We start from the raw sequence: 66,523 nt of genomic DNA on the forward strand, positions 1-66,523 counted from the left end.
AATGAGGGGCAAATGAAATTCATCTCCAGTTTCCATTTTCTGCTTTTATATGCGTGACATGTTAGTGCGGCGCTCAGTTATGATTAGTCATTTAAGCGACTTCTGTGCGTATAATGAACAAAAGATGTGTTTATTTAAAACATTGTTAAATGTCATGTTTCTCTTTTCTGTAGCACTGTATCCATTCCTGTCTTTCTCCAGCAGAGGTGACACCCAGAGTAGACACTTTAGGTTATAAATTAATCTGTTTTGTGTTATAGATCATCAAAACTAGAGAGACTGAGCAGATTAAATAAAATCAGATAACTCTGATTACGGCATAGGCTTCAGTTTACTGATTTGTAAAGAAGCCTCAACATCTTTAGATGAGATATTGGTTAGGATTGACTAGAATAGAATATTTTCAGTTGGAAGAGGTATCTACAACAATCATCACGTCCAACTGCCTGACCACTTCAGAGCTGACTAAAAGCTAAAGCATGTTATTAAGGGCATTGTGCAAAGGCCCATTAAACACTGACAGGCATAGGGCATCTACCACCTCTCTAGGAAGCCTGTTCCAGTGTTTGAACACCCTCTCGGTAACAAAATGTTTCCTGATGTCCAGTCTGAACCTTCCCTGATGCAGCTTTGAACCATTCCCACGTGTCCTGTCCCTGGATCCCAGGGAGAAGAGCTCAGCACCTCTCTCTCCACGACCCCTCCTCAGGAAGCTGTAGAGAGCATATGAGGTCGCCCCTCAGCCTCCTTCTCTCCAGACTAGACAAACCCAGAGTCCTCTGCTGCTCCTCAGAGGACGTTTGATACACCCCAGGATGTGGTTTTCTCTCCTGGCTGCCAGGGCACCCTGCTGGCTCCTACTGAGCCTGTTGTTGATCAGCATCCCCAGATCCCTTTCTGCAGTGCTGCTCTCCAGCCGCTTCTCTCCAATTTATACTTGTGCCCAGTGTTACTCTGTCCCCAGTGCAGAATCCAGCATTTGTTCATGTTAAATTTCATGCCATTGATGATTGCCCAGTGCTCCAGTCTATCCAGATCCTTTTGCAAGGCCTCTTGTCCCGAGAGAGAGACAACAGCACCTCCCAGTTTAGTATCATCAGCAAACTTGCTAATGGTGCAGTCCACTCCGGCATCCAGATCATTAATAAAAATACTGAACAGCACTGGCCCTAGGATTGAGCCCTGAGGAACACCACTGGTGACCAGTCGCTAGCCAGATGTAGCCCCATTCACTACTACCCTTTGAGCCCTGCTGTCCAGACAGTTCTTCACCCAGCGCACCGTGAACCTGCTTATTTCACAGCTGGACAACTTGTCCAGAAGGATGCTGTGAGGGACAGTATCAAATGGCTCACTAAAATCGTGGAAAACTACATCTGCCACCTTCCCTTCATCCACTGGGCAGGTGACCTTATTGTAGAAGGTTATCAAATTAGTTAAACCGGACTCTTCCTTTGTGAACCCATGTCGACTGTGCTTGATGATTGCATTGTTCTTTAAATGCTTTTCAGTAGCATCCAGCATGATCTTCTCCATATTTTTTCTATGAATGTTTGCCATCTTTTGACTAGGTTGCACTTTTGGTCCCAGAGTGTAGCCATTTTTTCTGTAGTTATGTCAGAAGTGTTCTCCCTCTTTTTTGCTGTACTGGTATTTTTGAGACTGTCTAAAAATTGACCTGGTTTAGTGCAGTTTCTGAATAGTAATACAAGAAGAACTAGATGGAGGATAAGGAAATGGGGTTTCAATTTTTTTTTTTTCAAGTAGTATGGCGTATCCATATTATATTAACTATCCAGTTGACGCACTTGGACTGCAGATATTCTTATCTGCACAACTCCTTCAGACACAATTCACTGTGGCTCTGCAAAACTTCATATGAAGTGTGTTGGAAGTGCTTTCCATCTGCCTTCATTCCTTCAGCTTAACTTTGGAACTTCACGTATTTGGGTCCACAGCTTTATCAGTTAGAAAGGATCCAAACTGTTCCTTCTGATTCTACCTTAATAGTTACTATTCTCTTTAATCTACTGTGCTGGTAGTGATCTTACTGTCCTTTGCAGGCATTTTGAAAACGAAGGTTTTGCTGAGAAATGTTCCCTAGCACATTGACTTGAGCGAAGTGCCAGCCTTATGCATCTTGCCTGAGTAATGCTGTGACTGTCTCTTCTCCCTCCAATGTCTATTTATCCTGTAGTAAGGTGTCTTCCATTTTGTATGGATGCTTCCATCATCCCCCTTCTGCTGCCCGTAGTTGAGCAACATGCAAAAATACCTGACTTAGAGATGTTGTAAAAGCTGTGTTTCCCTTCTTTCCTAACAGTCATGCTTTCTGTGCTACTACAGACAGGAAAACTCTCTAGCTGTATCTGATGAGCCAAGGCAAAGGAGATTGTTTTTAAAACTAGTACTTTTACTGCTGATGTGAGCTGTGTGGGCCCTTTCACAGTGTCTTTCAGTTTGGTCTTCTAGATTCCCAGAGTCAAAGCTCTGTGACATGTGGGATATTGCCTTATATACCTTAGGATGGTTAGTGCTGCTCAGATATTATTGGTTCTCACTTTATTTTGGTGTCTTGAAAACTAGCTTCTCATTCTCAGTCATGGAGAAGTGTGTGTTACGAGCTTTAGCCTTGGAAAGGGAGGAAATGTTACATAAATACAAGGGCTTAAAGTCTGAATGAAACACTTAAAACTGCTTTTTTTTTTTTTTCCTTTCTTTCTTTCTTTAACCACAGATCTCCCTCGCCATAACCAAAGATTAAGGAATGAATCCATCCGTTGTTGGAGCAACATCCCATTTATCACCATGCCGCTCAGCCGTGCACATGGAAAATCGTTTGCACACCGCAGTGAGCTGAAGCATGCAAAACGGATTGTAGTGAAGCTGGGTAGTGCTGTTGTGACTCGAGGGGATGAGTGTGGCTTGGCCCTTGGGAGGCTGGCATCTATCGTAGAGCAGGTAATTCTGTGACCAAAGCGGAATGTTTGTTTTAACTTCAGATACTCAGTGATTGTTGGATGGCACAGAAGATTGTAGGAAAAAATCATAAAACAGTGATAGCCCTTTAAAGCAATGTGTTGGCCTTCCCCTGTTTCATCCCCGTGTGCTGTGGTAAGCCATGTAACTCAGTAAATCGGTTTTTGAAGGTGTGGTGGGTTGACCCTGACCAGCAGCTAAGCACCCACACAGATGCTTGTTCACTCCCCACACCTCTGCCCCACCACCAGTTGGATTGGGAAGAAAATAGGAAGAGTGAAAGTAAGAAAACTCATGGCTTGAAATAAAGACAGTTTAATAAGTAAAGGAAAGGGTAAAAGAAACAAGTGATGCTAAGACAGTTATTCACTACCTTGCACAAGCAGACCGATGTCCAGCTAGTCGTCGAGTGACAGCCACTCTGGAAGACAACCCCCTACTCTTTACTATTCTGCTACCCCAGTTTTATTACCGAGCATGACATTACGTGGTATGGAACGTCCCTTTGGCCAGTTCATGTTAGATGTCCCAAACGTGTCCTCTCTGAACTCCTAGCCCAGCCCCTAGCCTATCTGCTGCGATGGGATGTTGTGGGGAAAAAGAAAGCCTTGCTGCTGTGCAAGTACTGCTCAGTATGGGGAAAAAGAGAAGGCTTTGATGCTGTGCAAGCTCTATTTAGCAATAGGTAAAACATCAGAATGTTATCAACACTATTTTAGTCCTGAAGTCCAAAACACAGCACCATATGGGCCCCTATGAAGAAAGTTAACTCCATCTCGGCCAGACCCAGTATAAAGGGAGAGGTTTGCACAGTGAGATTTTTATGCAATAGGTAAGACATGACTAGGTCATTAGTTGGATCTAGCGGGAAGGTGACACTGAAGCTTGTGAAGCCTCCAGAAAGAGTAGACCCTTCTTGATTACCTGAACATTTGTAGATTTCCTCCAGGAGAAAGCTTCAAACCTCATTACTTGTAGGAAAAACTCAGGGGATCACCTTACAGATTGATTCTCCAAAATGAAATTATGACTTTGGGGGAGATTGGACATGTCTTCTCTGGGAAGTAAAGTTAGCATAATAAAATAAATTCATGTAAGACATCCAGCTTTAGAGCTTTTAATGGAATCTGGGCAGAAGCATGTAAGCAAGAAGTAATTAAAAACTCTACTATCACAGTTAGCTTCTTCATTTCTAGAATACAAGTTGCTGTATAGTGGCAGCTTTGGGAATGGGTGGTGAGTAAGAAGGTTGGTGGAAGGTCAAGCTGCAACTTTACAGCCTTTTCATACCTTATCCTTCCTTATCTGTAGCAATGGAGGTGGCGGGGCAAGGGGTATAGAAGTGTTACCATGTACTATGTGTTGTGAAAATTCAAGCACGACTCTGTCATAAAAACTGTTACTGTGAAAAGAAAGCTTAGCAGAAGCTATAGATTACATGCGGTCCTTTCCATAGCTCCTAAGTGGCTAGGAAGGTGTGCTGGAGTATCTTTGAGGGTGGTTGCCTTGCTTTGCACATCTATGGATGAAGTGAAACACTTCTCTCAGCAAGAACTGGTAAGCATAAGGTTATTTATAATAGCCAGAACTGTCATGCTAGCAGCGATCATGCTCCAGGCCCTATTTCTTATGTTCTGTACTTATAGGTGTCAGTGCTGCAAAATCAGGGCCGAGAGATGATGATTGTCACCAGTGGTGCTGTGGCTTTTGGAAAGCAGCGGTTGCGTCATGAGATCTTGCTTTCTCAGAGTGTGAGGCAAGCGCTTCATTCAGGCCAGAGTCAGCTAAAGGATATGGTGAGTGGCTGGCAGCACTCCCACTTTTCCTTGAATGTACCTGTTCAAGTCACTGTCTGACAGCTGTTCTTCATCTTTGTAGGCTATTCCAGTCTTGGAGGCCCGAGCCTGTGCAGCAGCTGGACAGAGTGGACTAATGGCTCTGTATGAGGCCATGTTTACGCAGTACAGCATTTGTGCAGCTCAAGTAAGGGATTCTTTCTTTCCTACACTTACTTGCTACTTCAGTCAGTGATGGGATTGTTCTTGGATTTTTTCTGTGTTTTATATGCTATCGTTACTGTAATCTTGCATTTCCATTGCCATCCTGGTTTTGGGCTTAATATTGCAGCATAAATGGTAGCTTATACAGCAATGCCTTGCAAAGTATGTCTGAAATGGAGTTACTTATCACCAGGGTGAAGCAAATATGCTTTCCCTTTTTGGAGTTTGTGTGTGTCTGCTCTTACGTACAGGGTGATGTCTGTTAAGGTCTCTTCACAAAAGCTGAAGTTGGTGATCCGCAGTGGGGGTTTAAAAATCGCCAAGTGGCTGAACTGCCACACATTCTGTAAAGCTGACAGAAGTGCATATCCACACTTCAGAACTTGCTGTCCATCTGGTCCTCAAACCTATCTAACTTGTGGGTGGTGGTATCCCTCACCTGGGTCTTCTACCTATACTGAATGTTGCAACTGTATTAATTGGAACTACTCTTAAACAGGCTTTGCTTATTTTAAATACTTCAAGAATACAGAATTGCATCAACTGTAAGGCCTTATTTGTTTAGACACTTTTAATGAACTTAGGAGCCTAGTATGAAGTCTCTCTTGGAGGAACTTCTTCCTGTAATACAGTATAGTGGCTATCACTAAAACCTTTGCAGTGTAGCAAACAATCAGTGTAGGTTGCGCTGAATTATAATCTTGTTCAAGTCTGAAGACAACTATCATTCCTTTGATTTAAGAGAATTAATTGACCATGCCAGAAAAGTCAGTGTACCCATTGATTCCAAGTACTATTGCAACATTTGTGTGGTGGAGTTGTTGGCTTAGTTCTCAAATGTCCAACGGTAAAGATGAAAAAAAGAAAGTCTCTTCAGAGCAGACATTGAGGGTTTTTTGTCTTAAAATACCAAGAAGAAAGGGATGGTGTCTGCATGGAGGAGGCTTTAAAACCAAGATTCGTTCAGAAAAACAAGTGAGTTCTAGAGCTGAAGATAAGGCTTAAGACAAAGCATCCCTTCTGCTTGCAGCTGTAGGAACATTAACACTGGGAGGCAAAACAGGAGAGGCAGTGTCCTGAGTAATCTGTCAAATTGTTTAGGGTCTTAGTAGTTATCATCAGCATCTATGTTCTGCTTATGGTTGGGGTTTTTTTTTCCAATTTGATTCCTGGAACCTATGATCTGTCAGCTTAAGAAAGGCCATTATTAGGCTCCAGTGGAAGATAAGGCATATAAACCTGAAAATGTTGTGGAAGGAATATTTCTTACTCATATTCTTTATCCTTTAAATGTGGCTTATGTTTCTTTAGTGACCCGGAGGGCATGACTGATCTGTTATGTTAATAGATATGTTTATGATGTTCTTCTAAGGGAAAATAGTAGGCTAAGTATATATTAATTTTTTTTCCTCCTTTTAGATTTTAGTTACCAACCTGGATTTCCATGATGAACAGAAGCGTCGGAACTTAAATGGAACATTGCATGAGCTTTTAAGAATGAATATTGTCCCTATAATTAACACTAATGATGCTGTTGTTCCACCTCCAGAGCCAAACAGTGATCTGCAGGGGGTAAATGTGGGTAAAGTATTGCAAGGGGGTGGATTCTGCTTGTAGATGGTACGGCACTAATGTGTACTAATGCCATAATCGGGGACCTCTGAAGCCTGCAGCAGGGAAACACACATACAGAATTAGTAATGTGGACAGAGAGTACTGGAAGACTATGCTGAACTGTCTGTTTCTGGCATGATACAGCACTGTGGGGTGGAAGCAGGACAGATGATGTCTGCTCTGCCAAAAGCAAGCGTTCCCAGTTTGGTCTTCACTGAATAGTTGAAGCTGGCAGGGAGTTCTGCAGCTCATCTAGTCCAGCCACCCCTGCTTAAAGCAGGGTCAGTTAGTACCTCTTGTCCTGTCACTGGTCACCAAGGTGGAGAATGCAAGTATTTCATTGTCGTTTTGATACCACTGTACTGCATTCCAAAAGTATGCGTACTTTCACACAAAGGTCGCCTTCTAAGTTTTCAGTGGGTGTGAACAAAGTAGCTCAGAAGGACTTGGTAGTGCTGAGGTAGCTTGCTTTTGTATGTTGCAGACAAATATTTCCTATTTCCTCCCACTATTCAGTGCTGCTGATATGCGTGTGTGTTGCAGGTAATTAGTGTAAAGGATAATGACAGTCTGGCAGCACGACTGGCTGTGGAAATGAAAACTGATCTCCTGATTGTTCTCTCTGATGTAGAAGGTTTGTGAGTAATTTCTTTACTTTCTTGTTTTACTGAAGTATATCAGATCGTCAAACCAACCTATATTCGGGTTTTACTGATCTCTTCAGTTCATATCTTTTACAGGGGCATTACTACGGACCACATAACTCCTTAAGGCATATACCCAATGCTTATGCTGTTGCATAAAGCAAAGACTGTCTGCCACACTGTTGAATCTGGGTGGGTGAGAATGCGTGTTGAACTTGAGACTTGTTCCAAAACCCAGAATACCATATGTGCTATGGTACTTCTGCTAGCTTCTCAGAATTGTGTGGTATAGCCATGAGTAATACAGAGGATAAAGGCTGTGTGTTTAGAATCAGGAGGATAAGCCAAATACTAGTCTACAATAGTTTGTTTCTTCTGGCAGCAGGTTCTGTCTTTCAGCGAATTAAGGTACATTACAAGTCCTAGTCATGGCTTTCCAGATACCTGGAACTTGCTAGCTTTTTCTGTATCCCAGACATTTGGGTTACACTAGTCTTCTGAGCTGTGCTGATGTGACATAAGTCTGTCACCTATGGATGTTGAAGTTCCTTTTCTAGAGGGAGGAGGATAGTGAGTGCAGTTTCAGATCAGTGCAGTCCACATCACCCAAGTCACATAGTCTTTTCATCTTCTCCACATGGGTTTATTTCAATGGATCCTGGACTTTGGAACACAATTATAGGCCATAAGGAGGTGCCTTCCCATAAACACAGTTTCTTTTAGCAGATTCAGCTGGATTTCGTGGTTGATTCTAGTTGAAATGACTGTTTGAGAACAAGTCATAAAAGCAATAGTCAAAACAACTTGTAAAAATAAATTAACACCCAACACCCCCATCCTCCAGGCTTATTCATTCAATGTGACATCTTGTTCATGCAAAGATGTGTGTTCTCTCCTTCCCGAGCTATCAAGGAAAGACACAGATAGACTGCACTTGTGCTGTCTAATTTGTAATGCCAGTATTTGTTCACGTAAGTGTGGTGGTAGAGTTTAGGTTTAACGTGTTCAGGTAAATCAGTGTGTCATTCAGCTCCAAACATAGTTACATAAAATTACTAGACTTTTAAAAACAAGAGTATGTCTATGTAGTGTTGTGTTCCTTCTTAGCAGAATGCGACAGTTACCCTTTTTACATATTTCTGAATTGCCCACTGTACAACCCAGCATTCAAGAATATCATCTGAGGTTTTGGTAAGGAGGGCTATCCTTTGCCTGTTCAGTTGTGGGCTTGTATATGTAAGCCTGGATTTTGAACATATAAAAGCTGTAAACTGTCTCTGTAATCTCAACCAAATGTCACTACCTCCCAGCTTGCATGCTGCTATTCAGCATGGGGGTTTCAGATTCTTATTATGTTTTCAGTAAAGCTATACTTCTTGAGTCTGCCTGTTAAGTGTATTATGCTTTGTCCCACAAAAAGCATGGTTCAATGAAATTTTTCAATCCTGTAAAGTGGAATACAGCTTTTCAGCCTCAAGGATTTTTTTTTTTTTTTTCCTTGGGTGAGCTTTGGAGATGAGTGTGTATAACACTAACAGATTTTTACTATTTATTTCAGGACTCTTTGACAGCCCTCCAGGATCTGATGATGCAAAGCTCATTGACATATTCTACCCAGGAGACCAGCAGTCTGTGACATTTGGAACCAAATCCCGGGTGGGAATGGGAGGCATGGAAGCCAAGGTAGAAATACGGAATGTTTGTTTTGTTACTGGGAAGGAAAGGGAGATGTGGGAAAGGGAGATAGACTAGATGATTGTTCTGCTATTCAGATGGATCTTGACAGGCTGCAGACAGAAACTTTATGGAGTTCAATAACGGGAAATGCTGAGTCCTCCCCCTGGGGAGGAACAACTCCGTTCACTAGTATGGGCTGGGGAGTTAACTGGCTGGAAAGCAGGTTCACTGAAAAGGGCATAGGGGTCCCGGTAGACACCAAGTGGCACATGAGCCAGCAATATGCCCTTTCAGCAAAGCAGGCCAACAGCATCCTGGGTTGCATTAGAAAGAACATAGCCAGCAGGGTGAGGGAAATTATTACTTCCCTCTACTCAGCACTAGGGAGACCATGTCTGTAGAGTTGTGTCTGGTTCTGGACACTGCAGTACAAGAAGGACATGGCATACTACAGTGAATTCAGCAGAGAGTCATAATATGATTAATATGATTAAAGAATCGGAACATCTGTCACTCTAGGAGAGGCTGAGAGCTAGGACTGTTTACCCCGGAGAAGAGAAGGTTTATGTATAAATAACTGAAGGGAGCGTGTAGAGATAACAGAGCCAGACTCTTCTCAGTGGTATAAGGGAACAGCCAAGAGGCAGTGGGCCACAGGCTGAAATACAAGAAATTAAATGGAAATGTAAGAATTTTATGGTGAGGTTGCTGAAGCACTGGAGCGGGTTGCTAGGAGAGCCTGGGGAATCTCAATGTTTGGAGATGTTCAAAACCTGACTAGATGGTGTCTTCAGTCATTTGTTCTAGTTGACCCTGCTCTGGGCAGGAGGTTGGAATATATGATCTCCACAGATCCTTTCCAGCCTCAGCTACTCTGTGAGTACCCTGGAAAAGTGTATGGGTTCCTTTAGCTTCTCCCTTTGGTACATGTGAATTGAAAAGAGCAACTAATTAATTACGTTCCAGTAGTTTGTAAAATGTGGCATTTGAAACTGTATTAAGTTGGTCTTTTAAAATAAAATAAGAGTCAGTCCTCACTTCTTTCTTGTGTGATAATCCAAAGACTTTGGGAATCCCTGTCACTTGAATCTGATACGATACCTCTGTCTCCTTTTTGAGTTTGTATGTGTGCTGTTTGCTTCTGAAGGATATATTGGTGGAGACCAAGGTACCATAGTTCCCAAGTACAAGATTAGTAGAGGTAGGAGGGCCAATGGTTTTTAGTGCTGTGTACAGTTGGATGCCCTCAGTATTCATTGCTGTGAGTGCATAGACATGGGTGTGGTGTAAGACTTCAGCATATGTCTGTCATGATGCTGGGATATGCGTGACGGTGGTATTAACTGGTGAGGGTTTCCTAAGGACACTTTTGGAAGGTTGTCTGTAAAAGCTGAAGTAGATTTTGACTAAGCAGGGAAAGATCAAAGTGAATTTCATCACCAGTTATCTTATATTTTATTTCCTTTTCTGAAGAATCAGGTAAGGCATACTTTAGTATTGGAGCATGGACTGCAAGGTGGCAAAAGGAGGAGGCATTTGAGTGTTCTATTTGTAACTATGGGATATACACAGCTTATTTAGAAACAACTTTCCCTCCATCTGGCTTCTGGAGTATTTTAAACGATTCCAGGTATTGAGGGGAGAGCTGCCAAGGTCAGAGAGTACTTGTATTGTAAAAATAATAATCTGTTAGAGATACTTGGTATCTTTAAGTCTGAGTCACATAGAGGCAAATCTCAGTGCAGCTGCTGTATAAAAAATTGTTACAGTTGAGAATTGGGTGATATTTTTGGAAAACTGTAACATCAGTAATAGAATAAGCAGATGGTAGCTCAAAGTACAGATCTTGATTATGAACATGAAACTTGAGCAAAAATGGAGTAGTTGATGGTCTTCTGGTAGTCAGGAGCGTGATGTGATAGGCATATCTGGCAGGTGGTGTCGCCCAGTGAACATGGACTGTAGTACCTAATTGTAGAACCATATTAGGAAAGTGTAGAAGTGGAGAAGCAGAGAAGCTTTTGCAGTAAAATAAATGACACATAATTAAATATGTGCAGCATTATCGCACCAATATACCTTGATTGGGAAAAGAAATGAAGGAGACCACAGGCAGTACCTCTTCAGCAGGTAACATCTGGGATTTGGATTTATGTTTTTGTATTTTGGCATGAACCAGTGAAATGCTGGAGGGAGGACATTTTAGAGAAATGATGTTGTGATGCCTTAATCAGTGGCTCAGGTGTGTGAGAAGAGGCTAATCTTAGGACTAATCAGTACATGGGGATTTCAGAGGACCCTTACTGATAAGCTAATCCTGCTGTAAGCTTAACATCTTATAGAAGGACTAAGCAAACTTCAGTATGCCAACGCTGAAGTTCAGGAAGGGAACTTTTATGCTGTTGCCTTTTATGTTAGGGCAATGCCTACAAAGATACTGTCCCTAAATTTCATAGCGCTCTTGTTGACCGTGATGCCTGCCTGCCTCCCCACCCACCCTGCGTGACAGCCTTTAGCACACGGATGATCTGGTAGTATCATTGATTGCAATTCCCATCTGTCTGTGGACATCACCTTGTTCTTGTTTCAGACTTGCTTCTTGCCTTAGATCTTACATGTGTTGCTTTGCACGCTGTGGTCCTGACCTTTGAAGATGACTCCTAAATGCTATACTTATAGAGTCCTCCTCCAAAATAACAACAAAAAGGGGGAAGAATACCAAATAAAAAGCATATAATTCAAAACTGAATAAGTACAAAGTCTGCAAATAGAGCCTACTGAAAGAAACAGCTATTAAGACAATAGGTGTACTCCCAAGCAAAGAGTAGAAGCAAATAACTAAAAAAATCTTATAACAACATGAACAGGAAATGTGAACAAAGTAGGTAAAAACTTTGTGTGGAAACCTGAGTAACGCTTCAGCAAAATTAATGACTTCACCAAAGGCTTATAAACAATGGGAATATGTCTACATCTTAAGCAGATGCACGAGGAGTGCTTAGGCTGATCAAACTTGAAGGGAGTAATTCAGACAGCTAAAGGTATTGAGTAATATTTCAATGTTACATGGTAACGGTTAGGACCCGAGCAAGAACAGTGCTCCACAGTACAAGTAATATAATGTGGTCACTTAAAGTGGATTAATTATTGATGGCTAATCAATGTCAGGGAAATGGGCAACAGAATCTTTTCAAAAAAGAGGATTGGGTTTCTTCAAACAGTAAGAAGAACTTGCAACATAAAGTAATGGTGAAAAAGAACATATGACCAAAGTGCCCTTGCAGAAGTCTTGAAAAAAGCAGGCCGTTAGGAAAATTTGAAGTACACTCACGAAGGGGCAGCTAGTTAAGGAAGGGAAGGTAAAGCGCGAATACATGATCTCATTCAATGCTACGTTACGGAAGTTTCTGAAGTGTGTTGAATGCTCTTTGAGAGCGTAAGTGATTAATGTGGAGATCAAAGTGGAGCAAGAAGTCTTGTGCAGAATGGTGATTCAAATAACAAGTGAATTTCCTGGAACTGGCTCTATCCTTCACTGTAGGTGAAAGCAGCTCTGTGGGCCCTCCAAGGAGGCACCTCTGTAGTGATTGCAAATGGAACCCACCCAAAGATCTCGGGTCATGTCATCACAGATATTGTGGAAGGGAAAAAAGTTGGAACTTTTTTTTCAGAGGTAAAACCTGCAGGTGAGTACAGAGGTAATGTGTACATTGAGAGTTGTAGAGATTTCCTGAAAGGTTAGAAGACCTGTACAATAACTGTGAAACCACACCCTGCTTCAAAAATTAATTTTGAAAGCTAGTTTCTAAAGTAGGAATAGAAAATATTGAATCCTCTGCTCTGGTTCCCTCCAGCTGATAAACTGCTGCATCAGACTTCTATTTGAAGAATGCAATGAGTAGAATTTTTACCATTTTTAGTCTTAGAGGTTATCATCAAGTATTGAAAATTTCAATGTGAAAATGTGGACATAGAATGTGCTGCTGAACTAAGACAGTGTTTTGTTATATTTCTTGTCATAAATTCGTGTTATGACTCAGTCTTCTGGTATTGCTAGATAGGAACGTTTTCCTGCCACTGCATTGCTGCGACAGTGTAACAATTGCTGGAGACAGTCAGACCAAAGATCAGTGACCTTAGCAGAATGGGACAAGTATGGAGTGATATTTTTGACTTGCGCTTTAAGCCAAGTGAATTCCATTGTGTATAACAATCCTCAATGGATTTCTTGTGTGAACTGTCAAATCATCCTTTGAATACATGTAAAGACTTGGCAGCTGCAGGGCTCTGTGTCACGACAGTCAAGAGCCTTAACTAGATACTGTGTGTAAACTCTGCAGCTAGAACTATGTGGAGAACTGCTTGCTTTAATTTGTGTTTGGGCGGGTGATACAGCCTTCATCAAACAATAGCTTCATTTGATGCCCCTGCTGCCTGTATGGACGATCAATCCCTGTTCAACTTTGAAGATGTGAGACATTGTCTTTCCGCTCATCATCTCTCTTCCATGAGAAGGAGTTTTGATCTTAGACATTTTGCATCAAAGCTGTTCAAAAAACTTGGTGATCCCCCTTTCTCTTGTTCAAAACTGTTTTCATTCTATTGTGGCCTTTTTGAGATGGGCAAAAAATCAAAATTTCACATAGCTTTCAAGATGCAAATGAAGCTTTAATTTATGAGATGGCAGGACTGAGTTTTGATAAGATTGATGACGTTTTCTGTTATGTTCTCTAGGCCTTTTCTAGTAATTCCAAACATTTAATTTGCTTTTTGATGTTGATGTTCACCGAGATGATGTTTTCATAGTATTGTTACAGTACTAAGGTCTGATTTTCCTTTTCCCCTCTACATTGCTTTGTGTTGCTCTGGTTTGAGTTACACTTGCCGTTTTGTGGCCTAGTGACTTGGCTGCAGAGGATATCGCAGAATTGCCGAATGGCTGAGGTTGGAAGGGACAGTATGACAGATGACAGGGTCATCTAGTCCTACCCCATGCTCAAGCAGGTTGCCCAGGACTGAGTCCAACTGTGTCCAGACAGCTTTTGAATGTCTCCAGGAATGGAGATTCCACAATCTCCCTGGGCAACCTGTGCCAGTGCTCGATCATCCTCACAGTGCTAAAGTGGTTCCTGATGAGAGGCACCTCCTGTGTTTCCGTTTGTGCCCATTGCCTCTTGTCCTGTCACTGGGCACCACTGAAAAGAGCCTGTCTCCATCTCCTTTACACACTCCCTTCAGATATTTGTATGTACTGATGAGATCCCCCCCAGCTGCCTTCTCCAGGCTAAACAGGCCCAGCTCTCTCAGCCTTTCCTCGTGAGAGAGATGCTCCCGTCCCTTCGTCATCTTTGGACTCTCTCCACAGCGTCCATGTCTCTCTTGGGCTCTGGGGAGCCCAGAACTGGGCACAATACTCCAGGTGTGGCCTCACCAGTGCTAAATTAAAGGGGAAGGATTACCTGCCTCAACCTGCTGGCAATACTTCTCCTAAGGCAGCCCAGGAGAGCATTGGCTGCCTTTGCGGCAAGGGCACGCTGCTTGGCTTGTGTTCAACTGAGTGTCCACCAGGACCCCAGGGTCCTCCTCTGAAAGGCTGCTTTCTAGGAAAAAGTGTGATAATGATGCTTTTTGGTTAGTCCCACTATAATGAGTTTGTACCCACAGTAAAGCTTTTCATCTTGTGGCCCCATTCTGAGTCACTTACAAATATGGCAAGTGTCAAAAGTCCCTGTGCAATTCTACTGGCACTCTTCCACTCTTGTGACAAGTGTTTACTCCAGTCTCCTCTTTGTCTTCTATCTTCTGAAGAACACACTTTGGAAATTCAAGTAACTTTTAAAAATCAACTATAGCTGCTTACACATGTGTCATTTTTCTCAAAGAACACCAAAACATACCATACCTTGTAAAGTACGGCTTCACTTTACAAAGCTGTTCTAGTACTTCTTAAGTAATTAATCACGTGTCCACAAGTTCTTTTCTTACACTTCCCATTATACCTCTTGATGTTTTCCATAACATTGGAATTCCTGCTCTGGCTATTTCCATGGCACCATTCTTAAATAAGATATTGGGTCATATTCATCACCTTCAAGTCATCTGTTTTACAAGCAATTTCAGCAGAGTTAAAAATCACAACTTAGTTTTTCTATGAGCTACTTGCAAGCTCTTTGAGGAAGTGCTACCTGAACCTGGTGACTTGTTTTGAAATAGAAGCAGAAGTAACCTGTTCCATATCATTTCAGTTTGAGACAGATTCTTTGAGGTACTGACAGAAAAAAAAGAAAAAACCCCACACATTTCTTCTACAGGAACCCGTCTAAGATGCACCCAAGGAGAGACAGAGGGAGAGCAATTTTTCTGCGAGCTGTTACTCAGATTGGGTTTTGGCTTCCATTATTGTTTGTACATTCCCATCCTATTTTGTAATCCTTTCTGTTTTCCTCAGCTGGATACTTAAAACTTTTCAAAGTTTGCCCCCTTTCTTTCAGTAGCCTACCATGCTCTGAGAGTTAGCTGTTCTGGTGTTCTTTTGCCATTTGTCTTTTTGATACATGGTGCACACTTGCCTCTGACATGGTAACCTTGCAGAATTTCTGTGGTGACTCTTTATGTTTGGGGACCATAGCAGTATTTTTGTGTCCACTACAGATTTTCCTGTTTTAGCATACAATAGATTTTTGAATATGCCTGCCTAAGACTGTACCTGCTTTCCTGCTTTGAGCAACGAATTGGAAGATGGAAGGGCTAGTGTTGACTTCCACATGTGCTGTTACTTTGTCTGCATGGCATATTTTTTGGGTTTTTTGCAGGTCCTACAGTAGAGCAGCAAGGTGAAATGGCTCGTGCTGGTGGCAGGACCCTGGCGGCTCTACAGCCTGAGCAGGTGACAGAACTATATGGCCTCACTTGTTAAGCTTGTGAATGTGTGGCAAGTTTAACAATACGGGTTTATAACATAAATGAGCCTCTTGGGACAAGAATCTATTCTTTGTGTGCCAGATCCAGCATTTGGATTACAGCATGCTTAAAGAGATGAGAAAAGCAGAAAGATAATGTACCTTGGGGCCGTGAAGTAATATATGCTTTCATGTGGTGTTTATAAAAATGTTAATAGTGTTGAATATCACACAGGAACAAATTGTAATCAGGGCTGCTGAAGAATTGACTGGAATAACTTGCTCCAATCACTTCTGTGTGTAGTATATGCGAAAGAGGAGCTGTAGACAATCAATTACTGCTCTGCAGCTGGGTAGGTAAAATGTGGCATCTGTTGTGAAAAAGACAAGGTGGTCTTAAAGGAAGACGACTGGGTATGGAAAGCAAGCTAATAAAAAGCAAAGTAAAGGCTGAAGCAGTGTTCAGCCTCTTCTTTCAATGTGATGCAGGCTGGAAAAATCAGCTGTCCAGGGAGTATTTGGGGGAGTCAAGACAGTGAGAGGATGTGGTCAACATAAATGGACCAAAGTGGACCAGATGGCAAATAGCATGGACTCTGTGTAAGAAGTCAGTTCAGAAACTGTTTTCTCTTTTAGAGAGCAGAGATTATTTATCGTCTTGCTGACTTACTAACTGACCATAGAGAAGACATTCTCCTGGCAAACAAAAAGGACTTAGAAGAGGCTGAAAATAAAGGTAATACTTCAAGTCTTTCCACGGCAATCCTATTGTCTTGAAGCTCTCTGGGCCTTGAAGGAAATGAGCAAAACTAGAATCTTCTGTCACCTGGGATTGGGTAGTTTGGCTGTCACAGATTAGTAAACCCAGGACCTTGAGGCCTGATCCGCGTAAACAGCTGCAGCTTCCTTAGTTACGTAAAACACATGCCTTAATCAGAGAAGATACTGAGGCCTTGCAAAACACCAAGCAGTGTATTGTAAAAATAATATAAAAAATAAAAATTAATGCTCCATTTTGCCAAAGGAGGCTCACTTAAGAAGTGGAATATAACAAACATCATCTCTGTTATTGTCATGCATAAAGTGAGTATTTTCTGGGATGGTTAAGGTAATGTTTGGCTCCTGAGGGGAAGGTTGTCATCTCTATACTTAAATTGATGCTCTCCAAAAAGAACCACATCCCCTTCTGATTGAGGAAGGTTCTCTTTAGGTGGCTTGGATTAAACCCATTCTTCTGTCTTAGACTGATACGTTCATTGAGAAGTTGGGATTGGGATGTGTACGTATGGGGATAGCAAATGAAATGACACATCATGAATTGTAGTACTTTGTGGAGATGCCAGGGAACCATTTTTTACTGACCAGAGTACTTGAGGAGACATTGCTGCATTAACTTGCTGTCAGAGTGTGTTCAGGCTGGAAAATTCAGGCAGTTCTTGCACAGTCTGAACAGAAATGTTATACATGTGTCTGTGCTTTGGGATTTCTATCTGTAAAACGGAAAGCTGAAATTACTGCCCGAACCTTCCAGAAACACTGCAAGGGTTAGAAATTTGTAAAAAGTTCAGACATATAGCAGTACTTGAAATAGGACAAACCTTATCTTTGTGGATGTTGATGTTGCTTCATGTACAAATCACTTAAACTGCATTAAGTGAAAATGTGGTGGTGGGTGAAATTATTGTCACATCTGAGTGGCTGTTACTGTGGCTACCGGACTCAATGCTGTGTATGTTTCATCTCAGGTGGGTTTCTTGCTAGGGTGTGGGAAATACCTGAATTTTCCTTAGGTTCACCACTCGTTTAAGTCGCTTTTGCTTGAGCCTAGCTAGACCAATCTATCTCCAGCACAATTTTTTCTTTCTTTTAGGGAGATTGGCACTTCCTTTGTTAAAACGTTTAAGTCTGTCTACATCAAAACTGAACAGCTTGGCTATTGGTCTGCGTCAGATTGCAGCATCCTCGCAGGACAGTGTTGGCCGTGTAATTCGGCGAACACGAATAGCAAAAGACCTGGATTTGGAGCAGGTGACAGTGCCTATTGGCGTCCTTCTCGTGATCTTTGAGTCCCGTCCTGACTGTCTTCCACAGGTATGTAAGGAGGGCAGGCTACACTGTTGGGAATTCTTTGACGATAAAAGAAAGGGTATTTCTGTTGATGAGCATTGGGAGGCTGCAAGAAGTCTTGTGTCAAAGGACTCTTGCTTGGGTTCTTCTAAAATTGATTTTGTTGGCATCCCTATTTTTCCTGCAGAGATATTCTCAGGACTTGCTTATGCAGTGTTCAGAATTACTCAGGCATGGTTTTGTTTTTTTTTTTTAAACCTGACAAACAGAAGGAGCTATCTTACATTCAGATGGTGCAGTTGCTGCATGTGTCTTACAAATGTATGCTCAGTGCCTAACTCGCTTGGTCACTTGGTAGGCTCCTACCAGTAAGCACTTGTTTTACCTGTCCATGCTGCATACAGATAAACTGCAGGCTGGAATTAAACAGGAATTGTTTAATACAGCTGTTAGTAATTAACTGTAACTGTTAGGAATACGTTATTAAAAAAAGGCTAAGCACAGAGAGCACAGAAGTTCCAGGTTTTGAGTGGTCTGTCCTGTACTGATACTGCTTGTGTGCAGTGAGGCGGAATGATAGCTTTTACACAGTTGTAGTGAAATGGGTGTGAGAAAGAATGGTGTCCAAAGTTCATAAGTACTGAAGTTGCTGGAAAGGCTATTGAAAATCTTGAATAGTGTACTGTAAGTGAATGTCATTTATCTTGTGCCAAGAATAAGGCAGGCATCTTAAAGGCTAGTACCTTCATCTGCAGCGCTGTGCAGGAGTTGTGCTGTTGAGTAAGTGCTTTTCTAATGCATGAAAATATGGGGGCTGAACAAATGTTGTAGAGGCAACCTTGATCTTATTTTCTAACTCCCCACTACTTTACTGAGCAACTGCAGTAGATTTTAAGAAGAAAACAAAAAAAGTTCATTATCAACACTGTTTCCCACAATTAATCTTCCTAGACACCTAATGTTGAGGAGTTCTTTAACATCTGAGCAGGTGTTTGAGGAGAAAGTGATGGGTACAGGCACTTTAAAAGGAAGTGAGACTTGACCAGTGGACAGCTTGGTACTTTGTGCCTGTATTTTACAAGTGGTCGCCATTTCATATTGAAAGGGAGTATGCTTTAGGCTAAGTTCCCATTGTTGTCCCAAATATGAGTTCTTTCACCTGGTGTTGAGAGAGCTGAAAAACAGACTCAAGATATTTGCTTTTTTCCCAAATCTGCACAGAGCTGGGTGCTAGATGGTAGGCCCACAAAGCTAGCACACCTCGATTAACACATGGAAAATATTTATACATTTTGAGCAACAGGTATCAGTATTTTTGCAAGTTGGCTCAGTCACCCTTGTTCCTATTGGTTCTCACAAGCCTTGTCACAGAATCATTAAGGTTGGAAAAGACCTTTAAGATCATCAAGTCCAACCATCAACCCAACACCACCATGCCCACTAAACCATATCCTGAAGTGCCACATCTACACATTTTTTGAACACTACCAGTGATGGTGACTCCACCACCTCCCTGGGCAGCCTGTTCCAATGCTTGACCACTCTCTCGATGAAGAAATTTTTCCTAATATCCAGTCTAAACCTCCCCTGGCACAACTTGAGGCCATTTCCTCTCATCCTATCGCTAGTGTCTATTGCTCAAGTCCTATCGCTTGTCTCCACTTAAAGTCACAGCATCCTTCTTTTTTCCTAGGCATGCTCAGTGAGGAAGGGGCTTCTGTGGGTAGGGGGCTTTCCCTACCCAAGGGTGGGTTTCTACTATGCCAATGATATGTTAATTAGATGTTAATTAGGATAGTTCGCTTAAGTTCAGTAGTAGAATTCCCCTTGTAGTTAACTTGGTATTTCTTTGTTCAGTGGAATTTTGTTTCTTCTCTCAAGGTTGCACCCCGAGAACCACTTACAGAAGTTAAATAACATACATTTGTTTCATTTCTCCAGCATCATGGAAAAAAAAGGCACTTGTCTTCTTGTCTACCGTTATTGGCTCCTTGCTGCTAGCTTGGTTCTTCATATGTTTCTTTGTTGAATTCTAGTCTGTCTTCCTGGACTTCAGCCCTGGTCTCTCCCCTTGCATAGCTGATGTCTCCCTCTTTCTCCTCTCCTTTATCTTAAAACTTAAACCAGACTGACTTTTGATGGCTTTTTTCCCCACTTTGTTTTACAGACTTGGAATAGCTTGTCTTGGTAGTTGCTTTTCTTCCTGCCAGCCTCCTCGTAACTCGCATCAGGTTCTCTGATGCAACTTGAGAGGATCATCTCTGACACCTCTGCATTTGAAGTGCATGGTTTTTGTCCCATGCTGTAGCTGATAGTAGGATGGTCTCTTGAATGCAGAGGAGCAGTTACCTCCTTTTAGTTTACTACTGCATCTCATGCTTGTTTGGGTAAGCAATTACAGGGGAAATCTGACTTTGCCCTGGAAGAGAGCATGCTTGATTTGCTCCCTGGAGTCAGCTTGAGCAGAGTTAGGTCAGTGCTCAGAGTTCAGTCCTGAGTTGCAGTAAAAGTGAAACAATTGCAGATTACCAGTTAAGATCTAATAAGCTTCTAATGAGCATGTACAAGTAGCATGTTTACCTCTAATACTTACAAGGCCAAGTTGTGAGCATCTTTCACAGACTGCTTGCTATAGATTCCACCAAATCCAATTGTTGCTCTGGAGTATAGTCATGCTCTACTATTCTTTGAAGAGACTGAACTGTTTTGAAACCCCTTATCTTCTGTTCTCCCTTTGATCTCAAAGTTTGTTATTTCTGTGTCTTAATTCTTGATTTTTTTTTTTTTAATTTTTTTCTCGAATCACTTTATAACCTTTCTTTTATCTTATGCCTGCAGACCGGAATTCTTTATTTAAATAAGCTTATTTATTTAGCTTTCCCTTGTGATACTGACCTTTGGAGAGGTACATAGAATCACAGAATCATACAGGTTGGAAAAGACCTTTAAGATCATCAAGTCCAACCATCAACCCAACACCACCATGCCCATTAAACCATGTCCTGAAGTGCCACGTCTACATGTTTTTTGAATACTTCCAGTGATGGTGACTCCACCACCTCCCTGGACAGCCTGTTCCAATGCTTGACCACTCTCTCAGTAAAGAAATTTCTCCTAATATCTAGTCTAAACCTCCTCTGGCACAACTTGAGGCCATTTTCTCTCGTTCTACTGCTTGTTACTTGGGAGAAGAGACCAACACCCACCTCACCACAACCCCCTTTCAGGTAGTTGTAGAGAGTGATGAGGTCTCCCCTCAGCCTCCTCTTCTCCAGACTGAACACCCCCGGTTCCCTCAGCTGCTCCTCATAAGACTTTTTCTCCAGACCCCTCACCAGCTTCGTTGCCCTTCTCTGGACATGCTCCAGCACCTCAACATCCTTCTTGTAGTGAGGGGCCCAACACTGAACACAGGATTCGAGGTACGGCCTCACCAGTGCCGAGTACAGGGGCACGATCACGTCCCTACTCCTGGGATATCACACTGTTTGTGATACAGGCCAGGATGCTGTTGGCCTTCTTGGCCGCCTGTGCACACTGCCGGCTCATGTTCAGCCAGCTGTCAACCAGCACCCCCAGGTCCTTTTCCCCCAGGCAGCTCTCCAGCCACTCCGCCCCAAGCCGGTAGCATTGCATGGGGCTGTTGTGACCCAAGTGTAGGACCTGGCGCTCGAACTTATTAGACCTCGTACAGTTGACCTCTGCCCATCGATCCAGCCTGTCCAGATCCCTCTGCAGAGCCCTCCTACCCTCCAGCAGATCAACACTCCCACCCAACTTGATGTCATCTGCAAACTTACTGAGGGAGCACTCGATCCCCTCATCCAGGTCATCAATAAAGATATTGAACAAGACCAGTCCCAGAACTGAGCCCTGGGGAACACCACTTGTGACCGGCCGCCAGAGAGATTTAATGCCATTCACCACAACTCTCTGGGCTCGGCCGTCCAGCCAGTTCTTTACCCAGTGAAGAGTAAACCTATCGAAGCCATGAGCCGCCAGTTTCTCCAGGAGAATGCTGTGGGAGATGCTGTCAAAGGCTTTACTAAAGTCCAGGTAGACAACATCCACAGCCTTTCCCTCATCCACTAGGTGGGTCACCTGGTCATAGAAGGAGATCAGGTTGGTCAAGCAGGACCTGCCTTTTGTGAACCCATGCTGGCTGGGCCTGATCCCTTGGTTGTCCTGCACATGCCCTGTGAGCACCCTCAAGATGAACCTCTCCAAAACCTCTGGTATGGAGGTCAGGCTGACAGGCTTGTAGTTCCCTGGATCCTCCTTCCAGCCTTTCTTGTAGATGGGTGTCACATTGGCAATATTCCAGTCACCTGGGACCTCCCCTGTTAACCAGCGCTGCTGATAAATGATGGAGAGAGGGTTGGCAAGCTCCTCCACCAGCTCTCTCAGTACTCTCAGGTGGATCCCATCAGGCCCCATAGACTTGTGGGTGTCCAGGTGGCATAGCAGGCCCTTAACTGCTTCTTTCTGGATTATGAGGAGTTTATTCTGCTCTCCATCCCTGTCTTCCAGCTCAGGGGGCTGAATACCCTTAGGATAACAGGTCTGGCTATTAAAGACTGAGGCAAAGAAGGCATTAAGTACCTCAGCCTTTTCCTCATCCTTGGTTGACAATGTACCCCCCCACATCCAATAAAGGATGGAGATGCTCCTTGGCTCTCTTTTTGTTGTTAATATATTTGTAAAAACATTGTTTCGTTACCCTTTACAACCGTGGCCAGATTGAGTTCTAGCTGGGCTTTTGCCTTGCTAATTTTGTCTCTGCTTGTACTCTTCTTGAGTTGCCCTCCCCTTCTTCCAAAGGTGGTAAACTCTCCTCTTTTCCCTGAGTCCCAGCAAAACCTGCCTGTTCAGCCAGGCCAGTCGCCTTCCCCGCCAGCTCTTCTTACGGCACATGGGGACCATCTGCTCCTGCACCTTTCAGATTTCCTTCTTGAAGACTGTCTAGCCTTCCTGGACCCCTTTGTCCTTCAGGATTGTCTCCCAAGGGACTCTCAGCCAGTGATCTGAACAGGCTGAAGTCTGCCCTCCAGAAGTCCATGGTAGTGGTTTTGCTGACCTACCGCTACCCCTCTGTTAAAGAGGTTTTCAGTTTAGTGGGGAAAACACCAATATGTTTGCAACAGCAGAAGTAATTTATTATCTATCTTCCAAAAAGCGGTGGCTGCTTTGGAGCACTTTGTTGTTGTTATTGCTGGACTCAAATGGGTGAAATCTGACACCTTAAACAGAAAGGCAACAATATCAGTCATTTTTTTCTGATTATAAACCTGAAAGCAAAGGGATACAGGTGATGCTGAGCCTATTGTCTAGAAGATTTTTTCGCCACACGCCACTTATGGCAAGTGTGGTCTATTTATGACTTCTGTTTTAGGCAGCACGATGAAAATGCTCTTCCTGCTCATAGGAAGAGCTCATTAGCCCCCTTCTGCCAGACTGGTTAGGGACAAGAGTTCTTGCATCTAAAATTATTTTCCTTGGAGTGATTTGCCAACACAGCTACCCAGTTCATACCAGAGCCTATGTCCAGGGTTCCCTCCGACTTGTCCACTGCAGTCTCCCACTGGCAAGAGTAGCCTGAAAACTCAAGTTTGTTCCTGAAACACTAACACGTTTTATTTCTGGAGTTAAATGTGCTGTTACTTGTAATGATTTTTTTGGTGCCATAAAATGAAGACCGTGGATTAACATTGAGTAAATCAACAGGATCAAAAATCCTGTTCTTAATCTATTTTGTGGGTGTTATTCTGACAGAAGAGACAGATTACTTTTCTCTCTCTTTTTTTTTTAAATAAATTCTTTTCTGACAGGTGTCTGCTTTGGCCATAGCCAGTGGAAATGGCTTACTGTTAAAAGGAGGGAAAGAGGCAGCACATAGCAATCAAATCCTTCATCATCTGACACAGGAAGCACTCTCCATTCACGGAGTCAAAGATGCAGTGCAACTAGTAAGTGCCTAGAATTAAATCAACAATTTCTTTGCTATGGTATGTATAAAAAGTATGAGCAGAACTTGAGAGTTCAAACTGTAGATTGTTTGTATTGCATCTACCACAGGTGAACACAAGAGAGGAAGTAGAAGATCTCTGTCGATTGGATAAGCTGATAGATCTAATCATTCCACGTGGTTCATCACAGCTAGTCAGGAATATCCAGAAAGCTGCTAAGGGAATCCCAGTGATGGGACACAGCGAAGGGATCTGTCATGTGTATGTTGACACGGATGCCAGCGTTGAGAAGGTCACACGAATAAGTAAGCTGGGAGAGGGTGACTCACAGGTGTAATTGAACTCTGTATTTGGAGTATGTGATATGGTTATGGTCACTGATAATTCATATGCTGTTCAAAATATTTGTTGTAAATGTTACGTAACCAATTATCTACTTTTAAACCTCAGTCAGAGACTCAAAGTGTGAATATCCTGCTGCCTGTAATGCTCTGGAAACTCTCTTAATTCATCGAGACTTGCTGAGAACCCCGTTGTTTGATCAGATCATAGACATGTTGAGAGTAGAACAGGTTAGTCACTCATACTTGTGTTTTGTTTTGTGGCTTTTTTCCTAACACCTTAGAAACATTCAGTCCGGCTGGTGTAGCCCTGTTTAGTTTTATGATGACGTAACACTTAAGTTATCCATATGTCTCTCTTTACACATGAATGAACTTACGGAGAACTTTCTCTGTTTCTCCACCTAACCCCAAATTTTTCCATAGAAACAATCTGAAAGCAGCTTCTTCAGGGCAGCTACATGCCACTATTGGGATACAAATACGCACTTTTATATAGCAAAAATCATCTTCTGCCTTAGAAGAGCACGTAAACAACTCTCTGCCCTTCTTAATTATGACTTCATTGCTGTTAACCTCTCAGATGCAAGGCCTTTTCTTCTTGAATCTTTTAATTTAGCTTCTTACCCAAGTAAATTACCTTCCAGTTTTTCTCCTTTCTGAGTCTGCTTCATCCATATTTTTTTTAAACCTTTCATCTTGCATTTCCTTTATCCCCACCCATTTTCCCTCCTAGTGTGTCAAAGGAACAACAAAAGGCCAGTATACTAATTAGTTGACTTGACATGGGTAATGTTTTGTCAGTCAAGGTAGCAGAGATGCATCAGGGAGAGAAATATCCATGAAGTAGTACTTCAGTACTGATTAATGCAGGTATAATACAGAGGCCATATGTTTTGATGATTTTGAAAGGGTCACAGTAGGAGGAGCTGATAGGTAGTCAGGAGCAAGTCCTCACTTTTTTGGGATTTTTTTTTTTTGTTGTTTTTCATGTCTTGTATGGTTGTTTCTTGGGAAGGGTAGATCTCTGGATTTTGTATGGGAGGAATGTGAGGACTAGTGCATTTCCACCACCACCCACTCAGCTCCTAATACAGTAGGGAGGATGTTACCTCTGCCTAATCTGACCTGACAACAGGAGACATGCAAATACTGGGCAGAATTATGCAATTAAAGTAATTTATAGCTGCACAAGAAAATGCCATTTTACAGATACCTTCTTAAAAGCCTTCAGATTTCAAATTTCGCAGAGTTCTGTCTTATTTCCATTTATGTTTGTCTTGTCAAAATTTCCTGTGTTTCATTTGCATGGGGATTTCTCTGCTGTATCAGTTCTAAATTATCTCTCATTGTTTTGGTGTCTTGGCTGCTATGATTAAACTCAGAGGTTAATAATGTGTTAGATCTTTATAATAAATGAAAAAATATCTGCATGAGTTTTTTTTGTTTTGGACCTAGTAACTCCTTCGTTCTGAAACACATGTTTCAGAGAGGGCTGGTGTCAGTTTACAAAATAAAAAGGTAAAAGCCATTCAGGATCTTAAGTCTTTTGTAGGTGCAAACTTGGAAGGATTCCTGTACTTTCTGCACTGCAGTTGCTTTCTTAAAACAAGGGCTGGCTGCAGTATTTTAGCTGTTTTCCCAGTAGTAGTGTTGTACTGCCTTCCTGCCTGATGACCAAGTGATGCGATTGCTTTAAATAATTTTATATGAGTCCTGAACTAGAGGTGTGTCATGGTATGTAGCCAACCGGCCACGTCAGCTATTGTACCTTGTTGCTAGTTCACCAATCTGCTAAGTTTCCCAAAGTGTAGGCTTATTTTTCTTACATTGCGTGCAGTAAACATTTGATTTATAAATGCTGTGGGTTAGCCTCAGTCAGCAGCTAACCCCGTCCAGCTGCTCGCTCACTCTCCCCGAGGTGGGATGGGAGGAGAGAATAAGAGGAGCAAAAGCAAGGAGCCTTGTGGGTTGAAAGAAAGATAGTTTGGTAAATGAAGGAACGAGGAAGAAGAAAGAGAAGAAGCAGGGGGTAAACCTAACAAATATAAACAAACAAAAAACCCAACCCCCAAAAAACCCACGCAAGTGAAGCAAAGCTAATTACTCACCGTCTGCCACAAGTAGATCAATGCCCAGCCTAGTCTCTGAGCAATGCCTACCTTCTTCAAAAACCCCCTCCCCTCAGTTTGCATTGCTGTGCATGGCATTATATGGCCTGGAATATCCCTTTGGTCAGTTTGGGTCAGCTATTGTGGTTGTATCCCCTCCCAGCTTCCTGCACACTCCCAGCCTTGCTAGGGGGACACAGCAGGGGGAGAAAGAGAAAGCCTTGATGCTGTACAAGCTCTGTTCAGCAACAGCCAAAACATTGGCGTGTTTTCAAGACTGTTGTAGTCACAAGTCCAGAACGTTGCACCATAGGGACTGCCATGAAGAGAATTAACTCCATCCCACACAGAGTACAAGAAACCACACTTTCATCTGGAAGGCATTGGTATGGTCAGCAGCACAAAATGTTTCTGGTATTGCAGGTGAAGATTCACGCTGGCCCAAAGTTTGCATCTTACTTGACATTCAGCCCTTCAGAAGTGAAATCTCTCCGCACAGAATATGGGGACCTGGAGTGCTGCATTGAGGTGGTGGACAGTGTCCAAGAGGCTGTTGAACATATCCACAAGTACGGAAGTTCTCACACAGATGTTATCATCACAGAGAATGGTTAGTGATCAGTCTGCTTCCTTAAGCTACTGTTTTGGTTTGACTGCCAATTCTTGGTGTTAGTGTAACTACTTACACTGTAGTAGCAGTTCTTCTCTTGGGTCTGTAGTAGGCATAAGCAACTGGAGGCCTGTGAGCTAAATGTGCCTACAGTCCTGTTTAGCTCTGAGAAAACATGTTGTGTGGCCCTTATTCCAGGACACTAAGGAATGTGCTTGAGCAATGGGCCAGTGGCAAGTCAGCACATGCTCTTGCCAGGCAAATTCCTTTTTGTTCCTGTATTGTGCAGACTTACTGCATCAGAGGGTTTTGCAGGAATATCTCCTCAATCCTGGAGATCTCCTTAGGCCTCTGAAGGCTGATGAGGTGAGCTTCTATAGTACCTCACTGGAGGGAACAGGGATTGGAGGGAAAATCAGACTATCCACTTTGTCTTCCCATGTCACTTTTATATCTTGCAAACAAGCACCACAGATGGTTTTCCCCCTACCTCTGCGAGTCTTTACTTCCCACTTAGGCATTCCTAGTGTAAAAGCTGCATTTATCTCAGTTTGCAGTTTCTTGCCTCTTTGCTGTGAACTTGTGCTCCTTTGGGCAGCTCTGCTGCTCCCATCCCTAGCACCTGTCCTGCATGCAGTTTGAACACTGCCAGTTCACCTAGTGAGACCTGCGTGCAGCCAAAGGTTGACGCTCAGAGCAAGCGTGGAGCTCCTGAGGATCAGCTGTAGTTGAGGTCACATTGATCTGCGGCTGATCAGTGTGTGAGTCAAGCAGGCTTCTGTTTCTGTACCTCCTGCTGAGCTTAAATGAGTGTCACTAAAAGGCATGCATTTGATACTGTAACCCACTGCCATGAGACCTGGTGTGCTAGTAATTTGGTAGGTAGTGTGCTAGAAATGGAGCTTGATCTTTAATGTTCGTCTTGTTGGTAAAGGCAACTAACCTGCAGCTCACAGCCTTACAGAGAACAAAGTGCTCCAGCGGACTTAAACTTGCATAACTCTGCTTGAGTTTGCTTAGGTTTTGCATATTCTGTGTTAAATTGGGGTAGTTAGCTGATTTCATGTAGTATTTCTGCATTGTGTTTCCCAAATACTATCTGCAGTAGCAGTTTAGTTTAGGATTTTTCATTATCTGGAACAATTCCATGTTTGAGATTAATGGAGAGCTGATTGTAGCTTAACTGTCTCAGTTTGACTGCAAAATGTTGTTTGGTGCAGCTACAACCTGCTTGCAGGTTCTAGACTGGATGTATTTAGAATTGGGCATCTTTGCAAGCTTCTTGTAACATTTGCACCTGTGATGTTGCAAATGCAACATTTGATAAGTGTGCTGGGAAGAAGGCATAAATGAACGTGTCTTAGCCCAGGCTGAAGTACTGTCTGGTGAGGTTGCATGTGAAAGTTGTATTGTTGTATCTGTCCACTGTATTATGTTGTGTTTATTGGAGTGCATGATCATTCTGTATGTACTGGATTTTTTTTTTTTTCTCTGTCTCTTTCCCAGAGAAAACGGCAGAGTTCTTTCTCCAGCATGTGGACAGTGCTTGCGTGTTCTGGAATGCCAGTACCCGGTTCTCTGACGGCTATAGATTTGGACTTGGTAAGAGAAAATACTGCAGGGATATGACTGCGTGGTTTGCTGTTGTGTGAAAAGCGTGGCAGTCTGAATCCTGGACAATAGGATTAGTCTCTGATCTTACTGTCTAATATAAGGTTTTCAGGAAAGGTATTATAGGAAAAGTGGAAGCCTAGACATTTCATCCATGCAGAACAGCAGATAGTTTAATACTTCTTTCCTGCCAGAACTAGCTAATACTGCTATACAGACTATGTGGATTAATTTAGTAGCAGGGAGCAAAGTTGTTTGGATCTTTTGAAGCTCTATTCAGTCAGAATAAAGTATGATGCATGCATGTAATGGTAGAACAATGCAACACAGGATCTGAAATCAGTGAATCTTTTTTTTTTTTAGCTTTCTAATGATGCTGTAAAGAATGCCATGCTTCTTTCCTGCTGGGCAGACTGAGCTCCTGTATATTGTGCCAGCCCTACAGTGTTGAGGAATGAAGGGCAGGAACAAACTGAGTATCAGTTGCTTAAATAAACAGGTGCATCTACTGTGCATTGCAAAAGACAAGGGAAACATTCTTTCCTGAGGTAGAAACTCAGAAATCTCCGTAGCAGGCTATTACTGTGTCACCTGGAACATTCAGTGTTCCATGTGATTAAAAAAATCTAGTTATGGTCTTGCAATATGTTCTCAATATGATAAAGAAGGATGTAAGATCACAATCTTGATCTTATATATATATATATAATTTTATGTATATATATATATATATAAAAAATATAGCTCTTTTTTTTTAAGAATTAAACCCTCAGGAAAAAAGTCTAAGATCCATGTAAGAGATACTGCTCTCTCTTGCATCTTCCTCTCTAAAAGTAACTCCGTAGCAGCCAGAAGTATAAACATTACAATATAAAATATAATACTTTTAAATAGGAACAGGTAAACGTAACTTCTCACATTTGGAGAGGAGCAGAGAAAGGCAGGTCACTGAAAGGCAAGCAGCTGTTTTTACATAAAGATGCAAAACTTCTTAGTATGAAGCGAACATCTTCTGAGGATTAACTACCTTTATCTTGTGTGTTTCCTGCAGGTGCTGAAGTGGGAATTAGTACTTCTCGTATCCATGCACGTGGACCAGTGGGAATTGAAGGACTCTTAACTACGAAGTGGTTGCTGAGGGGGGACAATCATGTTGTTTCTGACTTCTCAGAGCATGGGAGCATGAAGTATCTTCATGAGAGCCTCCCTCTCCCTCAGAGAAATACCAACTAAGAACATCGGGGCGGGGGGGGAGGGCAGAACCCATGGGTATAAATATTACCTGAAGATGTTCAGGCTTCAGGGTGCTCTTTGGGGAGGGACTTCATTTTTCATCTTCAGGAACATTGTTTTCCCTGCCTCTTTCTGTTTCGTTAGATAGCATCTGCAAACTGACCTCACTTTTCCAAGACAGACTTCTTCAAAACATACAGGTAACATAAGGAAAGATTTAAATATCTGCTGCATTCTTTTTTATTTTATTTTAATCCCTGTGCTCCCTGCAGCAAATATGCTTGGTGGTAGAGCACAATTTTTTTTTTTCATAAGTCTATGTTTTATTCAAATACCTGTTCTTAAGAACAAACTCGATAGGTTTTTTTCTTCAGTCTTATGATCATGACAGCTCTTGAAAGCCAGAAAACTTTACACATACTTTCTTTGTATTTGATCAGTCTTGTGATAAGGGGATAGATGTTCTTTTGACCAAGAAACCTTTTTTATCTAATTTCTTTGTATTGTTGACTATTGTAGATAAATAACACAACTTTCTACTACGTGAATTTTGTTACTTACTTGTACCGAACGTTTATTTTGCTTTGGAACTTAACCTTCCACAACCCCTCCTCCACAAGCAATACTACTTCAGCACTGGCTTTTCCTGAATAAAGGTCTGAAGAAACGCTTCCCTTCATGCACTGCGGTGAGTGGGTTCACGCGTGCGCCCTGCGCCGAGATGCTCAGTGCAGCTCTTCCTTGATCACAACCAGGCACAGCTGGCGGCTTGGTGCTCCCAGCAGCCGCTCTCGGCACCACTCTGCATTACTCGCACAACCGTACTGCAGTACACTCTGCTCACAGGTGCACCGTGGTTCAAGCGGCATATACAGCCGGTTCCAGAGCACCTGTGCGTGAGTAGGCTGCGCTGCAAGTGCCAGGCTGGGCCTGGTGTGGTACTGCCCTGCACAGGTGCCATTTCATTTTCTGCCAGCTTTTCACCGACACTACTTTAGCTCCTTCTCCCACACCATTGGCAGCTAGTGCATGTGCGGTCCTCAGGAGCCCATTCCAGCACACCCCTCTCCTGGTTGGCTCATACGCAATGCACAGGGGCAGCATGGCAGGTCACAGGGCACGTTTCCTCTTCCCCACAGATGCTGAGGGCCCACAGACACCAGGGAGGCGAGTTAGCTGCTTTGGCAGCCACGGATGTCTCCTGGTCGCTGTGGGCGGCATGGCAGGGGAATTCAGCCTAGCACCGGGGGGCCGTGATGCAGACCCTGCTGCGAGCGTGGTGACGAGGTATTTCTTGAGTCTTGTCCTGCCATGAGGGCCCTTGCTGTCATCTCTGTGGCTGCCGGTGCGTGCGCTCAGCCTCAGGGACGTGGACAGCCGGGAGCAGCAGGCAGGTCCTGGAATAGGACAGTGGTGCGGCAGCTCGGGGGATGGTGCTGCTGGGGTATACCTACCTACAAGTCACAAGGGAGTTTAAAACTGACCGATCAGTCGTTTGCATGATCGATCTCAGGGTTGCATGATAAATGCAACCTTAAGAGAGTTACTGGAGAGCTGTTATTGGGGAAGTGCCAGATTCTCCACTTGGGGTGGGGTAATCCTGGTTATACATACAAACTGGGGACGAGAGGCTGGAGAGCAGCCCTGCGGAAAGAGATCTGGGGGTCTGGGTTAATGGCAAGTTGAATATGAGTCAATAGCGTGCCCTGGCAGCCAAAAGGGCCAACCATGTACTGGGGTGCATCAAGCAGGTGATTGTCCCACTCCACACTGCACTGGTGCGGCCCCACCCCGAGTATTGTGTGCAGTTTGGGGTACCTCAGTACAAGGACACCAAACTATTAGAGTGTGTCCAGAGGAGGGCAACCAAGACAGTGAAAGGTCTTGAGGGCAAGACTTAGGAGGAGCGGCTGAGGTCACTTGGTTTGTTCAGCTTGGAGAAGAGAAGGCTGAGGGTAGGAGTAGCGGCTGTGGTCACTTGGTTTGTTCAGCTTGGAGGAGAGAAGGCTGAGGGGTGCTCTCATCACAGTTTACGCCCTTTTTGAGGTGGGGGCAGCAGAGGAGGAGGTGCCAATCTCCTCTCTCCGGTGAGCAGCGATAGGACATGAGGAACCGGCTTGAAGCTGCGTCAGGAGAAGCTCAGGTCAGACATTAGGAAAGGGTTCTTCACCGAGAGGATCGTCACAGCACCAAGTCTGTCAGAGTTCAAGGAGCATCTGGATGATCTTGTTGGTCCTCCTGTTTAGTTTTAGGTAGTCCTATGAGGAGCAGGGAGTTGGACTTGATCCTTATGGGTCCCTTCCAACTTGAGATACACTATGATTCATCATTCGTCTCATACTTCCATCCTTTTATGCTTTACTCAGCTCTAGGGCTGCAGAATGACAACACTCAGCCAGCTCCTCCTTGATTTTATCGAGCATTTTAAAGAGCGAACATCCTCACTTTCCTCTTCAGTGAGAGACCCCCTCCTGACATGCCCTGTGGTTCTGAAGGGCTGTTTTGGAGTTGAATTTTATTAAAAGGAACAATTGACCCATTCATGTTGATCTTGAGCAGGGATGAGCTGGATGGATTTAAAACACCTGAATCTCTGAACATTAGAAGTTGCCAAACTTGGCATCTTTTCAATCAAATGACCTGGAAGTGAACCGAAAAACATTGAAGCATTCCTGGCTTTGAACTTCTGGCCTCTTGAGTCCATCCTCTGGGGGAACTGCTTGTGTGATCCTCAGCACAGCGCAGCTTGAACTGTCCTATTTTCCCACTGCTACCTCTGTCTGTGTGACAAGTCCCTTTCACTTGTCAGATGCCTACCCCAGCCTTTGAGCCTCACCTCTGCTTTGCTTCTGTTCTCTTATTTGTTTTACCTCACCTCCCTTCTCTTTCCTCTTTGCTTTCTGCAGTATCTTTGTCTGCCTTCCCTTAGGCAGCTGGGCACGTTTTCAGATACCTCATTGTTTCTCTAAGGCAATAAGACTGCCCGGCCGTGGGAGGGTGCCAGAGCCCATCCCCACTGTCCTTGGCCACACTCGTACACCCTCCCCCTGCTCAGCTGAGCCCGCTGGGACTCCGGCTGCGCTTTCCCTGATTGCGGTCACAGCCCACATCTTCCATTGGCAGCTGATTCCCGCTGACCTTCTCCGCGTCTGCCTCCTCTTTCTTCAGTTATGCTGAAAGCTGCAAGGCCTGTGTCAGCCGACATGGCAACTCCTTCCGTGGGGGTTCCCGCAGCTCATGTTTTGGGCATCCAGCATTACCTAGAGGAGAGGGGCATGTCTTGGTTCATTCAGTGTTAAAAAAAAGAGGTCACGTGCATTTCCCAACATTGCACGTTTATTCTCTGTTAGCTAGAATCGCTCTAGTGCAGAGAGCTGGTCTTGCGGCGCAGGAGGCACCTCTCGCCTGCCCCCGAGATGCTGCTTGCTTTTTATAGAGGGCCGAGCTTGTCGCTGGGACATGCTGTATCCCCGGGAATTGGCTCCCTGAGCTGTCAGGTGCATTCCTCACTCCTGGTGCACCCATTAGTTTCCAGCCCTGCCCACCCAAAGGAGCAGGCTCTGGCAGCAGCGCCCGGCCTGGTGCTCTGCTTTTACCTTTGGAAGAGGCAGCAGCGCATCTGTGAGCACTTCACCAGCTGCTGGGATGCAGGGCTGTAGCCAGCAAGTGCAGACAGGAGATGGAGCCTGAACAATCAGGCGTCTTTTGCTTTGTGCACGTTACCGGCAGGACCCCGTTTCTTTTGCTCTCAGCAATTTCGGGCAGCCCACATTCAGGCACCTACCTTTAAAGCCAGCGCCTCCGGCTCTCCCTGCTACGGCTGCCGCCAGTCCTGCAGCTTTGCCGGGCGCTCACTGTGCCTGTGGTGTCTCGGGCACCTCGGAAGGATTCTTCCCACCCTGGGTGTATTTTTGGAGCCTCCCGTGATACTTTTCAGGTGTTTCCCTTGGGAACCGCAACCTGTCACTTCTAAAGATCGCCGGCCGCGTGCGAGGCGCCTCCATCACACGCGTGCCTGCCGCGTGCAAGGCGCATCCCTACGCGTCACTGCGCGGTGATGCCGCCGCGCTCGTTGCCGCCTCCCGGTAAGGAGAGGCTGCTACCTCGCCAAGTGCGCGGTGCCGGCGGGCGCCCGGCGCGCAGAGCGCGGAACGGCCGCGCCGGTGCGGCCTCTGGGCACGGGCCGTGAGGCGGGTGCGCGCTGCTGCTGGCGCCGCCTCGTGGCCGCAGCCAGTACTGCAGTCCGGCGTTCGCGCGCCGTCCCTCGCCCCTCCGGCGCGCTGTCGGCGTCAGGCGCATGCGCGGCGCGCGGGAGCAACGTGGTGGCACAGTGGTGTCCCGTTCCCGGCGGGGCGTGAAGGCCGGGGCCACCGGTGAGGCGAACGAGCCCCTTGGGCGGGTGCGGGGGCGTCTCCTGCGCGCTGGCCGTCCGCGGGTGGCGGGGCGAGGAGCTTCGAGCCGCCCGCTGCGGCCGGCTGCCGGCCCGCTGGAGGCGAGCCGGGTCGGGGCAGCCCCGGGGAGTTACCGGGGGGCTGGGAGGAGGGAAGGAGGCGGACACCCCCTAGGCGCAGACGCCAGGCGCCTCCCAACTCGCCAGAGCCCCCCCGCTCGCTTCTCCTGGCCCCGCGCAGCTGCCCCCAGCTCCAGCCCCTCCCCTGAAGCCCGTCCCGTAGCCCCGGGCCGGCCCCGGGCCCTGTCGCAGAGGCGGCAAGCCGGGCCTCGCGTGCGCTGGGTTCTCCGTGAAAGTGGGCGCCGTTGGCGGCGGTGCAGGGGCAGAGCGGCGTCTCCGGCGGCCCCCGCGGAAGGAGAGGCTTCGGCCAGGGGGGGAACTACGGTAATAAGGGTCGCTGCTGCTTCTTTCCCTCTGCCGGGGGCCGCGCTGAGGCTCCGCGTGTCCGTTCCACCCCTGGGGATGCCGCTGACCGCACCCGCCTCGGGCTCGCGTGGGTTGTCTCTGCCCGGCCTCGCTCTCCTCGTGGCACGGCTGCAGGAAGGGACAGGCGGAGCGCTTGCTGGCCCTGGGCGGGAGCTGCCGCGGCCAGAGCTGGAGAGGCCAGAGAACAGGAAAGAGGAAGAAGAAACCGAAGGCCGGCCGGGCGGCAGCTGCCTCCCGCTGCAGGGAAGAGAGAGCCAGCCCCTCCGGGTGAGGTAGGATCCCTCTTCGTAGTCCGCAGCAGGCCAGGCCATCGACATGCAGGGTCTGTACGCGTCACCAAAGGCGGCCGTGTAGTGCACGAGCGAGGCTACGTGTGTAGGAAAGTTCAGCTCGTAGAATAACTTTGGAAAGACGTAATTCAGCAATGCTGTGCTCTGGGGCACGTTTCATATCTGCCTGTAAGTTTTATATAATTGCTAATGCTTTTTTTTTCAGAAGTGTCTGTTTATTTTAAAGAAAAGTGCCTGATCTCTTTAGTTTCTGGAGAACTTTGAAAACCTAGAGCTCTTGTTGTTCTAGATGAGTTTCTGGCAACGCGAACAGTATATGGTACGCGCTTCTCCGACACAGGTTGTGTCTCTGCTGCAGACAGACAGATGTCGTCTTCCTGAAGGTATGAACTGAAATACCATTTGTGAGCTGTTCTGTGCAGCCAGTTGGTGTTACAGCTATTTTAAATTTAGTAATTTCTGAGCGATTGCTTTCAAGGCCTCTCGGTTTAGAGGCAAAGTCAGGTACTATGGAGTCCCTACTGCAGCTCCGATTCCAATATAATGTGGACAAAAGAGCTGGTTTGTTCTAGGGCTCTAAGCACCTGCAGGTTCCACTGAAGTGAGTTGAAATCCTGAAGAGATGGGCAGCTCTGCAAATCCAAAGTTTAGTGGAAAAATTGTGGGCAGTTCACCGGTTCCTTTGTTGGACATGAATTCTTTACAGGTTAGGGGTTGGGTTTTTTCCATAGTTTTCTCTGTACAGTGACATCTAATTTCTCTTCCTTGCAGTGTTGGGGTAATGTGCTGTCAGCAAGGTAATACTAAGGAGAAAGGTAAGATGAGTATTTTGACTGGGCCGGTGAGGTTTTATTTTTCTCTCCATGCATTTCGTTCTTCCTTTTAAAGGACTAGTTCTTATTTAAGGCTTATTTAAATTTTATGCCCTATGTGGTGTACTCGGTAGAACAGTGTTTTCCTCTGAAAGGATGAGCTCTTCTGCTGTAGGTGTTCAAATATTGTGACAGCAGCCTGTGCGTTGCTCTTAGTTTCTAAGTTTGCCCAGCCTTTCCGATTTAAAAAAAAAAAAAAAAGTTTTCAGTGTCTTGAAACTTTGTGAAGTGTCACCCATTCTTGTGGGCTAAAACTTGCAAGTTCCTGGAAGTTTTGTGTTTCAACTCAAAAGTTTGAGGTGTTTCTGAGAACTAGATTACAGGAAATCTGTTAGTGGCTACTGTTCAAGTCGTCTTACACCTGTTTTTTGGAAGGTCTGACGTTCACTTTCTTTGCACTATGTCTGTAGCAGGAGGGCACATTTGTTTCAGTTTTGCTTTTTGATGTCTGCAGTTAAAAAAAAGGCCATGACTTGTTTATATGTGTGCACTGGAAAGTTTTACGCGGCAGGTGAGCTTGTTGCAGTCAGGGTGAAGACTTCTGCTTTGGAAAAAGCTACATTAGAAGGTAATTACACCTGGCAAGTGCTCCCCTGCCATTTTTATGTTGGTTGGTGAAATGTCATGGTCCATACAATGGTAGGAATGATTTCAGTATTGTGAAAGCATTAAGGATTAGTTAGTTACTTGGAGGTTGTCTCACCACCTGTGAAATATTCTGGCTCCAGGTGCCTCATTGGCTAAATCCTTGCAGGAGTTTTGGGCCTCTGACATGGGTTTCGCTTGTGTAACCAAGCTGGGTGATGGGGTCCTGCTGTCTCCTAAGGGGCAGTTGGAAGCTCGCAGGTGAAATAACAGTAACCTAGGTCCAAACCAGGCTCACAGAATCTTTCTTTCTTACCTTCTTATCTGGAGGAGTAAAAAGACTCTGTGATGCTTTGGGCTTTTTGTTTTTTTTAATGTTAAGGCAAAGTCTCAATCTTCCTTTACATCAGCTCCCCCTTCCCCGCCTTTTCCCCCTTCCCCACCCAATCCTACCACTCGCCACAGAACCTGGTTAGACGAAGTCGGCGCAAGTGGTGCTGCAGTGACAAACCACCTGGGGGAAATGGTGATCAAGGGTGTTTCTCGCTTAGCTCAGCAGCTGTAGCAATCCCAGCGAATCCTCCGTGTTCCCGGTTGCCTGCCTGTGTTTGGAAAACATCTGGTCCTGCCCACAGCGGGGGCGGGGGGGGTGTGTGTGTAGAGCTTATGAATACGTGTATCCGGGGTAAAAATCACGCGTTCTGTGTGAGAGGTTTAGAAAGGATGGCTTGCTACAGCAGTGGTGGTTTGGTGATGAGTTAGACTGTTGCTTCTCCTTGAAAGTTTCCCTGAAAGCTATGGAAGACCGATCAGTAGGCAAACTCCAAGCGTTTTTCTATCCCAAATAGTGCCTGCTGTAATCATGGGACTGGCATAAAAAATGAGATTTTTATACTGCAGATCATTTCGTTCTTTGCTTTGTTTGTGAGTTCAGGGCTTGTTAGGGCACGCTGTGTTTTTTGGATTTCTGTTGTCATCAAGAAGCTTAGGAGAGAATTTTTTGTGGTGGTTGTGGTTTGTTTTTTTCTTTTGTTGTCCATCCGTAATCATTTGTTGTAAATTGCTGAGCACTGAAGGAAATACCAACGCTTTTATGACTTGCGGCGATGTAAAAAACTGTAGTACTTTCAGAACAGATTTGGCCATCTTCTGTTACGCTTAAATTGTGGCCTGTCACGCCGGACTCCTTTTAGCAGCCAAGCTTCTGCACACCAAACTTGACATCTGCAGTGTTCAGAGTATGTGCGTTTGTCAAGCTCTGAGCTAGGAAGCGTCTGGAATTGCTAGGTAGCAAGGCCTGATTAAAACGTGGTGTATATCCATACCGAGCAAGCCCAGAAGATGAAGAGGAGTTTGCAGCACTTTAAGAAAGACCTCCTATTTATGCAGTAGAGTTCAGGTAAAGGTAAAAGTGTACAAAACCTTCGCTCCTTGGTTACCAGTTTTGAGAGAAGGATGGCATTGTGGGTACCGACAGAGGGACGTCTGTAAAATCTTCCCTGTTGCATAGAGGGTGTGTAGGAATGTTTCGTGTTTTGCAGAAGTGCCAACAGCTTCGAAGGTTATACAAGCATGGTAGCTTCCCCCACCATCAGAAGCACGGAAAGCAGGAAAATCCCTGGAAAATGTGGAAAAGCTGCTGGCAGAATCTTTTGCCTGAGGTAGGTTTAAAATGGAGAGATTCTGGGCTCTTTTCACACTTCACGTAATTAATTTTCCACAAGTTTTTTAGACTTGCTTCTGTGGGTCCTGTGTTAATGGAAAGAGAAAAAGGGGAGCTCTGAAAGTACAATACTTTTCATAAGTTTAATCCATTTTTAGTTTAAAGGACCTCATGCGCTGTGAACTTGTTTTATAGTCTTCTCCCCAAATGTAGGTGGAGAGAGTCGCAGAAAGACATCAATATTGAGGTCTCCAGTAACTGCATGTTCCCTATTATTTTTCTTCGAAAGAAATGGTCGGAAGCTATTTTGGAGGAGTTCAAGTTGTGTATTTGTTGGGTGGGTTTGGGTTTGTACCCTGCTGGCTTAATTCTCGTTGATCATAGTCTATTTCCTTTGTGTTTCTTTTTACAAAGAAATCCAAGCAATAGTTACCAATATTCACCAGGATAACAGAGTTCTTAATGCCGTGGATCCTTTTCTGTATGTCTTGCCTTTTTTGGTCTGCTTTCCAGTTTCTCAGTGGGCAGGAAACTAGATGGCGTGTGTTGTCCCCTTTTGCGTCCTTGCAGAACTCGTGCGTTGAATTTGAACTTCTGCGTCGCCTGTGATGAATAATGCGGAGAAGTGGCACGTTGCTTTGCACAGCGATGCACCTTCGTTTTGAATGCATGATGACTACTGTGGAAGGAACCAAACCTGAGGGAAGTTTTATGTGTGTCTGTGTTGCTATGTTTCCTTTTTTTTTTTTTCCCTTAATTTGTACCTGAAATTGGGCTGTAAAAAAAAAATTCAAGCCAAACCCAAACTCCTCATCACCCCCTACCTCCTCAAACACCTAGTGTCTTGTCAGCTGTAGAATGATGTGTCTGTGGGTTAACCTTGAGGAGCTTTTTTTTTTTTTTTGTTCCTGACTGTGGGCAAAATCCAAGAACTAGCAAAACAAGGTTCTCGTTCTCTAGAGCTCTGTGTGGGGAATTGTTATAGGAGAGGAAGTCTTAACTTCTTAGGGCGTGAGTGGACTTGCGTTTGAATCCTGGGCTTGTTCTTTTGGCCACACAACATTTTCCCTCTTCCACCCTAGGGACAAATCTTTTTTATGCCAGTTTCCCCATAAAAGTGACCGTGGACGATGTGAGCTTCGTTTGGTAAACGGATTCCTTTTGACAGGAAGGGAGAATATTGAGTATGCAGTGAACGGAGTCACGGGTGAATCTACCAAGCAGACGGCGACGTTTACTCTCGCAGGCTTTACTGTATCCGAAGCTAGTGGATTCAAGTAATGGATTGGTAAGCGTGTAAGCATTTGCAGAGTGAGGACTTTCCAGTTAGCCTTCTCTTCTGTAGCGTTTCTGGCTACACCAGCTTGTACGCCAGGATCCTAGCTCATTTTCTGTGCTTGGGTCTTTGAGTGGTTTCTGCATTCAGCTTTTGTTTCCAGGAAAACACATCAAATCTACGACCGTTACAGCACACTGTAGCAGTTAATAACCTTTGGTTTCTGTTGCTGGAGCAGACCCGATAGTTTCAAAGGCTATTTTTATCTAAAATCGAGTGGTAGGGAGAGGAGGGAAAGCATGCGTGTGTCTGGTTGTAACAGATGCATTTGTTGCCAGGACTGACCATCAAGGGGCTGAGATAGTTACCTGTCTAAAATAATGAAGCTAATTAGTGTCCTTTTTTTTTTTTTAATATTACTATTTCTATTTCTGTCCTTCATGTGGTGGTTGTGAATTAGCTTTGTGCCCCTTTCTAAAGGACCAGGCTTTTTTATACGTTTGGCATATTGAATGGCAAATACTTGATCTAAAGTCTGCAGCCTTACTCCATAACCAGACTGTAAACCAGGAAGTAAATTAATCATAACTGCAGAGCGTAATGGCACATTTTCTCTTATTTTACTCTTACCGCCTTCCAGGCCGTGGTTTGAAACCTTCTACCCGTGGCGCACAGGATGCGGCAGCAGCTTTGGTGGTGGGTGGCGAGAGGCGAAGGCCAAAGCAGAGGCTGCGCAGATCCTGTGCGCCGGATTTATTGTTTTACTTAGGAGCGTGGCCGTTCGTCTTAAACTGTTTATGGTGTTCTCGCCCAGCGCAGCATTTTGAAATCAGCTGTTTTAAGGAAAACATGATGTCATCTCTGTCAAAGTTCTAAATATTTTGGACGTGAAATAGGAAAACAGGAGCTTTAATCTTGGGTTTCCTGGGATTAGCTCTTGGAATTGTTTTAGAATCCCTTATGTGTCGTGTGACAGGTGGCACAGTCCTGTGCTAGAAAGGGAGTGGAAAGTACTAGGATGGAGCTGGTTACGTCATTGTGGAAATCGATGCCGAGGCTTAACGCACTGAAAGACAAAGCTGTTACGACTTGCACTGGAATGCCAGAATTAAGACGTAAGCAGAGCTAAAGAACTTCCTTCTTCACAAACCCCCACCAAATTTAACCCCCCCAAACGCATGAATTCCTTAAACCTGGAAAGAAAGCAAGCCGCTGTGGGTGACATGCTGATGCCAACACAGCACCGCAACGTCTTTGTAAATGGATTATTTACAAGACCTAATGTTTTTCTGTGGACTTGTAAGGCTGAGTGTTTTTAGTCTAGCAGTTTCCAGCTGCTGTCACGTATTCACGTAGATCTGTAAGGCAATTTTCGTTACCTTTTTTGTATAGCCTGATCAAACACTTGTATAATCTGAAAGTTACATTTTTGTGGTACTCTCCTTGGAAAATAGAAAGTGAGCCTGCCATTAGATGCTGGGCTACAGCAGCTGACAGCGCAGGGTAGTGTATGTTACATTTTGGTCATGTCTCATCTATGTCATCTTCTCTGTTATTTTATTAGATTTAGTGTCTGCACTTTCCATTTCCAGACAGGCCTCTCCTTCAGAGCACAGAGGCACGGTTCTCTCTGCGTCCGGCTCCTCGTCCCTATCTTGTCACTCCTTCCTCTCCTCCCTGTAGCCCGTCGCTATTGTTTTCTTTCACCATCTCTCTCTCTGCCTGGCTCCGGAACCCCATTTTGCCGTTCCTCTCTCTCTGTCTGTACTTTTTCTTGCCCTGGCTCTCTTTGTCTGGCTCCCTGTCCCCGTTTCTTCCTTCTTGGCCCCGTAGCACGTTGTGATGCCGTTTCTTTCTCCGCCTCTGCTCTCCCAGCTCCCCGTCCCTCACTTTTAATTCCTCCCTCTCCGCGCTGTCGCCCGTGTGGTCTCTTGCCTTTCTCCGTCGCTGGCTGGCTGGCTGGCTGTCCCTGCTCATCCATTCCTCCCTCTCGCCCCTGCAGCGCCTGTCGCTTTTGTCCGTTCTCCTTCTCAGTCTCTGGCTCCCTGATGACCCTGCTTTGGACTCCCCCCACCCCCCTTCTTTCCGTGCTCATCGCTGCTGTTCTTGCTCTCCAGCTCTCTCTTTTTTTTTTTTTTTTTTTTTTCCAGCTCCCTGGGTTGTCCCACAGTCAGGCCCGGTACCCGGTGTGCCATCAGCCAGTCTTGCACACAGAGCCGAGACATTTATTTACGTCAAAGCGTTTGCGCAAAGCTGGGTGCCGGGTGGCAATTCCCCAAAGCTGGCACGCCGCACGGAGGAGCGACCGCGTGTGTCTCTTTTTAGGTGTTTAGTAAAGACAGTGGAAAACCCGCCCAAATTTACATGCCCTGGCTAGTGATTACCCTATCAGTTGCTCCTGCTCAGGTATATTGAAATGAGCTTCGCTTGCTCTGTCAGTCGGCAGCCGGGGAGGCAATCTGCACGGTCCCTCCGTGGAGTCGGTGGTCGCGATCTCCCCCTGCCGCCTTTACCTTCATCCCGGTCGCCATGGGTTCCGCTGACTTCGTACCAGCGACATTCTTCTGTCCTTGTTACCTGCCTTGTAGCAGGATGTCTCCCTTTGCCCGTCCCTGAAGTGCCTCTTTTCGGTTTTCCTCCGGAGGCTGGTGATGAGCGAGGCGGGCGAGTTTACACGAAGCAGCCAGGCCTCTGTTAAGCAGCGTCACTGTCCCCCAGGCGCTAACCGGGACACGCAGCTTTAGTCGCTCTACGTTTCCTCCCTTTGAGACTGTGGAAGAGGAACTTCGCTGTAGTTTCTCTTGTACGAGTCTCATCTTCTCATAACCCTACCTCCCTGTGTTATTACACAGATCCCTACAAAAGTTAAGGCGGCGATGATTATACTGCTCAATAACTTCTTTAGCCATAGGCTCAGATCAGGGAACCAGGAAATTCACCATTTAAATGTTTCCGCAAATCCATGAGGTGAGTCATGCCTTTGTATCTCGTGGAGCATTTTAGTCTGTTTCCGTATGTCTTCTAGGTCTGGAGAGATTCTGTCGCTTGGATCCACGTGGACGCAGGAGCTCGTATTTAAAATTGTGCCCATCCCTCCTTGGGAAGTGAGCGTCAGACAGGGCCTTTATAGCGTCACAGGTCTCGCTTCCGATTTTCTCGCTTGCGGCTGAAGTATTTATTATAGCTTTTTCTAATTCGCTACCTCCTCGCCAGGGAGTAAGCCACCTCGCGAAGGAGCGAAATCCTGCGGGTCTGTCAATCGTGGGTTATTTCCGTTTCTTTTATTTCTCGCGCGGTAGGTTCTTAGTCACGCTCGAGACTCTAGTTTCTCGATTATTGCGCTATTTGGAACTATGGCTCCTAGAATGCAAGTTCCAAAGCAGTTTGGTGGCGAGGCCTTACGGGCACGTCCCCGCCGAATGGTTACCTCTGGGATGTATCGTTAGGCAACCTGCATAATTTTTGGTGGAAATTGTAATTTCCATTTCCCATTCCCGATTTTCAGCGTTGTTGGCACTCCACGTTACATTTTTCCACAAACCACTCCGTGAGGAAATATCAGTCGGTACCAGGACTCCGATTAGCGGGAGCCTTTGGTTTGAGCGTTCTGGAAAACGAATACAAACCCAGCAGCTCGCCTTATTTGCAATCTGAACAGGTTTTTTGGTAATAATTCAAAATGCATCTTCTTCTCCCATGGATTTCCTGGTTGCCCATTGTTTAACTTCATCCACAGGCAGCAGAGGAGTATCACCCCCCGCTTAGTCCCTTTGTTCCTTGTCCAGAAATCTGGACATTGACACAGCTATACCAGCAAAGTGTCGTGGTCTAACCCCAGGCAGCAACGAAGGCCCAGGCAGCCGCTCGCTCCCTGCCAGCGGGATGGGGGAGAGAATGGGAAGGGTGAAAGTGAGGAACCTCGTGGGTGGAGATAAAGACAGTTTAGCGGGTGAAGCAAAGCCGCGCATGCAAGCAGAGCAAAATGAGGAATTCATTCACCACTCCCCGTCGGCAGGCGGGTGTTCAGCCATCTCCAGAAAGCGGGGCTCCATCACGCGTGACGGTCGCTTGGGAAGACAAGATGCTGTCACTCCGAACGTGTGCCACTTCCCCCTTCTTCCCCCCCCCCCCCCCCCCGAATTTATATACCGAGCACGACATCGTATCCCTTTGGCCAGTTTGGGTGTGCTGTCCTGGCTGTGTCCCCTCCCAGCTTCCCGTGCACCTCCAGCCTCCTCGCTGGCCGGCCAGCATGAGAAGCTGGGCTGTCCTTGGGTACTTCACATGCTGATGTTTTGAGCTGTTGCTCTCCACAGCTCGTCTCGCACTGGTGTCTGTGAAGAAAATTAACTCTATCCCAGCTGAAACCAGGATGCTCGCGTGTGTCCCGGTCCGCCTCTGCCGCCCTGCCCCAGCCCTCTGCCTGCCTCCCTGCCTGTCCCTGCCTCCGTCTCCCTCTCTGCTGGCCCACCTACCTGCCTGGCTCCCCGAAACTTGTTGCTCTTCTGCTGACTCTGCCCTGTACCATTTCCCCTATTAATTTTTTTTCCGTGTTTCCTTCTCCGTGGCTCCGTCTCCCTGCTTTTTAAGGCTTTCCCGTGTTTCTTGTACCCTGTTGCATTTTAATTTCTCATTCTACAGTTCCCTCTCGCCAGGAGCCTGTCTCAGTTTTTTTTAATTCCTCCCTCTGTCTTGTACCCCGCCACTTAAAAGATTTTCTTCCTGTGTTTCCTTCTGTCCCATCTCCCTGTCCCTGTGTTGTTGTTGTTGTTGTGGTTTTTTTTTTTTTTAATATTCCTGTGTTTCTTATCCCCGATGACAATTCAGATTTTCTTTCTGTGTTGTCTTCTGTCCATCTCCCTGTCCCCTGTGTTTTAATCCTTGTCTATGTTCCTTGTACTCAGTTGCTTTTCAAAGTTCCTTCTCATCTCCCTCTATCCGGCTACCTGCCTTCAGTTTTTTAACTCTTCTCTAGACTTCTTGTAATTCATTGCTACTTAGTCTCTCTTTCAACAATTCCCTTTATCCAGCTCCATTTCCCTAAATTCTAATTCCTCCCTTTCTTCCATATACCCTGTTGCTTTTAAATTTTTCTTTCAGTGTTTCCTTTTATTCTGGTACCTGCTCCTATGTTTTGATTCCTTCCCACGTTTCTTGTAGCCTATCGCTTTCTGTTATTTTCCTACGTCTCCCTCCACCCGACTCCCTGTCCCTACTTTGTAATTCCTCCCTTTCTGTCCTGTACCCTGTCGCTTTAACAGTTTTCTCTCTGTGACTCCATTTATTTTGTTTCCTCTCCTCTGTTAGCCATAGAAATAAAATTTAAAACTACTTTTGTCCTGTTTGCTGTCCTTATCTTTTAATTTTTTCTGCTCTGTCCTGTGTGCCGCCGCTTCTAAATTTCCATTGTATTTCTCGGTTCCAGTTCACTGTCGCTTATTTTTTAAGTTTTTCCCGTCTTTCCTGTACCCAGTCACTTCAAAGTAGACATAGAAGGAAAACTTATCAGGCTGCGTATCGCCTTTTTTTATTTTTCCTGGCTATCGTGTACCCCATCACTTTTTACGTTTGCGGCACCCCCCAATCCCCCCCCCCCCCCGCAACCCTCTTTTGGCTCTGTAGCGCACTTTGCGCCCTTCTCCCTTCCCAAAAACCCTTTCTTGATGCCATCTTTCAACTCCAGAACACTCATCTTGTTCTCGAGGCTAGCTAGGACGCCTCTGTTCAGTCCCGAGTCGCGTGAGGACAGCTGTAGACTGTTCACATCCCCTCTGGGCTATGTCGTCGTGTCCTTGAGCCTCCTTGTGCCTCTCGGAACCCCGCTGCTACCGTCACGATGGCACCCAAGGTCTTAGACGTTCCCCACAGCACGCTTTTAGCTCCGTAAGCCGCCTTTGGACTCGTTTTGTCGAAGTCGCAGCTCTCGCAAGAGGAACGGAGGTGACGAGCGGAGCGCGGTGAGGAGGTGGGTCGTCGGCAGGTGGTATCAGAGGGAAGATGTGGCTGGTGGCTAGAAGCAGTCCAGCTGCCGCTGTGGAAGCAGAGCTCTGTGGCCCAGCCATGAGTCTCGGTTTCTGGAGCGCTCCCGGGAGCGGACGTGGCTGTCCGACCGGCAGAAGTACCTCTCTCTGACCAGAAGGGCAGTCTGGCGCCTTCCCGGAGGTATGCGCCCGTGATCCGGGAGGACTTTTGGGCTTGGGGGCGAGTCGCTAGGCGTGCGGCCGCCGTCTCTATGGCCCGAGTGCCCCTGTAGCCGCCCCGGAGGTGTGTCTCTAGGACCCGGGAGGACTTCCGTACTCGGAGGCGACTCTGTAGTCGGCGACCCGCTGTCTCTATGGCCCGGACTGCCTCCAGCCGTCCCGGAGGCCTTTCTCTATGACCCGGGAGGACTTCCTGACTCGGAGGCGACGCTGTGGCCGGCGACCTGCCGTCTCTATGGCCCGGAGTGCCTCTCTAGCCGTCCCGGAGGTCTGTCCCCGTGACCTGGGAGGACTTCCGCACTCGGAGGCGACGCTGTGGCCGGCGATCCTCCGTCTCGATGGCCCGGAGTGCCTCTCTAGCCGTCCCGGAGGTCTTTCTCTGTGACCCGGGAGGACTTCCGCACTCGGCGGCGACACTCTAGGCGGCGACCCGCCATCTCTATGGCCCTGAGTGCCTCTCTAGCCGCCCCGGAGGTATGTGTCAGTCATCCGGGAGGACTTCCGCAGTTTCTGCCGAAACTCTAGCCGCTGGAAAGCCGTCTTAGTGGTCCATAGCGCCGCTCTATAGAGCCCTGGAGGTATGTATCGCCGATGCCGGAGGACTTCCGGGATTTAGTTCAAAATTACTTTTTCTTGTTTTCCCTTAGTGCCATTGCTTCAAAAAATTTTTTCTACTTCTCCGTTTAAGTTGAATGTTGCCATTAGTTAATTTTTTCCTTAGTTCCCCGGTCCCATTTGCTTCTTACATTTTATTCTGCTCACTGCCTTTATTTTTTAATTAGTTTCTTACCTTTCCTGAGGTCCCTCGCTTGGAAAATTCTTTCCCTACATCTGTTTTAGTTTCCTGTCATTTTTTCTTAGTTTTTCCCTTTCTGTCCCTAATTCCTCTTACTTTTAAAATATGCTTTCTATGCCTATTTTTTTCCTTCAGTGTCTTTTGAAAGGACTAATTATCAGACAATCACTGGCTGAGACCCTAAACATGGCCCTTCTTCCCTGACGCGTGGCGGGAAGGGTAGTCTTGGTGGCAGCGGGGGGCGGGCTGGCGAGCGGCCATGCTGTGCTTGCCAGTGCATGCCGGGAGATGTAGGTTTTGCGACCTGGTCACCCAGGCATGCGTCGTGGCGCGCCTCCTCCTCGCGCTCGGTGCTACCTCCCTGTGGCCGAACTTGGGTACTGCAAGTCGGCAGCCGCGCATGCGGGGTGGCGCGCCTCGCCGCAGCTGGCAAACGCGCATGTGCACCGGCGCGCGACGCCACGGCCCGAAGCCGCGCATGCGCGCCGGGCACCTCGCCGCGGCTGGCAAACGCGCATGCGCTATGGCGCGACTCGCCGGCGCTCGGAAGACGTGCATGCGCTGTGCAGCGCCTCGCGGTGGCTCGGAAGCCGCGCATGCGCTGTGGCGTGCCTCGCTGCGCCCGACCCTCGCGCATGCGCCTTGGGAACCTCGCTGCATCTGGCAAACGCGCATGTGCAGCAGCGCGCGACTCGCCGGCGCTCGGAAGCCGCGCATGCGCGCTGGGTACGACGCCACGGCTCGAAAACGCGCATGCGTACTGACGCGCCTCGCCGCCGCTTAGGAGTCGCGCATGCGCGGTGGGTGCAGTGCGGCAGCTCGAAAACGGCGCATGCGCGTTGGGCACCTCGCCGAGGCTGGCAAATGCGCATGTGCAGCGGCGCGCGACGCCACAGGCCGAAGCAGCGCATGCGCGCCGGGCACCTCGCCACGGCTGGCAAACGCGCATGCGCGCTGGCGAGCCTCACTCGCACTCGGCTGTCGCGCATGCGCTGTGCAGCGCCTCGTCGCTCGGAAGCCGCGCATGCGCTGTGGCGCGCCTCGCTGCGCCCGAAACTCGCGCATGCGCCTTAGGAACCCCGCCGCATCTGGCAAAGACGCATGTGCAGGGGCGCGCGACGCCACAGCCCGAAGCCGCGCATGCGCGGTGGCACCTCGCCGCTGCTGGCAAACGCGCATGCGTGCTGGCGCGCCTCGTCTCCGCTCCGGAGTTGCGCATGCGCGGTGAGTGGAGCTTCACGGAGCTTCACTTCACGGAGCTCGACCCTCGCGCATGCGCGCTACCGCGCCTCGCGGCAGCTAGCAAACACGCATGCGCTATCGCGCGACTCGCCGGCGCTCGGAAGCTGCGCATGCGCGCTGGGTACCATGCAGCGGCTGGTAAATGCGCATGCGTCGTGGCACGCCTCGCCGGCGCTCGGATGCGCGGTGGGTGCATTGCGGCAGGTCCAAAGCCGCGCATGCGCGCTGGGGAGCTTCGCGGAGCTCGGCAGTCGCGCATGCGCGGTGAAGCGCCTCGTAGCTCACAAGCCGCGCATGCGCTGTGGGCTGTCTCGCGGTGGCTCGGAAGCCGCGCATGCGCTGTGGCGGGCCTCGCTGCGCTCGTCCTGGGCACCTCGCTCCATCTGGCAAACGCGCATCTGCGACGGCGCCCGACGCCACACCCCGAATCCGCGCATGCGCGGTGGCACCTCGCCGCGGCTGGCAAACGCGCATGCGTGGTGGCGCCCCTCGCCACCGCCCTGGTGTCGCGCATGCGCGACGGGTGCGTCGCAGCAGGTCCAAATCCGCGCATGCGCGCTGGGGAACTTCGCGGAACTCGTCAGTCGCGCATGCGCGCTGCAGCACCTCGTCGCTCAGAAGCTGCGCATGCGCTGTTGGTGCCTCGCGATAGGTCGGAAGCCGCGCATGCGCGATGGGCGCAATTTTGGAAGGCGCGCATGCGCGCTGGTGAGCTGGACAGCAGCGCATGCGCGGCGCGGTGCCGGAGCACCGGTCCGAAGCCGCGCATGCGCGGTGGGGCACCTGGCGGTGGCTCGGAAGCTCGCTGCGGCGCCTAAGCGACCCACGCTGCCGGCCGCCGGTAACCGCGATGCCGATCTGCGGTCCCTGCGCGCTCTTTGCTACTTCCTGGTAAGGACGCGCCGTTGCGGCCCCATGTGCGCAGCGTGGGCGGGTGCTCGCCCTGCAAAATGCGGCACCGCCGCCGGGTACTTGCTGCTCCTGCAGCCCGGCGTTCGCGCGCCGCCCCTCGCCCTTCCGGCGCGGCGCATGCGCGGCGCGCGGGAGCAGCATGGCGGCGCAGAGGAGTCCCGTTCCCGGCGGGGCGTGAAGGGCCGGGGCCACCGGTGAGGCGAGCGAGCCCCTGGGGCGGGTGTGGGGGCGTCTCCTGAGCGCCGGCCGCCCGCGGGTGGCGGGGCGAGGAGCTTCGAGCCGCCCGCTGCGGCCGGCTGCCGGCCCGCTGGAGGCGAGCCGGGTTGGGGCAGCCCCGGGGAGTTACCGGGGGGCTGGGAGGAGGGAAGGAGGCGGACACCCCCTAGGCGCAGACGCCGGGCGCCTCCCAACTCGCCAGGGCCCCCCCGCTCGCTTCTCCTGGCCCCGCGCAGGTGCCCCCAGCTCCAGCCCCTCCCCTGAAGCCCGTCCCGTAGCCCCGGGCCGGCCCCGGGCCCTGTTGCAGAGGCGGCAAGCTGGGCCTCGCGTGCGCTGGGTTCTCCGTGAAAGTGGGCGCCGTTGGCAGCGGTGCAGGGGCAGAGCGGCGTCTCCGGCGGCCCCCGCAGAAGGAGAGGCTTCGGCCGGGGGCGGAACTACGGTAATAAGGGTCGCTGCTGCTTCTTTCCCTCTGCCAGGGGCTGCGCTGAGGCTGCGCGTGTCCGTTCCTCCCCTGGGGATGCCGCTGACTGCACCCGCCTTGGGCTCGCGTGGGTTGTCTCTGCCCGGCCTTGCTCGCCTTGTGGCACGGCTGCAGGAAGGGACAGGCGGAGCGCTTGCCGGCCCTGGGCGGGAGCTGCCGCGGCCAGAGCTGGAGAGGCCAGAGAACGGGAAAGAGGAAGAAGAAACCGAAGGCCGGCTGGCCGGCAGCTGCCTCCCGCTGCAGGGAAGAGAGAGCCAGCCCCTCCAGGTGAGGTAGGATCCCTCTTCGTAGTCCGCAGCAGGCCAGACCATCGACATGCAGGGTCTGTACACGTCACCAAAGGCGGCCGTGTAGCGCACGAGCAAGGCCACGTGTGTAGGGAGCCCTGTCTTGTACGAGCTGTAAGACACCCCGGTATCCTCTTAGGTGGAGGACAGCCAAGCAACAGGAGTTACAGAAGGCGAAGGGAGGAGAGGAGGAGGAGGAGGAGGAAGAAGCGTCTGAGCTGGCAACCTCTCCCAGCAGTGCAGGGAGTGAAAGCTGCGGTGAGTCCCAGGCCCCCGGGGCCCTGTTGCCCCTATTCTGCATCCCGGGCCCTCGCTGCCCCTCCCCTGGCCCCCTCTCTTTCCCATGCTGATGTGGTCGTCCGTCCGTCGTGTCCCCCCCCCCCCCATACCTCCTTTTTCCATCTCACTCTGACCAGCTCCCCGTCCCTCTCTCTCCCTGCTCTGTAGCTCGTGGCTATTTTTCTTTTCTCTGCCTCTCTCAGTCTGGCTCCCTGTCCCTGCTTTTCCATTCCTCCCTCTCTGCCATGTAGCGTGTTGCTGCTCTTTTCTTTCGCAGTCTCTCTCTGTCCGGCTCCCAGCCACCATGCTTGCCTTCCTCCCACTCTGTCCTCTAGTCTCTGGCTCTCTCTGCCTGGCTGAACATCTGCTGATGTTCAAGGTCTTGCTTCTCGGCCCTGTAGCACAGCACAAGTCTCTCTCTTCCTCTGTCTCCCTCTATCCTGCTCCCTGTCCCTGTTTTGCAATTTCGTCCTTGTCAGCCCTGAGCCACACTGCAGTTTCATTTCTTCTGCCGTCTTGCCCTGTCCGGCTCCCTGCCAGGATCTTTTAATTCTTCTCTCTCTCCCTCTCGAAGCCCATCGCTGTTTTTCTCCCTGTCTCCCTGTCCATCTCCCCGTCTCCGTCTTTACTTACTCTTTTAAGTAAAATCACTGGCTGAGACCTTAAACATGTCACTTCTTGCCCGACAAGATCAAACAGACCCTGAGCAAGCTCCTTAGGCTTCCCGTGTAAACTCATGGATAACGCAAAGCAAGCTCCTTAGGCTTCCCGTGGAAATCACTGGTACCGGGTTAAATTGACCTCCTTGTGCCATCCTGAGGCCGAAAGACCGAGGAGCTAATTCGATGACTAGATATGGACAAAGGAAGCCTCAGGTTCAACTGGCGGACTGCGTGAGGAAGACTGTGGACGACCACCTGTGGGTGAAAAGACCCTAACCCTAATTTTACTGTGCATGCTTGGACTACGTCAATGAATTCCGGGGACTCCTCACCGTTAAGACTGCCCTTCTCGGGGGATCTGATGACCACGAATGACTTTTCTGCATATGAACTGATGTGCTTTACTAACCCGTCGGAGCACTCGTGGTGGAGCCATCCCCAGTGCTGCCCAGCGCTGCTGTAAGGAACGCCCGCCTTCTAAAGCTTCAAACTAAGTGTTAGAGGGTTTTCTGACCGACTTTTCAGTATCCCTTTGTATTTGATTGTTTCTGGTATTCCCTTAGTGGCTTCACTTTTTAGATTTTCTATCTACGTCTCCGTTTTAGTTCGCCATCCCTGCCTCTTAATATTTTTCCTTTTGCCGTAATCACCATTGCTTTTAAAATTTTCTGCCGCCTTTTCTCTCATTCGCGGTCCTTATTTGCCTACCCTTATTTTTTAACTGACTTCTTCCCTTCCCTTAGTGCCCTCTGAAACAAGGATCTAAAACAATTACAAGGTTTTCGCATGTGTAACTAATCAACTGTCAGTTTTGCACATTTCTGAAGAGATGTACTTTCTGGAAGGTTATTGATTTCGTGATTAGTTTAACTTTAGTATAGACTTCTTTAGCCTAGCAACCGTGGCATTATGTTTAACGGCCTATTCTCATAGTCCTTAGGCTGTATTTGCCTCAGTGCTAACACTGTACCTATATGTAAACAGTTCATCAGGAGGAAAGCAGCCCTGATGAAAACTAAAACCCAAGCAGAAACGGAGAAGACGGGTGGAGAGAACCAAGAGGAGAAGAGTTAAGAGCAAGGACTGAGAAGTTGATGAGTGCAGAGGAGATATCTTCACCTTCAGCACAGAAACATCCTAGCAGGAGTGCTCAAACACGGATGAGAAGAAGGAACCGCTTGGCTGAAGAACAGAAGGGGAAAACATCCAAGGAGAAGGAACTATCCTCAGGAGACCTGTGACCATAAAAGGGAAAAAGGAGGAGGGGGCTAACTCCCCAAACGACCACCGACGACCGCCCGAGACCCCCACGCACGCGTAGTGTAGTTCTGCAACGCCAGCCTTACGTAAATGTGGCAGATAAGCGAGGAGGCGGAGATTTCTCAGGACACGTGTGAATATTCGTGTCTTTCAGGTATATAAAGGATGAAGTTTTGCTTCAGCGCGCGCGCGTTGGGAGGAGATATCCCCCAGGCGTCCGGCGCGGCAATAAAGGCGTCTGCTTAATGACACTTTGATGTTACTGAGTTTAAATTTCTGTAACTTTTGTGAATCATTTGGTGACCCAGGTGGGAGGGACATCCTCTGTTCGGCTGCGGGACCCCATGAGTCTAGGACTCTCTTGGGTTCACCCCCGGAGATCTTTTCCGGAGAGACCCCCGTTCTCAGTCGGATCACCGCGGGGACAGACAAAGACCCTCCGGCAAGAAGACATCCTTAAATCCTGAACTGGCAACAATTGATCAGTTTGGGACAGTCTTTAAGACGTGCAGACGTGCACGCGGGTCGGCGTATACCGGCTTGCTAGCACCTTACAGGTGTACCTCTGGGGGACTTGTGTCCCATTTGGTAGGGGATTAACTTCCCCGTTTGGAGGGGCTGCGTCCCCATTTGGAGGTCTGGTTAACTGTTACAAACAAAAAGCAAAATAGGAAGCAAAAAAGATGTTGCTCGCCTTGTAGCATTGGACAAAGATGTTTATAGGTTGACAGAATGGGAGATGAAAGGATTGTTTGACCCCGATTGCGAGGATGTGCGTGCAATGTCGGATGCGGTGTTCAGTGAGGCAGAAAAGCAGAGTGTTGTGAGGGTGGCCAGACACCCAAGGCCAGGCTCCGGTTTTGGCTGGAACTCTGCCGGGAACAGCGGATAACCATGTTCCCATTACCAGTCCCGGTCGGGGCCCTAACCAGCCAGGAGCCCGGGACTTAGTACTGCAGTACAGGGAACAAATGGCTTCTGGAATAAGAAGTGCTGTCCCAAAATCAGTAAATTGGTCTAAATTGTATGAAATTAAACAAGATGGATAGAAAAGAATCCCCTATGGATTTTTTGAACCGATTAAAAGAAGGGATGCAGAAATATACTCCTTTAAACCCTACCTCTCAGGAGGGAAAGGGTCAGTTGATATTCCTGGTTCTGGGACAGCTGATGGATGATGTCAAGAAAAAGTTAGAGCAAGTGCAAGGAACAGATGTGAGAGATTTAGAGAAATTGCTGGAGACTGCTTGGCAAGTGTGTCGGAATAGGGACAGGCGGGGGGCGGGGGGAATGGGCAAAACAATTGCCAGCACTACAGCGGCTGCTTTGCGCACCGCAGGGGCCAGGTAACCTCTGGGAACCCACCGGGAAACACCACTAATGGGAGGCGAGGAGCCATGAGAAGTAGCCCAAGTGCCCCGTCTCGGGGAAGTCAAACCCCTCCCAAAAGATCAGTGTGCCCACTGTCGGCCAAGGATGGAGCTTGAACGGCGGGGTATGCCGTGACCACCGCAGAGCGAGTGGTGGAAGCAAAGTCACTCCCTGAGGGTACATCCACACAAAGAGCCGAATGAATTGCTTTAGTGAGAGCTTGTTGAAGGACTGCGAGCGAACGCCCGGACAAATTCAAAATACACCTTGGGTGTAGTTCATGCCCGTGGGGCTATCCAGAAGGAACGGGGACTTCTGACCGCCCAAGGAAAACCTATTAAGCTTGCTGACGTGATCCTAAGACTTTTGGATGCGGTACAGTCGCCTTCGGCGGTTGTGCTTATGCACCGCAAGGGGCACCAAGAGGGTGACGCTGCTCAGGAAGTGGGGAATAAATCGGCAGATTATGAGGCAAAAAGAGCTGTGGAACAAGGTGAGGTGTTAAGTTTGATTCCTGAAAAAGCTTTGCCGCTGCCGGACTCGGTCGACTGTGATGAGAAGCATCTTAGATGAATTAAAGATTTGGAAGCAGAAGTTGAATCATCGGGTTGGGCAAAATTAAAAGGTAACAGAGTAATAGTTCCCTTTAGAATAGTACGGAAACCGGTAAAAGCAGAACACGACCAGACTCATTGGGCAACTGAAGCCTCGTATGATTCCCTTATGAAGCAAAGAGTAGCCAGGAATTTGTTTCAAACTGTAAAAACCATGGTTAATAACTGTGAAGTATGCAAAGGTGGGAAATCGTGTAAAATTTGGAAGTCTCGGTAAAGGGAAAGTTCCAGGTCAACATTGGCAAATAGACTTTTCTGAACTCCCAGGGAAAGGGGGGGGGTTCGGGATTTGTTCGTATTAACAGATACCTTTTCGGGCTGGCCAGCAGCTTTCCCTTGTAGGGCTAATAAGGCTAGGGGAAGTGACAGGAGTACTCTTAAACGAAAGTTATTCCCAGATTTGCAGTACCAGCAGTAATATCTTCTGATAGGGGTGCTCATTTTTGTGCGCAAATAGCGCAACGAGTTAGTAAAATTTTAGGAACAAACCGGCAACCGACCTCAGGCAAGTGGGCCAGTGGAGAAAATGAATCACTTAATTAAACAACAGCTAGCTAAACTTAGTCAAGAAGCCAATCTACATTGGTACCAAGCGCTCCCACTGTAGCCCTACTACGAATCAGGGTAAAACCAGGAACTAAAGAGAATTTAAGTCCATTTGGAATTTTGTTGGGGCGGCCGTAACCGATCCCAATACCGAGGGGAAGAGCTCACCCAGTTAGGCGAAAATAATCTATAGAAATACATAATAATATTAGGAAATTCTAAACGAGAGCGATTGCAAGTGCCTAGAGAGTCTAGCCAGACGTTCTCTCTAACAGGAGTTCCGGTTCCGGTTAACCCCTCTCTATTTAACAACCCCCACTACGGAGTAGGTCATGATAAGAACAACTTTAGATTTACATCACCTCTTGGGGTTGTGAAGAAGTTCGGAGCAAATTAGCCTCTCGGTTACCAAATTTTAAATGGATCAGAGAGCTGCTTGTACTCGTATTAGTTGATAGCTTATTTGTTTTATGTACGTGTTGTGTAATTCGAGGTTCGCTATGGCGTTGTCAGAAGAATGGGGATGACTGTGTTACCTGGAAAAAGAGTAAGGTCAAACCTGAAGTCGCAACAGGGAGGTATTTTAATCGACGGACAGAGGAGAATGGTACGTTATAAGGGACTGCGAAAGAATTCACAAGGGTAATAGAAAAGGGGGGAAGTGAAACAGAAGATGTCTGCTTAATGACACTGTGATGTTACCGCGTTTAAATTTCTCTCACTTCTCTGCATCACCTCGCTTTTTCATTTTTCTTTCTCCAACTCTTTTAAAAGTTTGCCGTTTCTTTTATGTTTTATTCCCTTCTTTCCCTAACACCTATTGCTTTTTAAATGTTCTTGCCAGGCTTACTTTTTTTCCCTTTGTCTGCATTTTTAATTAGCTCTTGTCTTTCCTTAGCGCCCTTGCTATTAAAACTTTCTTTCTCCATCTCTGTTTACTGTCCCTATTTCACAATTTTTTCCTTATTTCTTTAATCCCTGTTGCTTTTAACATTTTCTACTTTTATCCCATCTTCTGTCTCTCTCTTCTGGTTTTTCTTTATTGTCATCGCATTTAAAATTTTCTCTCTACAGCTGTTTTACTCCACTGTCCCTATTTCTGTTTCTTCCTTTATTTCCCTACTGCCTGTCACTTCTAACATGTACTTTCTGTGCCCTTCCACGTCTGTATCTTCAATTATTTCTTGTCTTTCCTTAGTGCCACCCCTTCTTCAGGTTCCTTTCTACATCTCCATTTTAGTTCACCATCGCTGTCTTTAATTAAAAAGTCCTTAATCCCCATTGCTTTTCAAATTTTCTACTTTTATCTCGTCCGCTGTCGTTACTTATTAGTTATTTTCTCTTATTTTTTCCTCAGGGCACCGCTTTTTGTATTTCCTTTCTGCGTGTACTTTTATGCGGCTCACCGTCCCCTTTTTTCAATTTTTTTAGTCATCGTTCTTTTTGGTTTGAAATTTTGTTTCTCGGTGTACTTTTATCTCATTTTCTATCCCTGCGTTTTTTTTCCCCGTTTCCTGTAACTTGCCGCTTCTAACATGTTCGTTCTAAATCTACTTTTATTAGGATGCAGCTCCCTTTTTTTCAGTTGGTTCCTGTCTCTCCTGTACCCCCTCACGTTTAGATTTTCTTTCCTCGTCTGTTTTTATCCACTTCACCAGCTTCATTTTTTTAGCTCATTCTAGTGTGTCCCATACCCTGTTGCTTGTGAAATTTTCTTGCTATGTCTTTGCCTATTCAGGTTTTTTCCCTATTTTAACTTTTTTCCCCCGTCTTCACGTCTTCATTTTCGAATAACAGAATAATTTAGGACGGAGAAGACACTTAAGATCATCGGGCCCAGCCGTAAACCTAGCACGGCCAAGTCCACCACTAAACCGTGGCCTTAAGTGCCACATCCACGCGCCTTTTAAATACCTCCAGGAACGGTGAGGAACTTAGGTTTTTATGCTCACTTTAACCTGGTTTTCTGTCACTATTATTTACTCTTTTCCTGTCTGTCCTCTACCTCATCGTTTTTTTACATTTTCTGTGTCTGCTTTTATGGAGATGGCTAACCCTACGTTTTTATTACTTCCTGCCTATCCTGTGTGAAATCACTTCTGAATTTTTTTCCCCCATCTGTTTTCATCCAGTTCACTGTCTTTATTTCATTCCTGTCTCTGCTATACCCTGTCACTACTTAAATTTGCTTTCTGCCTTTGTTGATTTCTTCTGCTGCCCCATTGCCAAGTTTCTCCTTCTTTAACGCCTTCGCTTTTGATAGTTTTTTGTCTACTTTTATCTGGTCTTCTCTCCCTATTTGTTAGTTTTTTCCTTCCCTGCCTCATACCCTTTTTTTTCTTTTTAAATTTTCTTTCTATGTTTGCTTTTATCAAGATGTCTATTCTTTTCCAATTCTTTCTGTTTGTCACACACCCCGTCGCTTTTCAGATTTCCCTGGCGTGTCTCCCTTCCCCCCCGCTCACCGCCCCCCCCCCCCCCCCATCCCCATCCCGGGGTTTTACGGGGTCTCCTTGGCACGCTTTTCTCTCGGGAGCGTGATTTGTACCCCTCTCGGTTTGTCAGAACATCTCCTCGGGCCATCCCTCTTCCTCAGAGCGGTCTTTCTGTCCTCTCCTCCATCTTGCTCGCCTCCCCGACGACGCCTGTGCTCCGTTCAGGTCCCCTCCCGAGTACCTCTGTGCCCTCCAGCCTTCTGCCGTCTCTCCGGCCGCCTCGGCACCCCTCTGATTTCCGCCACGACGCTTCCTGCGAGCGACCTCACATTCCGTAACCGGACTGTAAAACAGGAACTGAATTAATCGTAACCACAGAGCGTAATGGCACATTTTCTCGTATTTTACCCTTACCACCTTTCAGGCCGTGGCTGGAAACCTGCTACGCGTGGCGCGCAGGATGCGGCAGCAGCTTGGCGGTGGATGGCGAGAGGCGAAGGCCAAAGCAGAGGCTGCACGGATCCCGTGCGCTGGGTTTATTGTTTTACTTAGGAGCGTGACCGTTCGTCTTAAACTGTTTATGGTGTTCTCGCCCAGTGCAGCAGTTTGAAATCAGCTGGTTTAAGGAAAACACGATGTCATCTCTGTCAAAGTTCGACATATTTTGGACGTGAAATATGAAACTGAGAACTTTAATCCTGGGTTTCCTGGGATTAGCTTTTGGAACTGCTTTAGAATCCCTTGTGTGTCGGCTCCCCGAAACTTACTGCTCGTCTGCCGACTCTGCCCTGTACCGTTTCACCTATTAATTTTTTTCCACGTTTCCCTCTCTGCGGCTCCCTCTCCCTGTTTTTTAACACTTTCCTGTGTTTCTTGCACCCTGCTGCATTTTAATTTCTCGCGTTACAGTTCCCTCCCTCCGGCACCCTGTCCCTGTGTTTTATTTCCTCCCTCTGTCCTGCACCCTATCTTGGTGAAAAAAAGAAAAAAACTTGCTTCCTGTGTTTCCTTCTATGCATCTCCCCGTCCCTATTTTTTCATTATTTCCTGTGGTTCTTGTACCCCGTTACTTTTAACATTTTCTCATTGCGGTTCCTTCTAGCCGTCTGCCTGTTTGTCTAATATTCCCGTCTTTCTCGTACCTGACCGCCACTTCTTTTTCCTTTTTGCCTTGTCCTCTGGCCGTCTCCCCGTCCCTGCGTTTTAATTCCTGTCCGTGTCTCTCGTACCCGGTTGCTTTTTAAAAGTTCTTCTACATCTCCCTCTACCCGGCTCCCTTTCTCTGTTTTTTTGTTTGGGGGTTTTTTTTTGGTCTGTGTCCTGTCCACCCCCCCCCTTGTATTTCTTGCACCCCACCGCTACCTAATTTCTCCATCAACGATTCCCTTTATCCAGCTTCCCTTTCCCGTACTTTTAACTCCTCCCTTTTTTCCGTATACCCTGTCCCTTTTTAAATTTTGTTTCAGTATTTCCTTCTATCCTCATTCCTGTTCCTGTTTTTTTAATTCTTTCCTGCTTTTCTCGTAGCCTGTCGCTTCTTAAAACGTCCTTCCGTCCCTCTACCCGATTCCTTGCCCCTGTTTTTAATCTCCTCCTCTGTCCCACACCCAGTCACATTAATAACTTTCTCTCTATGTCTCCATTTGTTTAGCTTCCTGTCCGCCTTTTTTTTTTTTTTTCCTGTCTATATCATACTCCGTCCATTTTAACTTGTGTTTCGATGGCTACTTTTCTGCGGTTCGCTGCCTGCGTTTTGTAATTCTCCCCCGTCTGTCCCGTACCCTGGCGCTGCTTCAAGTTCCCATGTCTGCGTTTGTCGAGCTCCCCATCCGTGTCTTTTAACTCTTTCCCGTGTCGTGTACCCCGTTGCTTTTTACATTTTTTTGTGTGTCTGTTTTTCCACAGTCTTATTTTTAATTTATTCTCGTCTTTGCTAAAAGCCGTCGCGTTTTAAATTAATTTTCTTTCTACATCGAAGTTTATCCACCTCCCCGTCCCCGTTTTTTGTTTTCCCATCTACGCTGTACCCCATCGCTTCTACAATTTTCTTTCCGTGTCTACTTTAACCAATTCGCTGTCTATATTTTTTATTTGTTTCTCGTCCGTGCTGTACCCCGGCGCTTTTGAAATTTTCTTCCTATGTCTCTCTGTACTTTTCTGTCTATTGTCATTTTTAACTTTTTCTTGTTTTTCCTCAATGCTTCCGCTTTTATAATTTTCCTCCTATGTCACTCTCCATCACCCTACGCTTATTTTACTTTTTTTTCCTTGCCTTTCCTTAATGCCTTGGCTTTCAAAATTTCCTTTTTACATCAACTTTTATCCAGTTTTCTGTCCCCTTCCCCCCCCCTCCCCAGCTTCTCCTTTACCCGGCTGCTTTTTACATGCTCTCTCTCCGTGTCCGCTTTAACCAATTCACTGTCTGTCATTTTTATTTTTATTCCTGTCTGTCCCGAGCCCTCTCGCTCTTTCAGTTTCTGTTCTAGGTCTACTTTTATCAAGCTCCCTATCCATATTTTTTAATTTATTCCTGTCCGTCGTGTACCCTGTCGCTTTTAGAACTGTATTTTCATTTGTGGCTCTGTTATTTACCATCTCCTTGGGGTTTTTTAATTGTTTCTTGTCTTTTCTTAATGCCATGGCTTATTCCATTTTTCTTTCTCGACAACATTTGTGAGGTTTGCTGTCCCTAGTTTTTACTGCTTTCCCGTACCCCGCTGCTTTTTAAATCTTCTATGTCTCTCTTCATCTGGTTTCCTGTCCCCAGTCTTAAATTTCTTCCTGCGTTTCTAGTACCGCGCTCAACTTTTTAAACTGTATTCCCGCGCGCGCTAGTTTGGGCTCGGAGGTAGAGTTAGTTTTCTTTGCGGTAGCTGGCGCGGGGCTACGTGTTGGATTTGTGCCGACACCCGGCGTCGATGACGCGGAGACACGCGCCGGGTCGCGCCGAGCGGCGCTTGCGCGACGTCAAGGGCTGTTCTGCTGCTCCCGCGGCCCCGCCAGCGAGTAGAGCGGGGGTGCGCGCGGGGTTGGGAGGGGACGCGGCTGGGACAGCTGACCCCCGGCTGCCCAAAGGGATGTTCTCGACCGTGCGACGCAGCGCTCGGCCAGCAAACCGGGGCTGGAGGTCGCGGGGGCGAGGGGGGCCTTAAAGTCTTGACGTAGCCCTGTCACATACCACGTCGCTTTTAAAGTTTTATTTCTACGTCTCCATTTATCCGGTTCCCTGTCCCGTGGTTTCGGTTTTTTGTTTTTCTTCCCCATGTTTCCTGCCGCCCGTCGCTTTTTCTTTTCTCTTCCGCATCGCTCCCTTTGGCGGGTTTTTAGTGCCCTGACTCTGCGGCCCGTCCCCTTTCTATTTTTATGGCTCTGTCCAGCTGACGGTCTCTAATTTTTAATTCTTTCCCGTGTTTGTCCCTTTTCCCTTTCTCTTTCCATGACTGCCTCTATCTGCCTTCCTGTCCCTTCACACCCCCTCCCTTTTTTTCTCAATTCCTTCTGCTCTGGTCCCCTCGTGCAGTTTTCTGTCTCCCGCTACCCGGCTCCCTGGCGCGGTACCCGCCGCTCCCAGGCCGGGCGCCGCTCGTTCTCGCCGTCCCTCCCAGCTCTCTCCCCGGCTCTCTCCCCCTCTTCTTTATCGCTCCATCTCCCCCCTCGCCGCGCTGCAGTTCTCCCTCTTCCTCCGCCTCGACACCCACGTCCGACTCCCGCCCCACCCCTCCCACCCCCCCCCCCGGGCCTGGCTCCCCGTCCCTCGCCTCTTCTCTCCCCGCCTCTGCGCTTCCTCCCGCTTCCCTCTCCCCTCTTCCCCCTCCGCCCGGCCGCCGTTGGGCACCGAGCCTGGGCGGCAGCTCCCGGTGCGCCCGAGGGAACAAACCTGCGCTGCCCGCTTTGCGCGCCCGGGTGCGTTCCTCCGCCGTGGGGCCGGGCCCAGGCCCAGGGCAGGGGCTCCCGTGCCGTTGGGGGGGGGGGGGCGGCCGCTTGTTCCCGAGGGGCTGCAGCTGCGGGCCCGACGCTCGAAGCGGGCTGCAGGCGCGGCTGAGGCCGGCGCTGGCCCTGCGGTGCCCCGGGGGCGCCGCCCGGGCCCGCCCGCCGGCGGGAGCCGGCTGAGGAGCGGCGCGAAGGCCGTTCCGCAGGCAGCCGCCTGCAGCGAGGAAGGGCCGGGCCCCGCGGCGAGGATGGGAGTCCTCCCGCCCCCGCGGGAGCGCGGCGCCGGGAGCGCGGTCGGCGCCTCCGCCGGCCGCGCGTCCCTACAGCCTCGCGGCGCCTCTCCCGGAGGACCGAGGTGGGGGGGAGGCGACGCGCAGGCGCAGGCAGAGACGCCTCACGGCGCGCGCGCCTCGCTCCGCCTGGTCTCAGCCCGCTTCCGGGGCGGGCCCCGCCCCCGCGGGGCGGTGCTGTTGTCCCACCCACGGTTCTTCCGCCGGTGCGCGGGCAGGTGGCGGACACGCGGAGCCGGGGTGTTGGCTTTTCTTCCGGCTGCGCGCAGAGCTCGCACCCCTCGGGCCACACTCGGACCGTGCGGCTACGCTGCGCGCAGCAGTTACCGGTGTTTTCAACAGCTGGCTCCGTCGCCCTCGTTCCCCTCGGTTCTCGCCAGCCTCGTCTCCGCTTAAAGTCACAGCGTCCTTCTTTCTTCCCGGGCGTGCTGAGCGAGGAGGGGGCTTTCCCCGCCCGGGGGCAGGTTGCTATTATGCCAATTAGATGTCAATTAGATGTTAATTAGGACAGTTCCCTCAAGGTTCCGGAGCGGTGCTGCTCTTGTGATTATCTTGTTCCTCCCCTCAAGGTTGCACCTCGCAGTGAACTGCTCACAGAGACTAAACGATGCCCCCAGCTTCGTTCCTCGCGCACCTCGAGCAGTGCGGGTGGGAGCGTTGCTGCCGCGGCGTCGGGTCAGAGCCGCGCTCTCGAACGGCGGCGCGTGAGTTCCGCCTGCCCGACTCTGCCTCGAGCGCGTGACGGCGCGTGCTCTGCCTGAGCAGCCGGGAAAATGCCTCGGAAACGACCCGCTTGTTGCGAGCGAAGCAGATGCGATGCAGGCGGGGCGTTCGGGCGGCTTTTGTAGCCTGACGTCAGCCTGCGTTCTGAGTCACGCTTGCACGTGCGCGCGCAAAACGAACGCGTGCCTGTGCAACAAGCTCCTGCTGCGGCAGAGGGATCGGGAGTCCGTGGCAGCGGTCAGCCGGGCCTGGGCGCGGCGGCTTCAGCCGGTCGTCGCGTACCGGTGTTCTTCCCGCCACCCTACGCCGGCGGGTTTCTTTAGGCGTACGCGGTGCTTAGGCGTCCTCGGCCGTCACTTAGGCCGGGCTAGCGGAGCAGGCGTCCCGAGTGACCCTTCCCCACGCCGTTCCCCGCTCTCCCGCCCACGCCAGCGCTGCTGCGCCCGGCGTCCCTGTCCCCTGCTTCCACTTCTGCCTCTGCCCACCCCCGGCCCAGCGCGGGCGTCATTGGGCTCATTAATCGTGGCTGCCTCGGGGCTCGCGAAACGGATCGCGTGCAGGAGCGCCCGGCCTTGCGGTGAGTCCCTGCAACCGCCTGGCTGCCGGGAGGGGCCGCTGCCTCGCGCCCACCGTGCGAGTGCGCCGAGGGCTCCCCTCGTGCTTTCCGGTCCTAATCCGTCGCAGCCGGCCAGGATCTTCTTTCCCAGGTGTGCTTCTAACGACAGGCCCAGGAAAGGACAGGGCCACGTGAGCGGTGGACGCTGTCGCTCCCGGGTGCGCCGCACCTGACGTACACGGGCAGTCGAATGTGCAGGGTCTGCACGCATCACCGGAAGCGGCCGTGTGGCGCACGAGCGAGGCTACGTGTGTAGGGAGCCTCGTCTTGTACGAGCTGTAAGACACCCCGGTATCCTCTTAGGTGGAGGACAGCCAAGCGACAGGAGTTACAGAAGGCGAAGGGAGGAGAGGAGGAGGAGGAGGAGGAAGCGTCTGAGCTGGCAAACTCTCCCAGCAGTGCAGGGAGTGAAAGCTGCGGTGAGTCCCAGGCCCCCGGGGCCCTGTTGCCCCTATTCTGCATCCCGGGCCCTCGCTGCCCCTGCCCTGGCCCCCTCTCTTTCCCACGCTGATGTGGTTCCCCCCCCCGCCCATACCTCCTTTCTCCATGTCGCTCGGACCAGCTCCCCGTCCCCGTCTTGTAGGTCTTCTCTCTCCCTACCTTGTAGCCCGCGGCTATTTTTCCTTCCTCTGCCTCTCCCAGTCTGGCTCCCTGTCCCTGCTTTTCCATTCCTCCCTCTCTGCCGTGTCGCGTGTTGCTGCTCTTTTCTTTCGCAGTCTCTCTCTGTCTGGCTCCCAGCCACCATGCTTGCCTTCCTCCCGCTCTGTCCTGTAGCCCGTCGGTATTTTTGCTGTCTCTGGCGCTCTCCGCCCGGCCCCGTGTCCCCGGTGTTCAAGGTCTTGCTTCTCGGCCCTGTAGCACAGCACAAGTCTCTTTCTTCCTCTGTCTCCCTCTGTCCTGCTCCCTGTCCCTGTTTTGCAATTTCGTCCTTGTCAGCCCTGAGCCACGCTGCAGTTTCATTTCTTTCGCCGTCTTGCCCTGTCTGGCTCCCTGCCGGGATCTTTCAATCCCTCTCTATGTGTCTTGAAGCCCGTCGCTGTTTTCTCTTTCTCTCTGTCCGTCTCTCTGTCTCTGTCTTTACTTACACTTTTAAATTCCTCTCTCTCTGCCCAGCGGCCCATCGCCATTTTGCCGTTCTCTGTCCCGTGTCTTGAATCGCTCCCTCTCTGCCCTGTAGCCTGTCACAGTGGTGTTTTTTTTCCTTCTCTGCCATTCGCTCTCTGTCCGGCTCCCTGTCCCTACATTTTAGTTGTCCCCTTGCTGCCCCTGCGGCCTGTCGCTGTCGTCCCTGTCCCTGTCTCCCTCTGTATGGCTCCCTCTCCCTTCCCTTATCCCTACTAAGCAAGTAGATAAGAAAAGAGATCCTCGGGAGGACAGACAAGTTAAGGGGACCAAGTACTGCAAAAAACCACCAGAGACCACCAGAGGACCACCGGCTCCTTTAACGGCGCACGCGTCAGCGACATGTGAGTATGTGAAACATTCCTCGGAAATGTCACGAATATGCTAACAATTGCAACGAACATGAGTGTACGTACTCGATAGAATTCAGATGCTGGTAACACGAGGCACGCATGTTAGGAGGAGATATCTCCCACGCGTCCGGCGCTGTAATAAAGATGTCTGCTTTAGTAACACTTTGATGTTATGAAGTTTGTATTTCTTACATTTGAATTTCTTTGAATCACTGATGGGACCCTATTTTGGACTCCCCCCCCCCCCCCCCCCCCCCACTTCTTTCCGTGCTCATTGCTGTTCTTGCTCTGCAGCTCTCTTTTTTTTTTTTTTTCCCCCCAGCTCCCTGTGCTATTCTCCTTAACCCTCCCCTCTCTGCCGGGCTCTTTGTCACTTTGTTGTCCCTCTCGGTCTGACTCCCTGCCCCTGTTCTCCTCTCTTGCAGCGTCCTGCGCCCCGCGCCCCGTTTTCGGTGCGGCGGCCTCCCCCTGCCCGGCAGCCCGTTCCCTGCCGGACCGAGGAGCGCGGCTCCGGGAAGGACTGCCGGGCTGGCCCCGGGGCAGCCCCGCTCCCGGGCCCCGTTACGCGCCGCCTGAATCAACGCTCGCTGCCGCCTCCTTCGCCCTCGCGGCTGCGTTCGCCCTCCCTTTGCCCCGGGTGAGGGGCTGTGCCGGAGCTCGGGGCAGCGAGGGAGGCCCTGGGGCGGGGGTCGGGCGCTGCCCCCCTGCTCCAGCTGGGCTCCAGCTGTGGGCCGGGGCTGGAGGAGCCCCAGGTGCGGGCGGTGAGGCCGGTGGGGACGGCCGCTCCCTGCACAGGGGTGGCTGCCGGGGGAGGGGCTGCCGCCGCCGCCGCCCTGCCCCGGGTGGCCGTGGAGGGGCCGGGGGGAGCCAGGGGTGGGGCGGAGCGGTCGCCCGGTGCGACCGGGCTGCGGCTGCAGCGAGGAAGAACGTGAGCGGGGCCGCCCCCTGGACCAGCGGGTGCCGGGGAAAGCCCCGAGGCGGGGCGGCGGGGTCCGCGTCGGAGGCACGGAGCAGGCGGGGGCTGCCCGGAGCCGCGCGGCGGAGCGCCGGTTAGCGCTCGCGTCTCGGCGGGACTTGCGGGGGAAAACGGGGAGCCGGTGTCCCTGGCGGCAGGGCGGGAGCCGTAGCCCTGCGGCACGGGGCTTACGGCCGGCGACGTTCGTTCCCCGCGCATGCCGGGAAGCGTAGTCTTGTGGCAGGGGGCCGGCGGGCGGCCATGCTGCGCTTGCCAGGGCATGCCGGGAGATGTAGGTTTTGCGACCTGGTCTCCCAGGAATGCGTGGTGGCGCGCCTCCTCCCCGCGCTCGGTGCTGCCTCCCTGTGACCGAACTTAGGTACTACAGCTCGGCAGCCGCGGCGAGGCGCCTAAGTGACCCACGCTCCCGTCCTCCGGTAACCGCGATGCCGTTCTGCGGTCCCTGCGCGCTCTTTGCCTGCTTCCCGGTAAGGAAGCGCCGTTGCCGCCCCATGGGCGCAGCGTCGGCGGGCGCTCGCCCTGCAAAATGCGGCACCGCCGCCGGGCGCTCGCTGCTTCTGCAGCCCGGCGTTCGCGCGCCGCCCCGCGCCCCTGCGGCGCGCCGTCGGCGTCCGGCGCATGCGCGGCGCGCGGGAGCAGCATGGCGGCGCAGAGGGGTCCCGTTCCCAGCGGGGCGTGAAGGGCCGGGGCCACCGGTGAGGCGAGCGAGCCCCTGGGGCGGGTGCGGGGGCGTCTCCTGCGCGCCGGCCGCCCGCGGGTGGCGGGGCGAGGAGCTTCGAGCCGCCCGCTGCGGCCGGCTGCCGGCCCGCTGGAGGCGAGCCGGGTCGGGGCAGCCCCGGGGAGTTACCGGGGGGCTGGGAGGAGGGAGAGGGGAAGGAGGCGGACACCCCCCAGGCGCAGACGCCGGGCGCCTCCCAACTCGCCAGAGCCCCCCCGCTCGCTTCTCCTGGCCCCGCGCAGCTGCCCCCAGCTCCAGCCCCTCCCCTGAAGCCCGTCCCGTAGCCCCGGGCCGGCCCCGGGCCCTGTCGCAGAGGCGGCAAGCCGGGCCTCGCGTGCGCTGGGTTCTCCGTGAAAGCGGGCGCCGTTGGTGGCGGTGCAGGGGCAGAGCGACGTCTCCGGCGGCCCCCGCGGAAGGAGAGGCTTCGGCCAGGGGGGAACTACGGTAATAAGGGTCGCTGCTGCTTCTTTCCCTCTGCCGGGGGCCGCGCTGAGGCTGCGCGTGTCCGTTCCTCCCCTGGGAATGCCGCTGACCGCACCCGCCTCGGGCTCGCGTGGGTTGTCTCTGCCCGTGGCACCTCGCTCTCCTCGTGGCACGGCTGCAGGAAGGGGCAGGCGGAGCGCTTGCCGGCCCTGGGCGGGAGCTGCCGCGGCCAGAGCTGGAGAGGCCAGAGAACGGTAAAGAGGAAGAAGAAACCGAAGGCCGGCCGGCAGCTGCCTCCCGCTGCAGGGAAGAGAGAGCCAGCCCCTCCAGGGGAGGTAGGATCCCTCTTCGTAGTCCGCAGCAGGCCAGGCCATCGACATGCAGGGTCTGTACGCGTCACCAAAGGCGGCTGCGTAACGCACGAGCGAGGCTCCGTGTGTAGGAAAGTTCAGCTGGTAGAATAACTTTGGAAAAACATAATTCAGCAATGCTGTGCTCTGGGGCACGTTTCATATCTGCCCGTAAGTTTTATATAATTGCTAATACTTTTTTTTTTCCAGAAACGTCTGTTTATTTTAAAGAAAAGTGCCTGATCTCTTTAGTTTCTGGAGAACTTTGAAAACATAGAGCTCTTGTTGTTCTAGATGAGTTTCTGGCAACGCGAACAGTATATGGTACGCGCTTCTCCGACAAAGGTTGTGTCTCTGCTGCAGGCAGACAGATGTCGTCTTCCTGAAGGTATGAACTGAAATACCAT

At 48.9% G+C, this 66,523-nt stretch overlaps 1 protein-coding gene across 3 annotated transcripts; it reads left to right on the plus strand.

The window, feature by feature from the left end:
* The first annotated feature begins 4,625 nt into the window (after positions 1 to 4,625).
* ALDH18A1 (aldehyde dehydrogenase 18 family member A1) lies at positions 4,626 to 30,393 on the plus strand. Of its 3 annotated transcripts, none has more exons than XM_082001902.1 (15): positions 4,626 to 4,775; positions 4,858 to 4,962; positions 6,399 to 6,557; positions 7,137 to 7,227; positions 8,796 to 8,920; positions 12,456 to 12,600; positions 15,727 to 15,800; positions 16,450 to 16,549; positions 17,684 to 17,904; positions 23,709 to 23,846; positions 23,956 to 24,151; positions 24,297 to 24,418; positions 26,722 to 26,908; positions 28,415 to 28,510; positions 29,571 to 30,393. In XM_082001902.1, exons 1-15 carry the CDS (start codon positions 4,656 to 4,658, stop codon positions 29,750 to 29,752), a joined length of 2,061 nt encoding a protein of 686 aa, XP_081858028.1. In that variant the 5' UTR covers positions 4,626 to 4,655; the 3' UTR covers positions 29,753 to 30,393. The 3 variants fall into 3 exon arrangements, with proteins under 3 accessions (XP_081858028.1, XP_081858029.1, XP_081858030.1); XM_082001903.1 differs by having other exon boundaries at positions 6,399 to 6,551; XM_082001904.1 differs by lacking the exon at positions 4,858 to 4,962.
* The last annotated feature ends 36,130 nt before the right edge of the window (positions 30,394 to 66,523 follow it).

This window comes from Phaethon aethereus (genome assembly GCF_964289735.1).
Source record: "Phaethon aethereus genome assembly, chromosome: 7".
NCBI lineage: Eukaryota > Metazoa > Chordata > Aves > Phaethontiformes > Phaethontidae > Phaethon > Phaethon aethereus.

Excerpts from the sequence above, each read along its gene's own strand:
- ALDH18A1 (XM_082001902.1), top strand. The coding sequence starts at position 4,656 with ATGATGATTGTCACCAGTGGTGCTGTGGCTTTTGGAAAGCAGCGGTTG. Across the intron at positions 8,921-12,455 it reads TGGGAGGCATGGAAGCCAAG|GTGAAAGCAGCTCTGTGGGC; the intron begins GTAGAAATACGG and ends CCTTCACTGTAG. Across the intron at positions 26,909-28,414 it reads TGTTATCATCACAGAGAATG|AGAAAACGGCAGAGTTCTTT; the intron begins GTTAGTGATCAG and ends TCTCTTTCCCAG.